This window comes from Petaurus breviceps, unplaced genomic scaffold, assembly GCF_028583685.1.
Source record: "Petaurus breviceps papuanus isolate PSGF00001 unplaced genomic scaffold, PetGlider_PUasm1.0 689, whole genome shotgun sequence".
Lineage (NCBI taxonomy): Eukaryota > Metazoa > Chordata > Mammalia > Diprotodontia > Petauridae > Petaurus > Petaurus breviceps.
This window is the reverse complement of record NW_027186458.1, coordinates 9,516,032-9,587,037: the sequence shown is the minus strand read 5'-3', so window position 1 is coordinate 9,587,037 and position 71,006 is coordinate 9,516,032. Positions and strand designations below refer to the sequence as shown.

General features: G+C 49.2%; 2 long non-coding RNA genes across 6 annotated transcripts; one reads left to right on the top strand and one right to left on the bottom strand.

Moving 5' to 3' along the window:
- Nucleotides 1-41,842: 41,842 nt before the first annotated feature.
- On the top strand, nt 41,843-45,372 carry LOC138174520 (uncharacterized). Its single transcript, XR_011171763.1, has 3 exons — nt 41,843-41,923; nt 42,369-42,589; nt 43,879-45,372. It is a non-coding gene; the product is annotated as an uncharacterized lncRNA (long non-coding RNA).
- Nucleotides 45,373-54,940: 9,568 nt separating this feature from the next.
- LOC138174616 (uncharacterized) lies at nt 54,941-65,429 on the bottom strand. 5 transcript variants are annotated; one of them, XR_011171787.1, is made up of 5 exons: nt 64,631-65,429; nt 64,494-64,539; nt 62,244-62,723; nt 59,663-59,910; nt 54,941-57,561 (listed from the first exon to the last, which is right to left on the bottom strand). It is a non-coding gene; the product is annotated as an uncharacterized lncRNA (long non-coding RNA). The 5 variants fall into 5 exon arrangements; XR_011171788.1 differs by lacking the exon at nt 64,494-64,539 and having other exon boundaries at nt 62,244-62,771; XR_011171786.1 differs by lacking the exon at nt 64,494-64,539 and having other exon boundaries at nt 64,631-65,416.
- Between the last annotated feature and the right edge of the window lie 5,577 nt (nt 65,430-71,006).

Sequence of the window (71,006 nt, the reverse complement as noted above, 5' to 3'; positions counted from 1 at the left end):
TGCCACTGAGTCACGTCATCACGTGGCTCCTACCTGCTGTGGTCTAACCTCTGGATTTCTAAACCCAGCTTCTGGTCCACACTCTCCAGACACTGCTCCGCCTACTCCCCAGACACTGCTCCGCCTACTCCCCATTAGTGCTTGGGAAGAGCAGGTGCTGAGTTCAGGTCACTAAGGCTGTGGATAGTTCTTTGCTCCAGTCAGAGCTCCTAGCCCCAGGGTCCAACCTCTTTAGAACAAAGGATGAAGATCTCCTAGCTTGTTGGCGCCCTCAGGCTTAATGTTTTCACTCTCTCTTCTTCCCAAGAGACCTTGAGTTCCTCAGCAGAGACTTGCTTTTAGCTTATGGTGATTATTCCACACACTTCCTGTCTTCAGTCTTTGAAGGTCAGGCTAGAAATCAGGCAATAGTCATTTGTCCAATAACAACCAAATCGATCTGGGACTTGGAGCCCCCTGATTTCCCAACTCTTCTATTCTCTCACTGTCCCAGTGGGTGGGGGAACAGACAAAAAACGCAAACTAAGGCTGAGCTCAAGGTCACCATCTCAGATATTTTGTATCTGAATGTACAAGCCTGGAGGGTTTAGCGAAAAGACCTTAAAGACAGCATTCATTGTGTTGTCTTGCATTACATTGCATTTGTGTTGCAGTGATTTTCAACTTTACACTCTTAAAATTTACTGAGGACCCCCTTCCAGAGGCCTTTTTTCATGTGGGTTATAGCTAACAATATTTACCATATTAGAAATTAAACACCTTAGTAAGCATTAATAAGTATTCTTCTGAAAGTAATTTGACCTCGTGGACCCCCACACCGGGAGAGCTGAAGCTGTATTGCTTGGGTCCTTGTCCTTTTGTCAGGCTTGACTAAAACCTGGCTTTTTGGGGATGTGTGTTCCTACTGATGAAATCATTTTGTAGACCTCCTTTCTAAAGAAAAATGATCTAGGACCATCGAGAGACCAGCATCTACTCTAGGAAAGACTAAAGCCCGTGAGAGGCCCTCTGGGGGATGGCGCTCCTCAAGGGATCATAGCTTCTCACGGACTTGGGCAGATTGGTTCTTGGAGAGCTGGAAGCCTTCACCTGTGCCCCCAAGCCATCTTTGACCTAGCTTCTTAGGACTTGATTCTGCTCAGTCGACCTCCCCAAACCAAAATTCCTCTTTGAGAACGAGGGTGAACAATTCAGTTCACCAGCCTCTTTTAAGGTCATCTCTGTAATTCCAGTCACTGTGTGCACAGGTGAGGGTAATTCAAGGGAAGCTGAAGAGGGGAAAGGGAAGGGCCAGACAAAACCTCTAGGCTTCTTGAATACGTTGCTCAAGAGAGTTTGATTGCACACATTTGTGTATGAATCATCTTCTTGGTATAGCACAAGCCCTAATGAACACACGTAATAGTAAATCTGTCTTCTGAGCGTACTCTGTATTTCAGTGACTAATTTGGGGTTTTAACCATCCAGCTACCATGCTTCCAAAGGTATCTGAGCAGGGGAGTGGCAAAGTCAAACTGTCCTTTAGGCAGCTGAGTGGAGGATGGACTGGAGAAGGGAGTGACTGAAGACCAAAACAGGAATAAGGAGGCCATCGGGAGGGGTGTTAAGGCACAGAATCAAGGTAGGGTCTGTGGGCATGAAGAAAAGGGCACAGATACCATAGAGGTCTGGAGACAGATTGGCAAGCCTCAAAGACAACTTGGCTATGGAGGAGGAACATTGGGAGGGACTGAGAAGAGTCCAAGTGCCTTAGAGGCATCAGACCCTGGTGACTGGCGCTCTTGGAGCCTTCAATGGCAACAGGACGGTGTGGAGGAGGGGACATTCCGTGTCAGACACACTGGGTGTCCACCATATTTGAGGTGCCTGCCTAGGAGACCCAGGAGTCCAGCAAGAAGACTGGCTTCTGTTCTGGCCTATCTGGCTTGGGGGTCTCACCGGCTTTCATGGTTTCACCCCTCTGAAGGTTATTCCCATATCTGGATAACTGGCCCTCACCTCTCTTCTGAGCTTCAGACCCACATCACCAACTGACTATTAGAAATCACAACACTGGGGTATCCTGGAAGCATCTCAGACTCAACATGTCCAAAACAGGACCAATTTTTAACCTACTCTCCAATCCTCCCAACGTCCCTCTTACTATCAAGGGAACCATCATCCTTCCAGTCACTCAGGCTCAAGGCTCCTGCAGGGTCCTCACTCCACACATCCAATCAGTGGTCAGGTTTTGTCTTTTTTGTTTTCCCCAGATCTCACACAGACTTCATCTTCTCCCCACTCCCATAAGAGCCACACTGATGCTGGCCCCTATCCCCCAGTGCCTGGACTACGGCCTGTTGCTTGGCGTCCCTGCCTCAGGGCTCTCCCTATTTCAAACCTCCTTCACTCAGCCCTCCGAGTGGTCTTCCTAAAGCACAGCTCTGACCCGTCCCATCTCCCCCGCCCCCATTCAGTAAAGCCCCGCGGCTTCCTGTTACCTCTAGGATCAGATTGAAATACTGTTTGACTCATAAAGCCCTTTATAGCCTGCCCCTCCCTGCACACACACACACACTGCAGTCCCATGATGACAGCTTTTGTGCTATCCGTGACCCGCAGCTCCTCTTGCCCCTGTGACTTTGTTCTGGCTCTCTGGGTCCCCTCACAGCCATCTCCCGCTTTCTCCCAAGACTCCCACAGGAGGCTGTCCCTTCCCTCTCTCTCTGAAGTTTTCCTTTCATGGTCTGCGCACACCTTGTAAGTTTTGGATGTTTACATGCCATCGCCCCGCCCCACCCTTTCACCCATGGACTGAACGCCTTAAGGGCAGAGAGATGGTTTATCTGCCTTCCTATTTATTTGTAATTCATGTCATCTATTTATTTCTTGCCTTTCTTTGTGTCTCAAGCACTTAACCCAGTGCCTGGTACATAGTAAGTAGCTGCTTAAGAAATGTCTGTCCCTGGGGCGGCCAGGTAGCACAGCGAGTAAGAACCGGCTCCAGTGTCGGGATGACCTGGGGATCAAATCTGGGCTCAGATACTTAGCACCACACCCAGAAATAACTGGCCTCGTAACCTTGAGCAAGTTACTTAACCCTGATTGCTTAAAAAAAAAAAGAAAAAGAAATGTCTGTCCCCAAGGGGTGTGTGTGCGTGTGTGTGTGCATGCATGTGCGTGTGCATGTGTGTGTGTGATGAGCCAGGGAATACAAGCAAAGCCTGATTCCCTGCCTTCCATGTCAGGTGACCCTAGGATCAGACTTGTTTCATGTGAATCCAGATCAGGAACCCTCATGGGAGAGGGCTCTCCCCCCCCCTACCCCCTGCCGTGCCCCAGCTTGTGAACCCATTGAGGTAGATGACTGTCCCCATTTTACATATGAGGAAACAGGCTCAGAGAAGGACACCATCCACAAGCTCTTACGTGCCAGCTACTCTGCGGAGTAAACAGATGCGGTGAGCAAAAACAGAGTCGCTCTTCTCAAGGAGCACAGATTCTGATGAGGGAGACATCGTGCAAACAGCTGCTTACACATCTGTTGGAAAATGGTGTTGGAGGGAAGCTGCGTGGAGGCAGAAGGAAGGGGAACCAGGAAGGGCTTTCCCAGAGGCAGAAGGGAGGGGGGACCCAGGAAGGGCCTTCCTGGAAGCCGGGAGGCAGAGGTGAGGAAGGAGAACACTAAGTCACAAAATGACCGTGATGTGGAAAACGCCTTTTCTCTAAAGACCCGGTGTTCATCTTTGCTTTCTGAGAGGGCTGGTGACATCAGAGAACTCTTGCTGTGAATCGCATTAAGGCGAGGCTGAGTCATGTGAAGCTCTCAGCCTGACTCTCTCTTCCAAGGTCATCAAAACCCAGCGGCAAGACTGGGGATGGACTTCGATGCAGGGATGGCCGTGGTATCCTCAGTGTCTGACCCAGCTCTAAGCTCTCCATGGCACCTGCTTGAGCTTCCTTCACGGTCCTGGGAACACGTTGTTCTTAACCACCCTTTCTGCTGGGAGAAGTCTTAGCATGCTGAGAGGGGGATACACATCCCCCTAACTCAGTGACAGGTCTGGGACCTGACAGCCTCACCCTGGGTTAGCTCAGCGGTGGGGAACCTGCAGCCTCAAGGCCACATGTGGCCCTCTACATCCTCATGTCACAGAACCAATCCCCTTAATTGTTCTGTGAAGCTTGGATTCAGTCAAAGGGCTGCCCTTGAGGACCTAGAGGGCTACATGTGACCTCCAGGCCTCTGGTTCCGCACCCCTGGGTTAGCTTATCTGCCCAGACAGTTTACTGGGGTGTGACCGCCGTGCCTGCTGTAGCTTCTTGGAGACACAGGTGAGAGTTGAGTGCCAGGTGCCAACCCTCACCCCAAAGGCTCAACCCCTACTTGAATACCCATCCACCTCATACCAGAACAGGTACGTAGGTGATGCATGGAGAGGAGACAGTTGATGGGTGGAGAGGTGATAGGCAGATTGCTGACAGACAGATAGAAAGATGATGAATGGATGACAAGCAGAGAGAGGACAGACAGAGTGGCTGATAGATGAATAGATGGGCATCCTTTATTTTCATGTCGCCTACGTTTCCCACTTTTTAAGGCTTTACCAACCCAACCCTTTGTGCTCATCCTGGCAGCGTATAGGTGGGCACAGAAGAAAGCAGGCTGCTCAGGTGGCCACAGCTAGCAGATATCGGAGCTAACACTTGAACCCACGCTTACTAACATTTACTAACTAACACTTGACCAGAGGTCTTCCTAGGACCCCGCTGTAAATCAGATATTCCCATGTATGTGTGACTAGAACCAGGTGAGTGCAGACCTGTGTTCAGATTGGATTCACTAGGGAGCTTCATGTCTTGCATTACTAATGGGAAGACTGAGGGACAGATAGCTAGAGAGCCTCTCTCCACCTGTCTCAGCAGAGCTCAGTGAATATGTTCATCCTGGTGCCCATCTCATGTTCTCGTTATGTCTGCAGTGGCCCTGCATCCCATGCCCTCCAGCCGGACCTTGCCTCTGATGCAATGGTGTCCAGAGTTGTGTTCACATTTTGCTCCCTCCCTTCTAGGGTCAGGACAGGCCCCTCAGCTGCCGCTTGCCTTGAGTGGCTGCTGTGTTTGGTCTGGTGGGAGCTGGGTGGAGGCTTCTTCCATTTCTAAGTCACATACCTTTGATTTCCAGGGATGCTTCGACGCTTTGGCATCTTGCATAAGCACCTCTGTTCCCAGAATTTCCATCCTGGTGTCTCCCAAGTGGTGAATACTTTCTTCTGCCAGGACATACTAAAAGTGTAGGCTTGGGAAAGACCCTGAGGCTGGGAAATGGTGAAGCAAAAACTAAGGATATCAAGATATAGAAAGACAGACAGACAGACAGATATATGCATCCGTGCCACTGCACTTCCTCTCTTCTTTGAGCAAATAAAAGAAAAAGCCTGAAAAATAAATCCCTCAATAACACATAGCTACATAGTCGGGCAAAACAAACCCCCACATTAAGCATGTCTGGAAACATCTGCCTCTTTCCCTCTTTGTTAGGAGGTGAGAAGGGAGCTTCATCTTTGTTCATCTAGACTCGTGATTTAGCAGGACATTATCAGTGGCGTGAAGTCTTTCAAAGTTATTTTTCTGCATAATAGTGTCATTGTACAAATTGTTCCCTGGGTTTGGCTCACTTGTCTCTGCGTCATTTCAAAGGGGTCTTCCATTTTCCTTTGAAACTATATTTCGTTATCTCTCATGACCTAATAATAGCAACATTCCATTACATTAATATGCCATAATTTGGCTATTTCCCTATAGGATAGAATACCCCTTAGTTTCCAATTTTTGGCTACCACCAAAAAGAGCCTATATAAATCTTTAGGGGTCCTTTTCCTCTTTGATTTCTGTGATATGTTGGCTTAGTACTACTGGGTCAAAGGGTAGGCACAGTTTGGTAACTTTTTGGGCATGGTTTCAAATTGATTTTCTGACCAGTTCACAGCTCCACAAATAATGCACTAGCATATATTTTTTTCACAACCTCTCCAACATTCGTGATTTCCTTCTTTTGTCGTTTTTGCTAATCTTATAGATTTCTCTCTTTTTTTTTTTTAAGAAAAGACCTAATGTTTGTTTCACATCACAGTCCTTTCTGGATATAACCCCCACTCAGGACACACAAAGGACCCTTCCCTTGTAACAAAGAAAACCATCCCCTCCCCACAACATTGACATGGATTTGGTCTGGTTCAGACCCTCTTCCCATCTTCTTTAGGGGCATTTCCTTTCCTTCTGTAGTAGTTAGGGATGGCAGTGTTAAATCCAAATGTGGTGCTTCCACTCTGTTATTAGGAGAATCGACTGCCATAGAAACACTGGCAAGTCTGTCTTATGTTTTGTTTATTGGTTGTCTTCCTTCCAATTTAGTCTACAAATACTCTTGGGATGAGCCTGCTTAGATGAGTCTTATGCCAAGCTCCTAACAGGCTTGCTTTCCTTTCCAATGGACGTCAGTGTTTGGTGAGGTAACACTATTAACCTTCCATCATCCTCCTCCACACAATTTTGCAAATGACTTTGTATATGTTAGACCAGTGTTGCCCTTAGCTACTGTATCTTTCCATTTGGCAAGATGATCAAGTTTGGGGGAAACTTTTGGCTTCCTTCTGTGGCAACTGCTTTAAGTTCATTGGACTTCTTTAGAAAAGGATGGTAAGCAGAATCATGCCTTTTCCTGTAACTATTCCCCAGTTTTCAGCTTGTTATGGGTCAGATCGCAACAGCTGTAACTGCACTCTGGGTCTTCTTCTCAGCTTCATCTTTTTTTTCTAATCTGGTGTTAGTTTTGACCTTTTTGCTTACTAGTAGATGGTCTTATTGCATACAGATAACATGTTGTCATTTCCATTTGTTAAAATAGAGTTGATTTTTTTTGTAATGTGCAGTCATTGGCATCTTTTCTTTCAGAAAGCATTCATGACATACAAAGACAAATCTCCTGCTTTCAATGCTTATTCCTAAATCACATTTTCTAACTTTTACTTTTTTGCCATCCTGCCCTGTGCCCACCTACCCACTGAAGTCACTGTAGGACTTTGCCAAGCTCTCAGAACTGTTCATCCTACTCCGCTTCTATGACAGATTTTGGCACAGAAATCGCTTTCTTACCTTCAGGGTGGTCTTTTTACCCATAGGCATCCCCAGGACTACAAGGTGAGATGATGGAGTGGCTCATGAAATCATGGTTCTGGTTGCCTTTGGGCACATGATGAGAGCAGCTCTGCTGTGTGACGCCATAAGAGAGCCTGGGAGGTCACTTTTCCCTTTAACTGTAACTTTTTATGTCTCTGAGTTTCACTTATAGTAAGCATGTCCAAGCTGACAGAGCTCATTTCCTCCATTAATAGATACTTAATGGTTCCTGGACGTTTAGAGCACTGAAGCTTAAATTATTTTTGAATTTATTCTCTTTATTCTGCATATGACATATATGTGTGTATATATGATGTCTATATAGCTGTATTTCAATATGTCTATATCATTGGTGCCCCTATTAGAAGGTAAGTTACTTGAGGAAGGAGATTGTTTTATTCATTCTTTCCATCCCTGGCACCTGGTACACAGTAGGTGTTCAATAAATGCTTGTTTGTCGCTTTATCTCTTAGCTTTCTTGTCTACCACCCTGCCTACTACAGTCACTGAAGTTAAAGAAAGGGGCCTCCAAGATCGAGGCCCAGTTTATTTGTTTCTTTGGTTCCTTCCCATGGCCAAAGCATTTCTTGGGCAGTGACCACTCTCTTGGTGAGACTATCTCTAGCCTAAGCCATTTCTTAGAAAGTAGAAGGAGGAAATATAGCAAGCTGGGGAGAACCTGCCTGGGCTCGTTCTCTCCTGGGCCAGCCTTTGAGAGCCCAAGGCCTCCCAGAAGGTCTTTTATGGAGGAAAGGCAGCAATGACCACTGTAGTTAACAACAATATGGAAATCTAAATTGCCACCATCCTCCCAGTTACCTAGGGTCACAATCCAGGCGTCATTCTCCTGTCCTCATTCTCCCACCCCTTTACCCCTATCTAAACCACTGACAAGTCCGATCCCTTCCATCTTGGTAACGTTTCCCGAATCTCCCCCTTCTCTCCTCTGATACTGCTACCCTCGAACACAGCCCCTTATCACCTCACGCCTGGACTGCTGCAATGGCTGCTGGTGCAGAGAGGTGGGGGTGTCTGCCTGACTCCAGGTTCTCCCCACTCCAGTCCATCGTAAAACACAGGTCTGACTGTATCACCACCCTCCCCCAACTCCATGGCCTGCAATGGCTCTGATTGCCTCCAGGACCAAACACGCAACACTCTGTCTGGCATTTGAAGGCCTTCCTAACCTGCCTGCTCCTCCCTTTCCAGTCTCCTTCCCCTTTAGCCCCTCCATGTCATGAGATCTGGGAGGTACCTGCCTCCCGACTGTTCTGGTGTCCCAAATCTCCCAAATCTCCCATCTCTGCGCCTTTGCACTGGCCCCAGGCCTCTGTGCTCACTTCTGCCTCCTGGCTTCCCCAGCCTCCTTAGGCTTACCTCAAGTCCTGCCTCCTACAAGGAGCCTTTCACTTGTAGAACACAGTAGGTGTTCACTAGAGCTAGAGCTCTGAGATGGCTTGGGTTTATGCTGGAACCGTCTTCTCCCTCTTAGACTCTGAGCCCCTGGAAAGTCAGGGCTGCACTTGGTCATTCCAGATTTAGCCAGGGAAGGGCCTGCCCAAGCCTTTGTCAGGGTTATTTCTCACTAAATGCCAAGGCTCCAAGCATGTTCATTGGATTGTAATCATGCCATTTTTGATGAAGATAGAGGGCTAACCTCTTTCTACAGCTGGGGAAACTGAAGCCTTCCAAGGAGTTAGACTTTTCCAGTGTCACCAAGGTAGTAACTGACCAAGCATAGTTACAGGCAGTGAGTTTCACTGGGCTGTGTCCTGGGAATGTGATTTATATTTTGTTAAGAAGAACATTGATAACAAAATCATAAAGGATTTTGTGTCTATTCATCAGATGTAAGAAGACACAATTTTTCTAAACAAGTTTTTTGAATGAACAACTAAGCTTGACTTTAAAAATAAAAACTTAAAACATGAGACTCAAATCATTGAATTTGTGTATGTGCGTGAGGAAGGAACATTCAAATGTACCTGGGCATAAAGGGTTCTTGACCTGGGGGTCTGTGAACTTGTTTTTTAAAAAATGTTTTGCTAGCTACATTTCAGTAACAGAACAAAGAGATCCTTGGACTTCCCCAGGTTGATTGCCCTTGGGGGTCAGCACATAAACAAGGTTCAGATCCCCTGGACTTGTCTGTGTGACAGAGCCAGAACCTGCCTGGTGGGATCTTCTCACTCCCCAGAACAGCAAGTCCTGAAGGTTCAGTGCTCTCTGACTCTCTCTCTCTCTCTCTCTCTCTCTCTCTCTCTCTCTCTCTCTCTCTGTGTCTCTCTCTCATCTCTTTCCTCTCTCTCTTTCTCCCTCTCTTCCTCCCTCTTTCTACAACTTGAATCTGCATTACTCATATTTTCTCCATCATTCTCTTAAGTCTAGACAATAAACAGTGAACAATAAATCAAGCCTTGATCCACAGTGTTTGCCAGACAACATTTCCACTGAAAAGCTGACAATTGGCTCTCTCCAGCTGGTTGGAGCTGGCCACAGCAGCCCCTTAAGCTTACTTCTATCTATAGTACATCAGTTCAATCAACAGTCTTTTATTAAACACCTCCTATATGTTACTGTACTAAGTTCTAAGTATGCAAAAAGAGGCAAAAGACAGTTCCTGTGCTCAAAGAGCTTATAATCTAATGAGGTGAAGGGGAAGAGGGAGTTCATTCCAGATAGGGGGGTCAGCCTATGCAAAGACTTGGAAAGTAAAGGCAGATTGCCATGTGTGATGATAATAAGGTTGGTTTGTCTGTACCATAGAGTGCTTGAAGGTGAGTCTTGGAAAAAGCTGGAAATTTAGAGTGAGCAGGGGACCCAGTCAGATCCATGCTTTGGGAAAGTCTCTCTGGCAGCTGTGGAGAGGGAAGAGACGTAAGGTGGGGGGACCAGTGAAGAGGCTAGTGAAGTTAGGACATGAACAAGGGAGCTGCTGCAGGGCACACACTGGATGAGAAGGGTGAGATACAAAAGATATTGCAGGTAGAAGCAATAGGATTTGGCCACTGAAAGTATATATGGCAAAGAAAAATTATTAATAATGTGCTGTGGGGGTGTCCAGGTAGCACAGCAAGTAAGAGCACCGGCTCCAGTGTTGAGAACACCTGGAGATCGAATCCCGGGCTCAGACACTTAGTACCCACCCAGAAACACCTGGCCATGTAACCTTGAGCAAGTTACTTAACCCCAATTGCTTAGGGGTGGCCAGGTGGCTCAGCATGTAAGACCACCGGCCCCAGTGTCAGGATGACCTGGATCAAATCTGGGCTCAGATACTCAGCACCACACCCAGAAAAAACTGGCCGTGTAACCTTGAGCAAATTACTTAACCCCGAGTGCTTAAAAAAAAAAATAATGCACTGTGGGTTTTAGGCTGTAACCTGCCAGAAACACTTTTAGAATTAATTTGTTTTTATTTAAATCCAAGTATTTCTAGTTCACTGAGAGAAATGTCCAAGCTGACCTAGTCCATTCCCTCCCCTGTCCACACGGGCCAGCCCACCGCCATGCCCTTGGCCGTCTCTCTGACACAAGACAATGTGAATGATGTTGATGGGATCTTAAACAAGAAAAGGTTACAATTGATACAGGATGGGGTTAACATTCTATCTAAAAGAACAGTAGTCACGGAATTTCTTAAAACCTCTCTTTTCAAAGCACTTCTTTGATCCTTCTCAAAGTCTCTTTGGAAGTAATCAAAGGAACCTCCTTCCTCTGATCAATACATTAATAATTCCTTCAGAGTGGGGGAAAAAGCAGTCACTCTTAGGTGAATGATAACTCTAACCCCTTCACAATATAGGAAGGCAGTTGTAAGATCCTGATAAAATCATTAGTTCATCTGATGCAAAGTGAAGTGAGCAGAACCAGGAGAACAGGATACACAGTAACAGCTACATTGTTCCATGATCAGCTGGAAACGACTTAGCTCTTGGAAGCAGTACAATGATGCAAGACCGTTCCAAAGGACTCATGATGGAAAATGCTGTCCGACTTCCAAAGAAGAAGTCTGAATGCAGAGTGAAGCAAACTTTTTTCACTCTTCCTTCCTTCCTTCCTTCCTTCCTTCCTTCCTTCCTTCCTTCCTTCCTTCCTTCCTTCCTTCCTTCCTTCCTTCCTTCCTTCCTTCCTTCCTTTCTTTCTTCCTTCCTTTCTTTCTTTCTTTCTTTCTTTCTTTCTTTCTTTCTTTCTTTCTTTCTTTCTTTCTTTCTTTCTTTCTTTCTTTCTTTCTTTCTTTCTTCCTTCCTTCCTTCCTTCCTTCCTTTCTTTCTCTCTCTTTTCTTTTTCACAACATGGCTAACATGGAAATGTGTCTTACATGATTTCACTTGCCTAACTGATATCACATTTCTTGCCTTCACAATAGGTGGGGGAGGGGTGGAAGGGAGAGAATTCAGAACTCAAAAAAAAATTTTCATGAGTGTTAAAAATAAATACTAAAAAATTTTTAAATACATTAGTCCATTTTAAACCTAGGAAGTGATATAGAGGCCTACAAGGTCCACTTCGTTCCTTCCTCTTTAGCTTTGGGGTGTTTATCTTGGATGGAAAGTTCTGAGTTCAGTCACAATTACCCTCAGCCTTCAGTTGGGAAAATTTCTAATGAGAGGCTGGGCAGCCAGCCCAGCCTAATTTCTGTCCTTCTGTAGTGATGGCTGGGCTCTTTGTAGATGAGACAAAATTCACTTTACTGAAGATACCCTCAGAGTGAAGCATCACATAATAGTGTCTGTGGATAGGCAGGCATGGGCTGGGGTGGGGGTGGGGGGGGTCTTTCTTGGAGCTGCCCTTGGTGCTTGAGGAGGCTGGTACACCTAATGGGCACCATCAACCTCTGTCTTCAGCTCTGAGATGCCTGAAGATCCAATACTCTCTGTGATCTCTTCATTCTCTGCCACTGATTGAGCCACAGAGTCGATGGATAATTTACCACAGGCCCCCACAGCTCCCCACAAAGACCAAACAAAACCGAGGTAGAAAAAAGCCAAGGAGAAGGAAAGGGAAGGGCTGGGCAGAGACAGCGTCCTGAAGAGTGTAGCATGGGAATGCCAAACATCTCTGCCTTCAGGAGGGAAGAAAGATACAGTGGACAAAAAACCTCGCCTTCCTCCCCTTCTCCCCCCAAGAAAATGAAATGGCTGAAGTCCAAGCAGGAGTCACAAGAAGGACACACACACACACACACACACCACACACACACTCAGGAAAAGAGAACCACCTGATAGGCGAACAACAAAGGTAGGAAATTCCATAGAAGGCCCAGGCCAGCTGCCAGGTGGGAGAGGGCTAGGGGGCAGAAATGGAGGAAGAGAAGGACATTGGATTGGCTTCTCTGGGACTGTCCTGTTTCTCAAGGAGGTCTTTCCTAGGTTTTCTGGAAGCTTCCCAGGGGTGTGGAGCTCTGAGCTACCCATCAGGGGTAGCCCCTCAGGCTGCTTCCCCTGCTTTCCTTGGGAGCAGGCCTCTGAGTGGCCAGAATTGGGTGAGGGACTCATTTAGGCAGCTAGGAGGGTTCACTGGATAGTAGCACCTGGAGTCAGGAAGTTCTGAATTCAAATCCTGCTTTAGACACTGACTAGCTATGTGACCCTGGTCCCTTGACCTCTGTCTACCTCAGTTTCCCCAACTGTAAAATGAGGATAAAAATAGCACCTACCTCCTTGGGGTTGTTGTGAGGATCAAATAAGAGACTGTATGGTGCTTAACAGGGCGCCTGGCATGCAGTTAGTACTTAATAAATGCATGTTCCCTTCCTTTCTTGTTTCTCCAATAGAATGTAGGCTCCTCCAGGGCAGGGGCTATTCCATTTTTGCACTTCATGTGTGGTGCTGAACATACATGAAGTGTTTAATAAAGGCTCTTTGCTTTCCTTTGCTTACCTCTTCTTAATCTAGGTAGCTTCCACTGGCCTCAGAGTAGACAGTTAGCTCAAAGGCCCTCCCCAGCTTCCCTGGAGCTTCTCCCCCAAAGGGCAGGGCTTACTTTGGTTTGGCTCTGTTTGCTTCTAGAGTAGGAGATTAATAAGTGTGTGGGATTTTAAACTGGAGTGATTTTTAATTGATGACCAATTAAGTATCCCTTTACCTTAGACACTTGTCCTCAGAGCCGGACACTTGTGGGTTCAAGTCCTAAACATGACAGATGGTGTGACCCTGGACCAGTCCCTTCCCTGCTCAAGGCTTTGGGCAGTTCTAAGACTCTCAGTTGAAGCAGAGGTGCTGCCCTGCATTGGGGGGGGGGGGAGTTTAGTCACCAGCGAATTCCCTGTATCACAAAGAGATCATGGCTGCAGCCCTGATCCCTTAAATTCAGTGCAAGATGGGGCCAGGCCACCAGTGGTCCTTTGAGGCTTGGACTGGTCTGTCTCTACAGCTTGGCAGGTAGAAAAGATGATGGTTTTAGTGGTCTCCTGCCCAAGGAAACATCCTGGGCACACCTCTCACAGTCCCTGTGTCCAGTACAGTACCACTGGGCAGGGCAGAGCCCACCCCTACCCGTCTAGTGGGAACCAGTAAGGTCAGCTGGATAAGGTCTGTGGTCCTGAGGCATCAGAGGCCAGGACTATCAGGGGACATCTAGTCTACTCTCATTTTACAGATGAGGAAACTGAGGCCAAGGAGTCTATAAATAATCTTGCACAAGGTCACAAGGTGGTAGGAGTCAGGAGCAGAATTTGAACCCAGGGGGCGGCCAGGTAGCACAGCGAGTAAGAGCACTGGCTCCAGTGTTGGGATGACCTGGAGGTCAAATCCGGGCACAGATACTCAGCACCACACCCAGAAATAACTGGCTGTGTAACCTTGAGCAAGTTACTTAACCCTGATTGCTTTAAAAGTAAAAAATTAAAAAAAAAAGAATTTGAACCCAGGTGGGTTTTCTCCTTCCCCTCTGACCTTCAGAACACTGTCTTACTGGTCTTCATTTCTAATACCAAGTGGACCCGAGGCTTGGGTTTCCTTCTCTTCTCTCCGAGCAGTTACAGGTTGTCGTGGCGTTGGAGGAGAGCACGAGGCCATCTGGGCAGCTTTGCTGATTTGACAGAATGAGCCTGGGACCGACCACATTTTCGGCCCCTTGGTCGCACCACGGCTCTCCCTGAGGGCAGCAATCGATCGATCAATCTATCTTGGCCCAGAGTTTTCTTCCTGCCCAGACGCTAGACCCTCCCAACATTCTCCATCAGCAAACCTGGCTTCACCCTCCAAGCAAGAGACTCCCAAATCCCAGCGCCTCCCATAGCAATCTTCACTGGATTCAAGCTCCTCACTCTGGAATTTCATCAATTTAGAGCTGGAAGGCATTTTAAAACCCACCCAATCCTACCTTCTCATTTTACAGATAAAGACACTGAGGCCCAGAGGAGGGTGATGGCCTTGTTCAGAGTCCCACCCCTGGTAAGAATCTGGGGAGAGATTTGAACTCGGGTTTCCTGACCCAAAACCCATCATGCTATCCACTGTGCCACCAGCAGATTTTCTGCCTCCAAACCCCAGCCCCTTTTCCATTTCCCACCATGGTTTTTCTTTTGTTCCAAGTCCTTCTCAATCTGGCTTCAGCCTAGAGACTTGGTATTTCATGTTCCACCTCTGTGACTTTGCATAGGTTGTGCCCCATGCCTGGCATGCCCTCCCTCCTCACCTCTGCCTGTTGGAGTCTTTTGCTTCCTTAGTTTGGGGAACCTGGGGTTTCAAGGCCACGTTATCCTCTAGGTCCTCAAGTACAGCCCTTTGACTGAATCCAAACTTCACAGAACAAATCCCCTTCATAAAAGGTTTGTTCTATAAAACTTGGAGGCTGCACTCAAGGACCTAGAGCACCACATGTGGCCTCGAGGCCCCAGGTTCCCACTCCCTGGACTCTGGGTGCCCCCTTTTATAAGATCGTCTTCATTCTTAGTGCTTTCTCCTTTCTCTGGTTATCTCAGATTTACTTTTCTGAGCACATGCCTTGATCAATCTAACCTAGGCTAGGGACCATTTGGGCAGAGAAATGGCTTCCATCTGTGATCAGAGGAATGACTGGGCCACCTCCATCTGGTGCTATTCTTGGCTGACACTGAAGAGCAGCCGAACACCTAACATGAATTTTTTTCATTTTATTCTGACACCAACCTCAGGAGAAAGTACCTCCTCCACTTCATGGAGAAGAAAACTGAGGTTCAGAGAAATAATAAATGGCTTTCCCAGGTCCCAGAGGTAGTCGGTGTTGATTCAGAGGTGGGTCTTCTTGTTCCCATGCCTAGCACTCTACCCATTACGCTACATTACCCAAAGAACCCAAACTTTTCCACTTTTGAAATTGGACTTGGTGACCTCTGAGACCCTTCCAGCTCCCACCAATCTCACCAAAAGTGGGGTACTGGTCAGCCTTGGGGTCTTTCAGCTTTCTTAGAAATCCCCTCCCCCCCCTCCATGATCTCCACACCCTGGACCAGGGAGGACACAACATACCTGGAGGTGTGGAAACTGGTTTACCAGGCTCTGCCCAATCTAAGTGAGCTTTGCCTCCCTTCAGTCCAAGAGCTGCCTTCTCAAAACTCTTGGGGAATTCTTGAAAAAAGGAAATCCTCAAGAGTTCAGGGCAAAGTTCCTCAAGGCTGGAGCCTGGAGGTGGACAGAGCCTTGTGTTTGGAGTCACAAGACCCAGCCATTTGGGGGAGGCTACCTTATTGACCTGGCTTCCTTCTAGGGCTAGAATATGTCAGCAAACACTAGATTCCAAATGGGAGGCAGAAAGAAAACAATCATTTTTAAAAGTTAATTTATTTTTAGTTTTCACCATTCACTTTCATAAGTTTAAAATTTTATCCCCTTTACTCCTCTCCTCCCTCCCCAAGATGGTATGCAATGATACAGGCTCTACACATACATTCCTATTAAACATTCCTATTTTCACATTAGTCATGTTGTATAGAAGAATTATAACAAATGGGAGAAACCATGAGGAAAAAACAAACAAAAAAGAAAATCATTTGCTTGGCTCTACATTCAAACTTCAAAGTTCTTTCTCTGTATATAGATGGCATTTTCCACCATGAGTCCTTTAGGAATTGTTTTAGGTCTTTGCGTTGCTGAGAAGAGCTAAGTCTATCAAAATCAGTCCTCAAACACTGTGGCTGTTACTGTGTACAATGTTCTCCTGGTTCTGCTCCCCTCACTCTGCATCAGTTGATATAAGTCTTTCCAGATTTCTCTGAAGTCCACCTCTTCATCATTTCTTAAAGCATAGTAGTATTCTATTACATTCATATACCACAAATTGTTCAGCCATTCTCCAAATGATGGGCATCCCCTCAATTTCCAGTTCTTGGCCACCACATCAATATTTTTGTACATGTGAGTTCTTTTTCCATTTTTATGATCTCTTTGCAATACAGCCCTAGAAGTGATATTCCTGGGTCAAAGGGGATGCACATTTTTATAGCCCTTTAAGCATAGTTCTAAATTGCTCTCCAGAATGGCTGGATCAGCTCACAGCTCATAACTCCACCAGCAATGCATTACTGTTTCAACTTTCCCACATCTTCTCCAACATTTATCATTTTCCTGTTTTGTCATGTTAGCCAATCTGATAGCTGTGATGTGGTACCTCCGAGTGTTTTGATTACCATTTCTCTAATCAAAAGTGATTTAGAGCATTTTTATATGACTATAGGTAGCTTTAATTTCTTCCTCTGAAAACTTCCCGTTTATATCCTTTGATCATTTATCAAGTGGGGAATGCCTTGTATTCTTGTAAATTTGACTCAGTTCTCTATATATTTTAGAAATGAGGTCTTTATCAGAGACACATTGAAAAAATTCTTTCCCAGGAAAACAAGCATTTATTAAGAGCCTTCTATGTGCCAGGCACAGTTCTAAGCACTTTCAAAATATTATATTTGATTATATTAATTCAAAAATTATATTTGATCCTCACAACAACCCTACCTGGGAGGTAGGTGCTAATTATTACCCCCATTTTACAGATGAATAAATTGAGTCAGAGAGAAAGTAACTTTGCTGGGGTCATGAAACTAGCTGGTGTCTGAGGCTGGATTTGAATTCAGGTCTTCTTGACTCCACACCCAGCCATTTGTTTGCTATGCCTCCCAGCTGCCTTTGGGAGACCCCAAAACCAAGCCATTTGGGGCTGGATGAAAGTGGAGTTTTAAAACAGGCTGATTTGGGCAGCAGGGCTCACACACACACACACACACACACACATGCAGTTGTTACTGAATGGGATGGAGCCCCTGAGCTACTCCCTGGAGCTGGACATGAATGGTAGATGTAGACAGTAGACTGCTGTCTGTATACTGGCAGAGGGGCTTCTTGGGGGTTCAGAGGAGGAGATGCTGACATCAACCTGCTAATGGGGATATCGGAAACCTTACTGGCAGAAGAGCAGCAAGTATCCTGGTGTGTGAGTGTGTGTGTGTGTGTGGGGGGGGGTGCTCCAGGTTATGGGACCCTTAAGAGCATCCCTGGAAAATCCCTTCCTTTACAAGGCATTCTTAAGCTTTCCTAGCGTGTGTCCTGGACCCCTCAGGCAGTCTGGACACCTTCCCAGAATCATGTTTGCAAATGCATAAAATTAAACATAGGATTACAAAGGAAACCAATTATATTGAAATTTTGTTGTTGTTTGGTCATGTATGACTCTTTGTGATCCCATTTGGGGTTTTCTTGGCAAAGATATGAGAGTGGTTTGCCATTTCCTTCTCTAGATCATTTTACATATGAGGAAACTGAGGCAACCGTGGTTAAGTGACTCACCCAAGGTCACACAGTTGGTAAATGTCTGAAGCTGAATTTGAATCCAGGTCTTTCTGACTCCAGGCATGTTACTCTATTTACTGCATTACCTAGCTGCCCCATACTGAAATTTAGTTATATATCAATGTGATAATATTGAAATTTAGTTAGAGATAAAAATATAAAATGTATCAATATAAAAATGCTGACACTGAGTCATATATAAAAAGAAAATCATCAAAATATTAAAGGTCCCAAGTTCCTGGACCCCCTGAAATCTATCCACAGACTCCCTCCCCACAATAGGCCCCTGTTCTTTACAACATAACCAAGGAGATGTCTCACTGCTTCTCCTCTGGGTCCCACTGAGGCCCAATAGACAGTTAGCAAGGTTGGCTATTTCAGTAACTAGCAAGGACTGGCTTCCATTCATCAGCACTTGTCAAGAAATACCTGGAAGCCTGGGATGCCCTGGGAAGGAGGATCGGCCCCAAAAGCGATTACTGTAATTACTGTTGATCTTCCGGTGACCAAGGATGGAAAAACACTAGATGCCTGCTATAAAAAACGACTTTGAAACTATTCTGCACACTGATGTCATGGTCATGGGAAAACTCTCAGGGACTATTCGATTAAAGCATTGTTTCCGAATGCTTTCCCTGCAAAGCTTGGCCCTTGAGGGCTGTCTAAAACCTGTAAAAGAACCTGTGTGGCCTCCCCGTTATTAGCCGGAGGACATTTGTGCCTCCAACTCTTAGGAGTCGGTGACTTTGGGGGGTCCTTTCAGGTTCTAGATGCAGGATTCTTTAACCTCCCTGGGTCTCAGTTTCCTTCTCTGAAAATGACAAGCTGTTTTCTGAGCCCTCTGCCATGAGGGGTCCCAGGGTGACCTTCCTTGTGTCTGCAGCCCTGCTCCCTCCTTTAACCTCCACCCACACGCCAGCTTCCTCTGGCATTCAGTTCCCACCCAGCTCCTTATGCTCCAGAGTGTGGAAGGGAGGAAAGCCGGAGTAGAGGCAGGGGTCTGGACTAGTACAAAGTAGGATCTGACTTCTAGGGCGAATGAATGATAAGAAAGCCAAGTAAGGAATAAAGATAGAGCTAGATTAGACAAATACCTAGATAGAGGGCTGGGGAATTGCAGGGGAGGAAAGGGCACAAGGAGGGGGCGGGCTTGAGAGAAAGGAATGATCCTGAGGCGGGGCACCCCTTCTAGCAGCAGCCTAGTCCCTCCCCCTGTCCAGGACCTCCAGCTGCCCCAGAAGGAGACACAAAGAAGGCTCTTTGAGAGGATAACTTAGAGAAAGGCCCTGATGGGTGGCTGGGGCTTCTGGAGAGCAGCACCCTCCCTCCCAAGTCTGACTCAACTGCTTGCTGACTGTGGGTGTCCCGTTCCACCCCCCCCCCCACTTTGTCTCTGTCCTCTCTTAGCGGCCCCATCAGCTCCCAGGCTTCCGAGATCACCCCCTCCAGGTGACACTCCCTTCCCCACCTCTCTCTGCAGGGCTGGGGCGAGGGGGCGGCGGCTCCTTTGGGCCTGCCGCTGCACCTTCGGGCTCCTCCCAACCTGGGGCTCCTCGCCCACCCTATCCAGTCTGTCAGGACCAGCCAGGACAGGCAGAACCTCCCGCCGCTCACGGCATGAGGAAGGATGCTAGGCAATGTTCGCAGACGTGCAGAACGCCCTGTTTATGTCTTCGTACCGTGAGCGAGCCCTTGGCAAAACTCGGAGCGCATCATCCTTATCATCTTCGCGGGTCTGTGACTGGCCCTGTCAAACCGGGACCCTCTCACTGAGTCCTAGGAGAATTGCAAGAACTTCAGAGCTGGATCCTTCCTGCTCCGGTGAAAGCTCCTCTAGACTTGGGATTTCACGGGCGCCCTGGGGACTCCGCAAGGAAAGCCCCTTCAGCGGTGCAGATCTGCCCTTCAGCTGCCCTGTAATGTTTGAGGGTGCCACACTGCCGGTCCAGTGTGTGTGAATGTACATGCTACGGGCCTCACATGTGCATACGTGAGTGCCCACACACACACACACTTCAGTACATCAGGCATGTTACGCCTTCCACATGTTAGGAAAAATGGCTTCATGAGGTTCTGTGGACAAGAGCGAGCCTTCCTGGGGAGGAAGGTGGTCCAAGTCCCTGGCTTCTACTGGCTTTGGCACAGACAGGACCACACAGGGCAAAGACAGTTTGGAGCTGAGGCCACATTCAAACCTCAACCATTTCAGTAGGATCTGCTAGCATACTGCTCCCCTGGTGTGGCCTTCAGGACCTAGGGGTCACCTGCATGCCCATGAACAGTTCACTCAATCTGAAGGGTTTGGACTGGATGCCCTCTAACATTCCTCCCAGTTCCAGAGCTATGATTCCAAGACCTCTCCAAGCCTCAGTTTCCTTCTCTGTAAAATGAGGGAATTAGACCAGATGGTGTCTTTGGTCCCTTCCAGCTCCAGAGTTAGCCCCTATGTGTGACTGCCAAGCTACAACCAGGCATCAGGGAAGGACATTCATAGAGTATAAATACCACTGCTTATGTATTTATATGTGTGTATATATACACCCAAAGATGTACACACCATAGCACTTTCATGTTCTCACATATGTGGTGGGGTCCAAGACCTAATGTCTTTAGTGGGATCCGAGAATTCTGAGGTCAGTGCTGGCCATGGTCTCCCCTGCCTCTTCCCCATCCCTCCTCCCTCCTCTGCCTCTCTTGCCACTGGCCCTTGGTGCCGTGCCTTTCTTCCTAATAACCTCCTCCTTCTGCTCCCCTGGGACTTCTCAAACAACTTTCCTTCCCCCTCCCATAGTGAACAGGAAGCCCACTTTCTACTAAGGAGGCCTTTCCATGGGAGGTCACTTGTTCCTCCTTCAGCCTCTTTCTTCTTTGTAAGCCCACCTTCTCCCTAGTCCCATGCTGTCCTTTGGTCACTTTCTTGCTGACCTCTTTCCTGCCCATCCGCTACCTGGCCATCGTCCTTGGGGCTTCCCAGTCATGGTGGTGACCTCCTGGATATGCTGGCCCTCCAGTCTCTCCTCCTTAAATCTAGGAACTACCTTCTTCGTCCCCCAACCTCACATAGGCACAAGGGCCACATCGAGTCTTGGCCCTCACTACCTTATGGACTTGTTTTCTATCCAAGAGCTGGAGCTTTCGGATTTCACTTCCTAATCACAGCTTCCTGTCCTAGAGCTGGAAGACTTCTCAGGGGCCTTCTAGTCCTCATTTTACAGAAGAGGAAACTGAGGCCCAGACAAATAAAGTGACGCACCCAGTATCACACTGTTAGGAAGTATGTAGAACCAGATTTGAACTCAGGTCTTCCCAAGAAGACTTCTGGGTCTAGCCCTGTACCTACCATCAACCTACCTCTCTGTCCTTCCTCTCCTCTCACTTTTCTCCCCTTTTCCCCCTTCTCATGACCTCTGATCCCTTGGGTTCATCCCAATTCCTCCCTCCCTTCTTTCCTCAATCCTCCTGCTGGGGCTGGTGGTTCCCCTTGTGCCCATGGTTCCCCTTGTGCCCTTGGTCCCCTTCCTTCCCACTTCCTCCACCACCCGACTTGAGCCACTGTTCAGACCTTCACACATCCGCAGCTTCTTCCCCTTCCCATTCCTTCTCATTCACCCACATTCTCAGATCTGCCCAGTCCAAACAGAAATAAAAAAGCTTTCCTTTTGACTCCTTCCAGTGAGATCTCATCTCTCATCTCCCTGGCCCGCTTACTGCAAAGGTAATTCTACACTGTGTTTCCACCTTCTTATTACAATGTTAACGTTCAGCCCCTCGACTCTGTGCAAGTTGTCTTTGGCTCCCCTGAATGGTTCTCTCCAATGTCACTGTGACTCCCTAATCTCCAAACCCAGTGACCACTGCTTGGTTCTCCTCCAGCTGGGTGTCTCTGAAGATTGGGTGGTTTCTCACTTCTTCCTCTTGGAAACTTCCTTCTCTTTTGCCTCCAAAGACTTATGTCTAGGGACTGGCACTTTGTAACTTTCTATCCTGAGCCCCAGTGCTAGACCAGCACACAGTATGTGCTCCATCCATCTTGGTAGGGATGGAGTTGCCCTGGGCAATGGTTGTTACTGTCTTGGGGATTCTGCTTGGCAGCAAGAATTCATGGAATGCTGAAGAAACAATGTGCTTGCTTTTTATTTGCAGATCAATCCATAGCATCAATTAAGTAACATCTGAACCAGGCACAGACAAAAACACAGTCCCTCCCCTTAGCAGAATGAGTCTGCATCTTCTCTGTGTCCATGCTTCGCAGGATGGAAGACGAGTTGTTGGAGGGCAGGAATGGCTTTTCGTGTCAGGCTTTGGATCCCCTGAATCTGGTACATAGTGGTCAGTACACAGCAAGTGCTTAATAAATACGTTAAACTGAATTATTGGATTTATTTTTTAAGCAAAAGCCAAGGATACTGCCATTTTGGAAAAAGACTTTGATGAAGAGCATTGACTAGAGAAAACTTACCAAGTCTAAGCTGTCAAAGATGTTTTCCATCTCTCTTATTTCTCATGGCGATCCCCATCAGTTAATGGGAATCAGAAATCACCATTTTTATGGCGATGAGCAGCTCATTCCAGACCTCAGAATCCAAGCCTTCTGCTTTGGAGTGATAGTGATCATCGATGGCGACGAGGATGCTTTCTTCACTTTCTCAGCATTTAGCACTATGTTTGGCACGCAGTAGACATTTAAATACTTGTTTATTTGACTTGATTTATTGGTCAGGTCCCAAGGACTGAGACCCCTCCTGCTCTTGGACCCTGCTCCCAGAAATTTTCTAAGGGAGAATGAGAATATCTTGTCCTGGAAGCAACCTCAGAGATCACCTAGTCCACCTCCCCATTTTACAAAGGGGAAAACTGAGGCCAAAGAGATGTGCCTTGCCCAAAGTCACACACAGAGCTAAAGATTCCCAATCAAGTCTGTTGATTTCCCCACTGTCCCATATGGGCTCTCAAACAGCCAAGAACTTTAATTCATGGTCTTGGAACAGAGCTACATACCTGTGACTCATTGTTTCAGCTAGCCTAAGGTCAAACATTAATTTCCAATCCAAAAATGTCAGGGAATTTAAGCATGAGATGAATTGTAACTCCCTGGCAAGGCAAGAGGCAGGAATGCTTTCCAGCAGCCTTATTGGAGGCTGGGAAGAGCTCTCCTTGCTACAGTGCAGAAAACTGAGGCTGACCTTTACTTGTGAGTGGAGAAAGCTGGTAATGGAGCCAGAGTCCCACAAGCTGGGACCCAGAGGGAGAGCTAGAAGAGGCTGAGCAACTGCTGCTCTTTCCTCCCCTCATCCAGCCTTCCCTGGCTTCCCTCAAGTACCAACTCAATTCCCCCTCCCCTCTGCCCCCATACAGGAAGCCTCCCCCATCCCTTCCTTCTATGGACAATTCCCTGTTTATCAGTATAAGGTTGTCTGTATATAGTTACTGCATATTGTCTTCCCTGTTCGACTGTGAGGTACTTGAGAGCAGGGATGGTCTTTCCCCCTTCCTTTGTAGTCCTCAGTGCTTATCACGATCCCTGGCACACAGTAGGTGTGCAGTAAATGCTTATTGACTGATTGACTGACCATTCACAATGTCATGGCACATGTCTGCTCTTCCTTACTGAGTGGAAAGGTGCTGCCAAGCCACCAACAGCAGGGAAGTTTAAGAGAAGTGTGCCCTGCCTCATTTTGTTGTTGTTGCTTAGTTTTTGGTCTTGCCCAACACCTTGTGACCCAATTTGGGGTTTTCTTAGCCAAGATACTGGAACGATTTGCCATTTCCTTCTGCAGCTCATTTTACAGATGAGAAAACTGAGGCAAACAGGGTGAAGTGACTTGCCCAGGGTCACTCTGTGTCTGAGACTGGATTTGAACTTGGGTCCTCATGACTCCAGACCCAGCATGCTATCCACTGCACTACCTAGCTGCTAGTTTTGACACCTACCTGCTAATACCAGCCCCATTTTACAGATGAGGAAACTGAGGCAAACAGGCTTAAATAACTTTCCCAGAACCACACCACTAGCAAGTGTCTTAAGGTCAGATTTGAACTGAGGTCTTCCTTACTCCAGACCCAGCTCTCTATCCGCTGAGCCACCCAGCAGACCCTGATCTGGAATATAGTAAGTGTTTAACAAATGCTTATTGGGTTAATTAGAAAATAACCCTGTAGTTTAGATAATTCTCTGCTTTACATTTCACCGCCTAATTAGTGCCTGCCTGGCTCATTCTTGACCTCCAGCCTCCCTCTTGGGGGGGAGGGGAGAGGCTTTTCACTGGGCCTGTTACCTCTGACCCCTCTATCAACTGCTCCTCTGTGATTTGGGTGCCTGGGAAGGGGAAGATGCCGTCTGTCTTTGGGGATCCCACAAGACCCTGGAGCAAAGGAGAGGAGTCAAAAGGAGATAGCTTAATTCTGGTCACCGGCTTCCCAGGAGGCCATGAGGTCACAGCCTGTGGCCATGTGGGTCAAGGACACTTTCCCCTTCTCCTCTGGTCAGCCCAGCCCCCAAAGAAAGAAGAAGGGTCCCTCAGTCATACATGCACAGAGCAGCCTCTCCCTCAGTCTCATGCATTTGCCTGGAATTCTGGCCAAATTCTCTTCTGGTTTCAGGGAGATGGGAGGAGACCAAGGGAGCTACCCAGGCAAACCACTAGTGTACCCTAGATGGACTGGAGACATGAATGCCTTCCTTGTGTGCCAATATTTCACCCTAACAAAACTGGAGATAGATACCAACTGTTCTAGGCCAGGACTTCATGTTGCTTTTTCCAATGGTGACCTCCAAGGACCAAAGCAATGTATCACTGTCCAGTTCATCACACACACACACACACACACACACACACACACAGACCCTTCACTTGTAAGCTCTGATTTGACAAAATGACATCCAGCGGCTACTAAAATCTCATGTGAGAAAAATTGGAGACCCGGGAAAGTGCTTGGTGTGCCTAGGAGAAGGAGCTGCCATTGAATTCTCTAATCACCTGCGAAAGCAGCTGTTGCCTTATCTGTGTGATCAATGGACCGACAAGGGTTTGTTCTCCTAGAACAATCAGTCTATGAGAATGATGGCTCCCCAGGGCTTTTTTGCTCCCTGATACCATTGAAGAAGAAGAGAGTGTCAATAAAGTCAATGGGACCTAAGAAAGAGATTGAAGTGCTGGGCTCAGAATTGGGAAGACAGTCATTCTCATGGAGCCTCATGACCTTCAGAACCACGATCTCACCGATGGACACTCCCTCATCTGTCGATGCTCCATTCAATGGCCTCCATGGTCTCTTCCAGTGAAAATCAAACTCTCCTTCTTCCCTCTGCAGACCCCGCACCGCTCCCTAGCAGCCTTCTGATCCTGGACCAGCCCCCTCTCCCTCTGGCCCCTTGCTCTGACTCTTTGGGGGCCCTGCTCCAGTTCTTTATGGACCCTCCATCTTAAGGCAGTGTCCGGGTCAGCCGAGTTCCCTTCTTCATTCCTGTCCCTCTGGCCCCTTGCTCTGATTGGTCAGTTTTTCCTGGATAAATGAAGTGCCCAGGTCAGCCATGTTTGCTCCTCCTCTCCTCTCTGACTTTCCAGTTCCTTTTTCTGTGTGGTTTCCCCATTAGAATGTAAGCTCCTAGAGGGCAGGCACTCTTTCTTTTTGCTTGTAATTGTGCTCCCCGTCTTTAGCACAGGGTCTGGCACACAGGACAGCTTACTAAGTGACTGTAGCCTAGGCTTGCCTGTTCTACTCTGTTCTTACCAACAAATCTTATTGCTGATGGTGTACAGACACACAGTATGCACAAATACACCCCAATTCAATGGCCTTTGCTTGCCAACCTCCTGGACACCCAACAAAGCAGCTCCCCCCGTGGGAATCTAGCCCACTGCCTTCTCTTTCTGGCTCGGTTTCCCACTGTTTAAGTCTGACCTTTCAGATTTCTTGGCCGCCCTGGCTGGGGAAACCTGACTTGGGTCAGACACTCTTGAGGAAACCCCAAGCCTTCCTTCTCAAGAGCTGCCCCTTCATGATTTGCACATTGGAATGATCTGCGCGCCAGGCAGCCAGAGTCAGGTGGTGGTGGTGGTGATGGAGGGAAGGTCCTGCAGCCTGAGCAGGTGGGGGCTCACCAGTCTTCTGGCTCGCCTAGGGTCTGTGCCAACACTCACTGCCATAGACACTCATGGCCACGCCTTCGCTCGGCACCAAAGTTGAGTTTTCTTGCTCTGCTTCAGAGATCGATCACCAACAAAGCTCCTTCTGGTTCTCTTCTGACTCTATGCTCGTGTGTAAATTCAGTCAAGAAATGTTCTTCCCTAACAAAGAGAATGACTTTGCATCAATGGAGCCCCATTTTCAGTCATATCCAACTCTTCGTGACCCCATTTGGGATTTTCTTGGCAGAGATACTGGAGTGGTGGTTGACCCTTTTCTTCTCCAGCTCACATTACAGATGAGGAAACTGAGGCAAACAGGATGAAGTGACTTGCCCAGGGTCATACAGCTAGGAAGTGTCTGAGGCCAGCCCCATCAGCCCTATATGGGGAAAATGCTTCTTCTGGGAATCAGCCAAGAAGAAATGTAGAAAATACCAGTTTTGCTGCTTTTCCTTCTTTCTTTTCTTTAAAAAATGTTTGTCATATGGGATGATTCCCTAGGAGGGGGTAGAGATTATGGTTTCATAAAAACCCTAAAGCTATCCATGAAACCTTTCTTAGAAAAAGGAGACAACCATAGCAGAGTTCCTTAAGTCTGGGTCTTCATTTCCCATCAGGGACTGAAGGAGGCTGGGCAAAGATCACCCAGCTGGGATATGAGCGACCAAGAGCGACCAAGCTGGGATTCGAACCCTTGGCACCAGGAGCCCTGGGCTAAAATCTCAGCTCTGCCAGTTTCTCAGCTGTATTGGCATTGGGCAGGGCTCTATCCTTTCTGGTCTTTGGCTCCTCCCCAGCAGAAAAAAAAACCTCAGTGAGTTATTGGCCCTCTCAGGGACTCAGTGTCCTCATCTGTAAAATGAGGGGATTGGGCTGGATGGCTTCTCCTCATCCCAGCTCTAAGTATATGGTCCCATGCTTCTTTCTGAAATAATGCCCCGGACTTCTGGAGTTCTGTTTTTGCCAACAGCTTATTTTGAGAGACTTAATCTTGAACCTGACTTTTGAAAAGAGAAACAGCATGCAGTAGACATTGCAGCCTCTCTTCCCACAGCCTGGTGCTTGAAAGTAAATTCACATGTTGTTTCTGGGGGAGAACTTTCTTCCTCAAGCCTGAAAACCCTTTTCTCCCTTACAGAGAACACTGTTCCAGTCTGTTTGTACCCATTTTACAGAAAATTAAACTGAGGCCCGAGAAAAGCAGGTGGCCTTTCATGTCAGGAAGACTCCTCTACCCAAAAATCCAGCCTCAGACACTGACTGACTGTGTGACCCCGGGCCAGTCACTGCACCCTGTTTGCCTCAGTTTCCTCACCTGTCAAATGAGCTGGAGAAGGAGGTGGCAAACTTTGCCAAGAAAACCCTGCAATAGAGTCACAAAGAGTCAGACGTGAGTAAACAACAACATATTGTTGGTTGATTTGAAGTGTTCGAGAAAGATCGTGCAGAAAGTGCCAGAGACAGAGCCCAAGCTGGGAGTGCTGTCTGCAAAGCCTGGCCCCCTCACTTTCCTGCTCTGCCTTGCACAGAAAGGCTGATGTCAGATGGTTTGAGTGGTAGAAAAAAAGGCCTTTCCAGGCAGCCCTGACCATTCTGTAAGGATGTGGGAGGTTTTTGTCAAAAAGAAAGAGTCGATTCACCCACTCGACGTGCAAGCCTTGGTCCTGTCTGCCAGGAAGAGTCTGCGGCAGCCATCAGGCCTGCCCCTTTCAGCCCAGATTACCTTGGCTCCTTCCTGAAGAACTCACAATGGCATCTTTTCATCGCTCCAGGCTTTAATACTGAATGCTGGGTAGCAGGCTCTCTTGGGCAGCCCAGTATTGCAGAACAGAACCCCCTTCTAGCTAAAGTAAGCATAGGAGAGCTTGTGGGCAGGAAAGAAGGTAGGGTGGGGCAGGTGGGCTGGAGTGTAGGTAGGGAGGCAGGTGGTAGCAGGTATAGGCTAGGAGCTATCACCCGTTTCCCAGCCTATGGAATATGCCCAGTATTTGATCCTAGATGGGAGCAAACACTCCACTGAGTCAGGCTGAGCTCTGGGGAAGACCTTTTCACATGTGATTCTGAGACTCTGTTTAAGCCACAACACCCCCATCTCCAAGGGGACAGAAGCCACAACACCCTCATCTCCAAGGGGATAGATCCCTCAGCTTGAACAGAAATGCCAGTCAACTTGTGCAAAGACCCTTGGCACTGGCTACTGCATCTCTGGCTTTGGGGACTGACTGTCAAAGAAGGTCTGACTGTTTAGAGCCATTTAGAAAGAGTTCTCTCTCTCTCTCTCTCTCTCTCTCTCTCTCTCTCTTTCTCTCTCTCTCTCTCTCTCTCTTTCTCTCTCTCTCTCTCTCTCTCTTTCTCTCTCTCTCTGTCTCTCTCTCTCTCTGTCTCTCTCTTTCCTCCTCCTCCTCTCTCCCTCTCTCTCTCCCTCCTCCTCTCCCTCCCTCTCTCTCTCTCTTTCTCTCTCTTTCTCTCTCTCCCTCTCTCTCTCCCTCTCTCTCTCTCCCTCTCTTCCTCTCTCTTTCTCTCTCTCTCTTCTCTCTCTCTCCCTCTCTCTCTCTCTCTCTCTCTCTCTCTCTCTCTCTCTGTCTCTCTCTGTCTCTCTCTCCTCCTCCTCCTCCTCTCTCCCTCTCTCTCTCCCTCTCTCTCTCCCTCCCCCTCTCCCTCTCTCTTTCTCTGTCTTCTTCTTTCTCCCATGAATTCTTCAGTCAGGCTCATAATCAGCAAACCAACCATGGGGATTTCTTTCTCCGTCTCCTCCCCCTAAGTTGGTGACATAACTCTTTGTTGGTTCTTGTCTAATGTACTTATCATGTAATGTACATTAAAACCATTTGTTTGTCAATAATAATAACGAAAATGTACGTAGTGCTTTAATATTTACAAAGCACTTTACATATCTTAACCAATTTGAATCTCACAACAACTCTGTGAGAAAGGCATTTTATTATTCCCATTTTACAGATTGAGAGGTTGAGGCACAGAGGCGTCACACAGCTAAGGAGTATCTGAGGCAGACTTTGAATTCACATCTTCCCAATTCCTAGTCCTGTAGTCCATCCATTAAATAGGTGGTAAACTCTATGGTAGCAGAACTGAGCCTTGCCTAAACCCAGGGCCTCTATCATCACCCAGCTTGACGGCTCAGTACATGATTAGAAGTTATAAAGTTTAATTGAAGCAAATTGAATAGTTGTATGATCTTGGGCAAGCACCTTCTCTGAACCTATTTCCCCACCCACATGGTGAGCTTGGCATGGACCGTCATAGTGCAGACCCTTGAAAAGAGCCTGGGACAGCCACTCTCTGAACTGACTCGCCCTCCCCTCAACACTCAGGTTAGTAGGTTTGGGCTCCCAGTGAAGGACCACTACCATAAGATAAACTCAAATTCTCAGAGAACTGGAGTAATTCTATTATGAAGAACACACTCCCCTTGTTCATCACTGTGACTCCTGAGCCTCCACTGGTGTGCTTCCCATCTACAAGAAACCATTCATTCATGATGACACTATTAACTCTTCAACATAAAACATTTCCAAATGACAAAGCAAAAGTAATCGTAACATCACAGTTGCCCAACATAAACCCAAATTTGGGAATAAGCAAACATATCATGCTTTGTATATGACCTCACACTCTCACACCAGCACCCGTAAGGTCCACGCGGTAGAGTAGGCACAAACAGAAGCCTAGAAGGGAGACACACGAATGTGAACAACTCTGAATGGCGAACTTCGGTGTTATGCCGGATAAAGCTGCTTCTCTGCTAACTTGTATGATGTTGGCCCTTTCCCGTGATTTCTGCATTCTGGCCCTTCCCACTCTCTGGCTGGATTCTGCATCTACTCTCCAATGGGTGAAGCTGTGATAAACTGTTTTATCTTGTAATCATCCTTAAAGGGTTCAGAGGATGGTATTATCATGATGAGCCCTTCTCTTAAGCCAGAGAGCTGCCGAGCTCCTCGGGTGAGGTCTCTGGGAAGCAGATCAGCTTTTCACTCGACTGGATTTGGTGACCCCCTAAGCAGCCATCAGTATCTTGTTACAGCAAAGCCTGCTTTTCCCCATATGCTTTTCTCTCTCCAACCAGAAAGGCCAGAAGAGGACCAAGTTCTTCTGAGTGGGGCTGAAGGACAACTGCCAACCTCTGCCGGAGCTCAACTCTCCTCCAGTCAGAGGGTTTCCACGCACCTATACTTTTCCTCCAGTCAGCAGCCCCCAAGCACGGTAGCTTGAGGCTCCTACTCTGACCAGTCTTCTCAGTCAGTGTCTGCTGACTTTCTTAGTTAGCCCTGTTAACCTTCTTTCCAGCTGGCTTCTTCGATATGACCAATGGCTCAGGTCAGAGCCTTCTAGTGCTTCTTCTTATCAGGAAAAAACTCTGGGAATCTACTTTTCTGTAACTTTCAAAACCAGCAATCCTTGTTTAGCTAGCCCATAGTGTCCAAACAGTGATTCGATCTACCGCTTTGTGAGTTTTAAACTCCCAGACTCTAAAAGCAGTCTAATGCAAATGAGCTGAGGGACCACAATGCCCTGCTCTTTTAGTCATGTCTCTGTTCTCAGACTCTCTCATTTCTCTCTTTGGTTCTCCTAATGATCTGTGTCTATCATATTTTATCTGAAAACTGTTTCTTTCATTTTAAAAAGTAAAACAACAACCTGTTTCTTCACCTTTGAATTTTATCTATTTTTTCATAAACAAAAGTTCTGCTTTCCCCCCAATAATCAAACTGTTCACATCTGTAAAGGGTAATACCTTACATTCTTCAGAAACTGACTTAAAGAATTTCTTTTTTCTTTACACAAAAATGCATTTTGTCCCTATTTGAAGAACCAAACTGCTTGCTTAGAAAAGCAGAACCTTACAGAGGTAATAATGCTGACCGTACCCTAACTCACAGCACATATGTAGGAAAGTGCTTCATAACTACTATCAACACGTCGTCCCTCTGAAATTCAATAACGAGCCTCCAGTCATTACTCGCACCCAGTCCCTACCTCGTGGCTTGGCATTTAAGGCCCTCCATGTTTTTTCCTCTCTTTATTTCCCATCATCCTCTATATACCTGTGTTCATGTTGTCTCCAGAATGGTTGACTACATTCTGACCCACATCCTTCGCATTCCAAGGTCTCATTAGTAAATCCTCCATGGAACCTTTCCCACAGAAGAGCTTTTTTCTTTTATTCTTTACTCATTTGTTCAAATCAAAAAGAATGACACCAACATCTTGTGTGATTTGGGAAAGCAGACGGCCACATTGAGAATGGAATTCCAAAATCCCTTTCTGGGTATGACAGTATAATCCAACTAGCAGAGCAGTTATGCCCGTGCAGAGTAACTGCCCAATGAATGGTGTTTGGATGACCGCTTGTCAGGAACGCTATCGAGAGAATTCTTATTCAGCTGGAGGGTGGATGACGACTTCTGAGGCGACTTCCAGCTCTGAGGCACTCTCTGGCCCACATGTTCTCTGCCCTTTTCTGGCTCTGGCAGATTGCTCTGCTTGGCCCCAGAGCAGAACTAGGAACAACGGGTTCTGCAAATCAAAGGATCAACTCATTTTTCCTTGAGATTTATTTTTTTTGCCTGAATGTGGTAGTGAGTGCACCTGCCAATGTGATATGGGCCCATTACATTCACCTGATACAATCAAATGTCATGGGAACCTATTCGTCTATTGAACTGATGAATGCTAGTATATTGAGAACACGGTGAACCTTCTGGAGCCATGACAGCATAGAGTTCCCCTGCCTCTCCCCCTTCCCCCTTGGTGCTCACCTCGGTGGATGGACTCCTTGTTCCAACTTGGGTTCCTTTTCTACTGATTAATACAATCTTGATCAGGTCGCTTATCTTCTCAGGTTTTTATTGCTGAGGCAGGAAGAGATTTCCTTCATTAGAGGAATGCAGTCTCCATTAGAAAATAGAAAAGCCAAGTAAGTCAGTGACTTTCTGGTGCTCATTCTCTGCTTGTGGCATAGGAGTAAGCAAGGTTTTGATAGTTCCTTTTTTGTGATATGTAATTCAGACTTCTGATTTTTAACTTGGCTGCCAAGGAGTTCCATTAGTACTGAGATTCCTAAGAAAATGATGATGATGGCTAATGTTTATATAATACTTTGATGTAGGTAAAGTGTTTTTGTGTGTGTGATCTCATTTGAAAATATTAATAAGGAGTCTCTGCCAGAGGAAGAGAGATAACAACATGCCTTCATACACAGCTTCAAGTGCAGTAAATGGCAAGAGAGAAAGCTAGGAGACATTTCTAGTAGAATTGGGTGGCATGATGGGGTAAGGGAAAAAAGATGGAGATACTGAAATGTAAAGGGAGAGGGTGCTTCAGATGCAATAAAAATGTTCTTTACCTCAGAAAAGGTCTGAGAACTCAATAGCTCAGCTGCATAGAAAGAAGTCAGCAAACACAAATAAATTGCCTGGAGAGCATAGTCTTCATTCCTACCTTTGTCCCTAGCCGCTCATCTGCATCAGACCCAGAAAGGAGTCTAGGAAGTGCAGCTGGCTGAACTGAGGCTCATCACCATGAATCCGGATGGAGTATGCTATTAAGGAAGCTTGCTTTGAGTCAGGAAGTAATATTGAATCAGAGAAACCAGACATCTCCCTTAGCCTACCTAGAAGTGGCAAACCTCAGAGCTGAGGCTTTGAGTGAGTCACAGAAAGAGAAGTTTTTGTTGATCCTAATTAAGGGATGTTGACCTAGCTGAAAGAGAACTATATCACAACTAAACAGAGCACTATAACACTTTGGCTAAAGAGAGTGCAGTATCACTCAGCCAGACCAGCTACTGGGGTCTGAGGCTCAGAGAGGGAGGTTCACACAGCTTGCCTTCAGGGCACAGACTGGGGTGAACCTTTGTTCTTAGTCACTCATCTACTTGAGACTCCACCAGAGTTAGGGAAGTAGAGCTGATGGACTTGAAACCAACCACGCAAAGTCAAGGGGTGGAGTGGCTTACTGAGGGAAGCTGACTCTAGAGCTGGAAAAGATTTCCAAGCTGTGGAGGCACACAGGAGACATTTCCTGTCACCTCCTGGGAGATGGCAAAGAGCCTCAGTTCAGACTCTGAAGAGGTCAAAGGGAAGAGGCTTCCACCAACCCTCAATTAAGGATGGTTGGGTACTGTGGCACTCCAGCTGAAGAAGGCATGGTGCCACACAGTCAGCCCTGAAGATGAGGGAAGACAGCAGCTGCTCATCAAAGGGCAAACCTCGAACCAATCCCTCAGAGGCATTGTGCTCGGAGAAGAGCCCTACCAGCAGGACATCCCCATTGACCTTCCCATCCAGTGGATAAACTGTGCCCTTCGAGGCATCATCCCAGAAGAGCAGTGGAGGGGTCCATCATTGATTCTGCACCCCCACAGTGAATTTCAAGACAAGCCTCTGGAGAAGCAAAAGACCTCAAGCTGGAGTTTTGAGTTGTCTCAGTCATGCATGTTGCATATGTGTGCTTGCTACTATTGGACTTAAAATTCAAACTCACTCTTCTCACACTTTCCCTTTTTATTGGTGGTAGATAGTGACCCGGGTTTTGCAAGAAAGGCTGTTCTTGTTATATCATTTGGGCAAGTGACTTTGTTAAAGAATGGAGTCAACTGGCTGCTTGTTAAGGGGAACCACACCGATGGGGGCCTGTGAGTTAGTGTCAGAAAGATAGTCCATGAAGTTCCCTCAAAGAGACCTGGGAATAGAAGCAGGGGCCCTTCTGGGGTTCCAACTTGCCCTAGCCAAGGAAGAGTGAACCCAGAAGGTATTTTACCCTGGAGATAATGAGAAGCTTAGCCTTCTACCTCCTTCAAGAATTCTCCTGGTCAGATGAGTCAGCCTGGTGCATTTTCACAACATCTGCTCTTGCTGACTTAGAGAACTATCAGTCTCTCCTTTCGTATTTTCACTGGAAGTATTTCAGCCAGGTGGCACAATGGATAGAGCTTAATGACTTGGAGTCAGAATGGTCTGAGTTCAAATCCTGCTTCAGACATTTACAAGGGCCAGTCACTTGACCTCTCATCCTCAGTTTCCTCATCTGTAAAATGGCAATTGTAATAACAATGACCTCTCAGGATCAAACTGGATAAGAGAGGTAAAGCACTTTGCAACCTTTAACACACTAGATAAAAGCTCATTTTTTATTATTTTGTACAACTTTTGGGTAAATGTAGCTTGTCTTGTCTTTTTCATTTTAAAAAATCCTCAAGTTTTTTTTTTCTTGCACTAGTGCCACAAATGCTGATGACCTCATGAACAACAGCTCCTTCTCAGAAGAAGCCCTGTGGTTAAAGGAGTGGAGGTCTAGTTTTGCATACTTCTATTTTGAGACCGTTCCTGAGGCCACAGGAAAATAGAGGGTTTCACTGAAAAGGCAAGCCGCTGGCACTTATCTCTGAGCCATGGACATCATGCTTGGCTCCCAATCTGGGACCCCAATGACAATCCTAATCCATGGCCCCCATTGTACTAGGCTCTCAGAGGGGAGGGGACACCCAGATGAACTCTGGGCCAGCCTGGCTTGTCAGCCCGATGTAGGGAAGTAGAAATAGAAAGAAACACATGTGGCATGTGGCTTCAGGTACACCCCCACCCTGCTGCCCTTCCTCCATCACCATGCAGGAGTATGCAAATTCTCAACCACAAGAGAGTCAGCTCATGGACTATAGACTGAGAGGGGGAAGGGGTGTCAGTGAATATCTATCCCCCTTGTTTTACGTAGGCAGAAACTGAGGACTTCCAGGGGAGTGTGATTTTCTCAGGGTCACACAGGGAAGATACAGCAAAGATTCCCCTCTCCCTCACACACACATTAACACTACTGCTAACTTGCTCAGGTCTACTTTATCTAACTTTATCTTCTCATCTGGGCATCCTCAGCTCACCATTTCATGAACTGTTTGTGGAGCAAACAAAATTCATTTCATGAATTGTGGAGAAGAGTCCAATTATAAGAGAGTTTGCCAACCAGTGAATTCAACCTACTTCTGAATAAGGACCCAATACAACATCCCCTCCATTCCCCAATAAGGGGTGATCCAGTATTTGTCCAAAGCTCTCTGGTGAGGGGCAGCTTACCATCTCCAGAGGCAGCCTGATCCATGCTCTGATAGCCCTCAATGTTAGCAAGCCTTTTCTGACCTCGAGCCTGACCATGCCATCCCTTGTTCCCAGGTCCAATCTCTGGGGCCAAACCGAACCTGTCTGACACAGAATCCCTCTTCCACGAGCTTTTCTTCCTCTGGCTAGGCTGCTTTGGAGCCCCTCTCTCGGCCCCAAGATATAGAGGATGTGGCCCATTTCATCCAATTCTGCATTCAGCATTTTTTAAAGGCAAGCATTTATTGAATATTCAGTCCAAAAGGATATTATTTTAGACATCAAGCTAAAGGAACTGAAACAATGAAAATAAATTTTAAAAAAAACCTAACTACATTCTGCTTGTGGTCAGCCACCCCTGAGACTCACTAACTTAGTGAATGTTGCTATGAGAACATGAGATGTCAGAAGTAACGCAGCAACTAAGTTGACTTTTCCCCAGAGGTCCCAGAAATGATAGTGTTTGGAGTTGGCATTGGGGCCGTTGGGAAGAAGGAGGAGGCAAACATTTCCACCTTGCCTCAGCCATACAAAAGACAGACCAGCAGGGAGGTGGACGGAAGTGGGCTAGCCCTCTTGGCTCCCCCTCTTTAGAGCTCTGCATATTCCTTGATCCTCAGAGAGTAGGAGCTCAGGGGAGAGCCACAAGCTGCTGCTGAAAGCTGATGGACTTGTGGGATGGCATGATCCCCTTAACTCTCCTTCTTGCCCACTAACAGGAGCTTAGCTCAAAACCCCATTCACAGCTGAACCAGGGGATGATTCCTTCCTATTTTCCTTCTGCCCAATGAGGGAGAGAGGAGAGAGACAGAGACAGAGAGGAGCAATTTGTCTCCAAAGTGCTCCTTAATTGTCCCTCTTTGAATTTTTATGCCCCTCCCCTTTCTATTTTCATTTGTCTGACATTAAAACTAGGGTCCTCTAGCCTCCATCTGGGCGAAGAGATGTTATTTTCTGACATGGTGGCAGTTTTGCTTCTAGAAAGGTGGGAAATACTGCACCCATTCAATGGGAAATGGCGACTTTGACCATAGGAGAAAGAGAGAAGGATCATCAATGCCCCTGGAGGCGACCAAATCACTCCCCTGTATGTCTCCTTTGGCGTCAGAGGTTCATGAAAGTGGTGTCAGGGAAGTGATCGGTCGGTGGAGGAAGGAATGACGAGCAAGGGCGAGCTTTGGAACCCAGGCGGACCAATGGGGCTGAGAAGACCACCGCCATGTTGCCAAGTGGCAATATCACCGGTCTGGAACCAGGACACCCGAGTCTGATCTCTGCCATGAATTAAATGACCTTATCAAGTGCCTTTAGCGCTCTGTGCCTCGGTTTTCTCACCTTTAAAATGGAACGAACCTGGACCACAGGCTTCTCTGTGAGGTAAGTGCTTTTCAGGTCTTCGATGAACGTGAGTGAAGTCGTTGTGAGAGAGGAAGCAGGCTCTGGGGGCCGTCAGCGGCCAGAATTCAGCTGACGTCCGGGAGCGCCCTCCAAATCTCTCCGCGTAACAGAAGAGCGCGCATCGCAGCTTGGGGATGTTAGCTGCCAGGCTATAATCGTAGGTAACAGAATGTGTCCTTCTGAGGGGACAGGAAGAACCGAGAGGATGGGAGCTACTTCCCCAGGCTTTCCCAGGCAAGGATCACGCTGGTCAGAACCGGGAGATTAGCTTTTGTCTACTTCATGCCTTTCATTTTACAGATGCAGAAACTCGGGCCGAGAAAGGGGCGACGGGTGGGGGGCGGGCTGGGTAAAAAGCTTGTGCAGGACATGTGGCTGGTCAAGATTTTCACTCAGATCATCTGCCTCTTCGGGCTGCCTCCACTGGCCCATGGAGTCATGGCCACAGGAGATCATCAGGGGCAGATCACTTTGGGGAGGTCTGGTTGGGTAGCAGCTTGTTTGTGTAGAGGTGTGGGGCTTGTCCAGATGTGGAGGCATGACTGGAGCCATCTCCGGAGTCTCCTGCACCCATTCTTCTCCAAGGGAGACCTTGATTACTGTTAGGACAGGAGACAGGAGGTTGGCACCAGGGCCTGGCCACTCTATTGAGGAAATAGTTCCTATAAGTAGAGGTGTGCTGAAGACAACTCCAACTAGCTCCTGAGAGCTGGTTGTTAAAATGGTCAGCGGGAGCATTTACCCCTTGGAAATGGGCAAACGCTCCAGCTCAGGACTTGACTTACTGTTCTGTTGATTGCCTCGACTTAACAAAATGATGGGGAAGCCGTGTGACCTTGGGCAAGTCACTTAACCCCAATTGCCTTACCTTCCCCTCTCCAAAAAGAAAAAAAAAGTGATGAGAAAAGGTTCATAATGAAAATTAAATTTAGAAGCTTGCTCTGGATAGCTATGTATGTGTGCATGTATGTGTACACGTGTGTATGCATGTGTGTTTGTGTATGTATATGTGTGTGCATGTATGTTTGTACACACGTGCATGTGTGTGCATGTCTGTGTGCATTGTGTATGCATGTGTGTGCATGTGTGTTTGTGTATATGTGCATGTATGTGTGTGCATGTGTGTAGGTGTGTGTATTATGTGTGTGCATGCATATACATATACACACATATCTACATATATGTATTATGTGCATGCATATGTCTGTGTGTGTACACACACACACACATGCAGAGATCTGGTTGTAAAATCTTTACCAGAACATGTGGTATTCCGCATTGACAAAATAACTACGTGGTCCCTTCAGGAGCAGGACCTGGCAGCTGGAGGATCCAGACTGCTTCTTCTAGGAGGGGCCTTTAAGCTGAGCTTGGAAGAAAACCTGAGCTCCCCAGGGGAACAAGGGAGAAGGGTGAGCATTCCAGGAACTGCAAAGGCCTGGTTTGGCCAGACCTCAGAAGGCCCAGAGCAGAGAGGAGACCCTTGGGCTCATTGGTCTTCTCCCAGCGAAAACAAGGCAGACCCTTGAGGGGAGAGATGGCCTAGGGGAGGTTCATTCCCATTGGTGGGTCGTTCTGGGCAGGCTGCTGGGGTCTCTTCCTCTCAGAAATCCTGCTTTTGGAGTAGAGAGGGGAGGGAGGGGGACAGCTCTGTGAGCATGCTCTCCTGTGGCCCCCCACCCAGTCGCCCACACCCCCTCACTGGCCTGTCCACCCAGGTGGGCCTGCCCCCTTCCCTCCATAGTGCAGCTCCCCGCTTCTCTCTCCCCCCAGCTCTGCCCCCTGCTGCTTTCCCAGGCCTTTTCTGGAAGTAGGATTTCGCCAAGAGCAGAGGAGGAAGGACTCTGTTGTATGAGAACGTCTCCAATGTTTGGGAGGTCTGAGGTGGGCTGGGACCTTGGCTGAAGTCATGGGCTGACAAACACTGATGAAGCCCCTTCTTGAGCCTAGCTCCAAATGGATGCTGGATGGCCCTGCCCTCATGGAGCTTATAGGCACAAGCCAAAGGAAGGATGCAGGAGGATGCATGAATGTGTAACAGAGAAGGTCCAAATGTGCCATGGGAGGGCCTAGGGACAGAGGGCTCCTGATGAAGAGCTAGAAGGAACCTCAGGGTCTTCAGATCCACCCCCCTCATTGTACAGATGAGGCCACTGAGGTGGAGGGAGGCGAGGTGACCTGCCTGGGGCCACACGGCTAGAACACAGAACCCAAGCCTGGTCGTTACTGCTGGGGAATCAAGGAAGATTTCCTGGAGCAGTCAGTACTTGAGCCGGGCCTTTAATAGACGGTCAGGGTCTAGCAGGTGAAGAGGGCATTCTAGCTTTTGGGACCTTGTGAGCACAGTAAGAAATTGCAGGATATGTCTGGGGGTGGGGTTCTCTCTGCTTTGGCTAGAATACCAAGTGTAGGCAACGGAAGAGTGTGGGAAAGGGCTGGAGAGGGTGATGCCAGCTTGTGGAGGGCCTAAGTGTCAGGTTAATGAGTCTGAACCTTACTGAGTAGACAACTGGGAGCCATTGAAGATTCTTGAGTAGAGGAGCATCTTTCCCATGTCTATGTGTAAGCAAGAAGGACAGAGGAGAAGCAGATGGATGCAGGAAGGTGCCATAGAAACAATCGAGGTGGTGGTGACCCTGATGGGCACTGGGGTGGTGCCCTTGGCAAGAGAGAAGGGCCAGGTGGGAGAAGCATCATGGGGGGGGGCTTCCCAAACCCTTGTCAAAGGGAGATACCTAGAAAGAACCCTAGCTCTGGGGTGAAAGTCCCTGGGTTCAAATCCCACTTGGGATACTCACTCCTGTAGTTCCCTTTGCAGCAAGAGGGGTTGGACTCCATAGCCTCTGAGGTCTCTTCCTTCCAGCTCCAGACCAATGGGTTCCAGAAGGCCCCAGGGGCCTCCTTGATGCTGGGAACCTGTGACTCTCCCCAGTCCCATCTCGGAGGGGCCAGCTCAGTCACCTTGGGAGAGGTTTTGTGAGGTGGTTTGGGTTTTACACGCAAGACAGGGCAAGCTGCCGCTTGCTGACTTCCCATTCAGGTCCTAACAAATCGGGCTTCTAATTCCCAAGTGAATCAGTTTCCCCAGAAGAGCCTCTTCTCTCTTCCTTGGGCCAGAGAGGTCAGTCAGTGACCAGTGCTGACCAGGCCACTGCATGTATGAACACACAGGCCACTCAAAGGTCTTGTCAAGAGTACATTGGCCGGCCATGAGAAGCTTCCTGGGTGCTGGGGAGAGAGAGCAGGGCCAAGCTGACCCCTTAACCACTTCCAGGGGAAGCTGGGGCCGTGTGGAAACCACAGAGGAACCACTGTCTGATACTGCCTTGGGCTCTCACCCCACCATTTCCAAAGCATCCCACGCCCTCCCTTCCTGTTCCAACACCTCCTTCCAGGTCCTGGAAGCACAATCCCATCTAAGAAGGAGGAAACATGGCCCCCTTCCCTCTGACTCTCTTAACCCATTACAATCTAGCCTCATCTGCCCACCAGAGCTGCTCTGTCCAAAGTGACCAGTGAGCTCTTAGCTGCCACATCCAAAGACCTTTTCTCATCCTTGTTCTCCTCAATTCCCTGTAGCCTTTGACACTATTGGGTTTTTTGGATTGGTTTGGGTTTTTTTTTATCACTTTTTCCTCCTCAATACCCTCTAGGCTCTAAGTTTTCAGGACCCCTCTCCTGGTTCTCCTCATTCCCAGTCTCCTTTGCTGGACCCTCCCTCACACCCCCATAATGCCTCTCATCATAAGAGTTCCTCAGGCCTCTGTCAGGGCCCTCTTCTCTTCTCTCTCGACAGCGCTTCACTTGGGGATCTCCTCACTCCCCTGGACTCCATAACCATCTCTCAGCGTAAATCTCCCCATCCTGCCCCAAACTCTCTGCTGACCTCCACTCTCGCCTTTCAGATGTCTGGAATCAGATGTCCAGCGACATCTTAAACTCCGCGTGTCTGAAACAGAGCAGTTACCTTGCCCCACCTGCTACCTGCCCTGTTGCTATGAAGATCCCAGCCCCCCGGGATTGCACTGTACCCCTCCTCTCCTCTGGCCCAGCCTCGGCCCGGGGCCGGCCCTCAGCACCTCCCACTGGGACTATTTCTATAGCCACTGGGAGGGCTGCCTGCCTCAGACCTCTCCCTGCTCCAGTCCACCCTCCATTCAGCTACCCAAGGGATATTCTTAAAGCCCAGGTGGGGCCATGTCAAACATACCTACCCCGCCCCCAGTCACGAAAATCCAACAGCTCTCCTACCACCTCCAGAATCAAATGCAGAACGTGCTGTTTCTTGTTTGAGGCCCCAGCCCCCTCCCGCCTTTCTGATCTCACCCCTTACGCTGGCCACTGCGCTCTCTTCATTCCAGTGACCTCGGTCCTCCAACAGCTCTGGGCCTTTTCTCTGGCTGTCCTCAGGCCTGGAAGACCCTCAGTCCCTGTCTCCTCCTCCTGGCTGTCTTCTTGGCCCAACTAAAATCTCCCCTTCCACTGGAAGCCTTTACCAGGCTTCCTTCCTTCTAACACCTGCCTTCTGGCCATGTAGCTGCCCTGAGCTGGCTCTGGCCCATTGGACTGTGAGCTGTTCAGGGCCTTGCCAGCAGCCCTGAAGCCACTCTTTCTTTTGTGTTGTTGAGCCCTCCTCGTCTGACTTGGGCTGATTGTACTGTCAGTAGTAAGCAACTGAGGAAAGTTTAATAAATGCATTTCCCCCCTCCCTCTCTTCCTTCCCTCCATCTTTCCTTCCTTTCATCCTTCCCTTTTTCTTTCTTTCCTTCCTTCTATCCTTCCTTCTCTCCCTCCCTCCTTCTCTCTCCTTTCTTCTCTTTCCTTCCTTCCCTCCCTCCTTCTCTTCTTCCTACCTTCTTTTCTTCCTTCCTTCCTTCCTTCTTCCACATTGCCATTTATAGGCCAAGCTCTGGATCTGCTCTCCTAACCCTGACCAGCAGCTCCCCAAAACACAGTTCCCACTAGGATTTTAGGGGTGACCTTGGAGACATTGGGGTAGGGCTTCTAATGCTAAATCTCACAAGCCCTCTCCAGTGGGTTTCCAATGCACAAGAGCCTGTGCTAGGTGCAAGAGTCTTCTAGCAGGAGAAACCTGATCCTTCCAGCCGCACAGCGCAGACTTCAGAGCCATCCAGACACTGGATAAGCTCAGCTAGCCGAGGTGATGGGAGATGGGGAGATAAGAACGACCTCTGGGTGGGACCCACCTGCCAGCCCTGCTAACACCTCTTCTGGGCCAACCAGTCAGGGGAGTGCTCTCTCAGGAGCCTTACGTCATGAGCAAGCAAGAGCCCTGTGGGTGGTCTGCTGCTCTCCAGGTGGCCAGGCGAGCTGGGCTGTAGCAGGAGGAACACAGGTGCATGAGGTCAGCAAGGATATCTGCCACTGTGTGCTGACAGTAGGATGGTTTACCCAGGGGCCCCCAGAGAAAAGAGTGGGGGAAAAGGACAAAAGCAGTCGGTAGCTTGAGTCCAGCTGGTTTTCTTTCCTTCCTTCCTTCCTTCCTTCCTTCCTTCCTTCCTTCCTTCCTTCCTTCCTTCCTTCCTTCCTCCCTCCCTCTTACTTCCTCCCTCCTTCCTTCCCTCCTACCTCTTTCTTTCTTTCTTTCTTCCTTTGTTTCTTTCTTTTCTTTCCCCAGCATTTAGCACAATGCCTAACAGCTTGTAAATGCTAAATAAAAGCTTGTTTATTGACTGTGACTAAATGAGCTGTATACAAAATAACAGAAGATATGTATACTACCACCAGAAACAGGAGAAAGGCATAGAAAGACAAATAAAAACGCTAATACTTTTTAATTTAATGTCTAGGTTTTGTACAGGGCCAGTAGACCTACCAAAGATCTGCTTTATAGAATGAGAAAAAATAACTGCAGAATTCATGTGGATAAAAAACTAGGGGGCTTCGAATCTCGAAAGAAACAGTGAGCAGAGGCAGGAATGAGATGCCGCTCTCTCTTAAAGCAGTCCCGACAGACTCTCCCATACTGGCTAACACGTTGAAAAGTCAACTCACCTGATAGCACAGACAGGTAAGAATGAGCAGCGCTGGGAGGGCTCGGTGCCCAGGAGGAAGCCCCGCTCCGCAGAGACTGGGAAAACGAGGGTTCCCTGACTCCGACAAATCGGTGTAGACAGGGGTCTGAGCCTTCGTGTGCATCAGGACCTTCGGGGTGTTCTGGGGAAGCCTCCAGAGCTCTTCCTTGAATCCTATTTTCTTAGAATTTATAATTGAGGGGGCAGCTAGGTGGCGCAGTGAATAGAGCACCGGCCCTGGAGTCAGGAGAACCGGAGTTCAAATCCGGCTTCAGTCACTTAATACTAACTGTGTGACCTTGGGCAAGTCACTTAACCCCAAATGCCCTGCCTTCCCCCCTCCAAAGAGAGAGAGAGAGAGAGAGAGAGAGAGAGAGAGAGAGAGAGAGAGAGAGAATTTTTAATAGAAGGAAATGCAAAATTTCAGCTCGAGATTAGTGAAAACAGCAATGTCCTTTTTTTTTTCCACCTGAGGTCTCTGACCCCAGGAGAGAATCCCTGAAGCAACGTCTTCAGCTCCAGGCCAAGGGATCCCAAATGGCCAAGGGGCCAGCCAGGGCTGTCCTGGAGCTGCCAGACCCAGCTCCAGGAGCTGGTGGTTGCTGTTTTCAGTGGGAGCATTTCCACCTTGGAAATCCATTGGCTGTCCAGATTAGAGAAGGATGGAGAAAATATTTGTGCAGATAAAGCGTTCATTTCTCCCTCCTAGATCGCCAGATGTTAAAAGAATTCCCAGAAGAGGTCGTGCTGAGCTGGGCTCTAAAGGACAGGCCACGAGGGGAAGGCAGTGGGAATGCTTGTCTGCCTCCTGGGTGTTGCTGGGTCTGGGCGAGTCCCCTGGGCAGGTGTGCTGGGGCACAGACACCAGGGGAGAAGGCCAGTGCCGAGGTCTGGCTCTAGAACTCTGCAGTGAGAGCATCTTCTCTCATGGATCTGTGTTCCCCAAAGACAGATCACTGGGGGAAGGGTGCTCACTGTCCTCCACAAAGTCACCTGTGGCTGCAGCCAGACTGCAGGGGTCTGTAGGTCCTTCCATGCCCGGCTCCTCCCCAAGGCAGCCCCAATTCCACTCTCTGGTCTGAGATTTCAGATCTTCCCACTGGAGGGCTCCTCAGGGCCATCTGAAGGGGCAGCCCCAGGCATTGTCTGTGCCCCCCTGGGCAGCCTCAGGCATTGTCTGTGCCTTGGTGTCTTTACCTGTGAAATGAGGGGACAGCACTCAGGGCCCCTTAAGTTTTCTTCCATCTCTAAATCTACAACCTCACTCAATTCCTTCATTTTACAGATGTGGAAACTGAGGCCTGGAGAGGGAATCCTTCTGTCTCAGGCTTCTCTCTATAGGAGGAGACATGGAGGTGGGATCTCAGACAGGTGCCTGCCCACCTGCTAGGTAATGTTGATCAGCGGTGATGTCCATAGCAGGCATCACACATCTCTCCTGACATGAGGAGCCAGGGACAGTTTGGGGAGGCCTCTCAGAATTGCTGGGGCCAGTGTTCTGTCACCCTCCAGGGACACCCTAAGAACTATGTAGCTTCGTCTGAGTCCCCAAAAGGGCTCTCGGTTCCCCCACAAGCACTCAGGCTCACAAGGGCACAATGAACAATACCGAAATGACTCATGCCCAGGCCCAGAGACGGATAAAGAAAGTCTTCTCCCTTATTGGGTGGGTGTTTCTTTGAATACATGGGACTTTGCTGGGTTGTTCCCTCCCAAATGGGGGCTACTAGGGGTTCAAACCCCTCTCCAACCTTCCTCAAGAACCTCTACAAGTAGTTGGTGGGACCCCTCCCTTGAAGCTGGGGTTCCCAATAACCTCTGAAGCATCATTTCTGGACACCACATTTTAAGAAGGACATTGATAAGCTGAGAGCATTCGGAGGTAACCAGGATGCTGAGGAGGTTGGACAGTGCTGAAGGTACTGCAGATGTCTGCTTTGGAGGAGTCTTAGCAGGACGCCATGGTTGCCTTCAGGAATCTGAAGGGACATGAGGGGCTGCATTTGTTCAGTGTGACCGTGGAGGGCAGAACCAGGAGCCCTGGGGAAGGCGCAGAGGAAGATCTAGCCTCAGTGGGAGCAAAGGCTAAACCTGTTCCCCCTAGGCAGTGAAATCCAATGTCCCAAGGCACCTGGCATCAGACCAGCCCTTCCCCTCGGGGCTCCCCCTGTAAGGAAAGGCCTGCCTGGCCCCAGCACAGGATGTCCAAAAGAAGAAACAGTTGACATGGTTATTTGCCAGCTGTTTGTGTGGGTGGGGATCACCCCCGATTTTCCAGGGCAGCAGGGAATAAGGATTGTACCCTTACAGACCCGCACATTCCTGAAGTCCAAAGGGCAGACCCTGGTCAACATGGGCTCCAGCCCAGGTGGGTGGTAGAAACAGCAGTTACATAAGGTATGTTTGGGAGCCCCTGAGCCCTCTGGGGCCTGCCCAGGCTTGAGGAATTAGACCCGGAGGAGGACACCCCAGCCTGACAGCCACCAGGGAATCCTTTTCATATGACCTCCATTTCCCACTGGGTCCCTCCTGTCCCCTTCCCTTATAACTCAGAGCAAAAGGAGGGGTAGGACTGGGAACTAAGCAAGACCTCAGCAGAGAATGACCTTATTGATACCATTCTGCACCCAGAGTCCCCCACCTCTGCAAAGGGGGGAGGGGCGCTTCTCTCCTCTATGGGACCAGAGTCACTGCCTTCCCTTCCTGAAGTTGGACTTGTTCCTTCTGGCAGTTTCTGTCACTGTGGATGTTCTTCTGCGTCTGCCCACCTTGCTTCCTTCCCATGGCTCTCTCAGTCTTGTGCATTGGAGCCAGGTACCTCTGTCAGCCGGGACCCTCCCAGAGGAAGTAACGGATGAGAGCTCCCTGTGAACAAGGAGGGGGCTGGCTCCTGATCGGCCCTGCTCAGATTGGTCAAGGCCTCGGCCATGCCCTGGGGGCCATCGATTAAGTGATTATCTGTTCTACAAAAGGACCTGCCTGGTGGCTCCTAGGGTCCAAGCAGAGAGCCCAGGGGCAGTATCTCTGCTCTCCCTGGCCTGGCTCCCCACTTCCCCCAGCTCCCTTGCCCCTCCCTGGCTTTCTCTTCTCTCTCTCCCCATCCCCCTTTACCTATGGCCATCCCCCCAATATGCCCAAGAGGGTGTCCTGCTCCAAGAAAAGGCTCAGACTGATGATTCTTTTTACATTTAACTGATTGAATTTTTAAAAATTAACAAATTTACTTTCTCTCATTTGATAAGGAGATGAACAGACAACCTGTGAAAGAAGAAATCCAGACTGGCAGCAGCCCTGGGAAGAGATGCCCTGAACCGAGTCCCAGCTGGTGGGCTTGGGTGTCTCCAGTAGAGCTGACAGCCAGCGCTGGAGAGCAGAGATTCCCCACAGGTCCCTTGCTGAGGCCTGTTTGCAGGAACCCAAAGCCCGAATACCTGAGGATCCTGTATCCTGAACTGGCAGGGCCCTTCTCCCTCCCCATCTTACCCCATTTCACAGATGAGGAAACTGGGGCAGCCGGGGGAGAAGAAGGGTTTTGCCTGAAGTCACACAGCCCATTTGGTGGGATGCTTAGTGTTGCCCAAGAGGGAAGCTGTCTTTCTTCTGGGACTCAAGAAAGAAGGCCGAGCTCTGAACAATGGAGGCGACTGAAGGAGGCCAAGTCTTGAGGTAATCTTGGCTCTTTATGAGCTAGCCTGCCAGAGTGCCCTCCCTCAGACATTCCCTCCTGGCACTCACCACCCACCATGGTGGGCCAGCTTTCAACAGCTCCAGTCTATGCACGTCGTGCTAATGGCTGGTCCATTCTTAGACCTTACCAAGAAACTTATTTCATGTCCATATGCCAGGAGGCCCCCTCTCCCCTGCTTCACTGCCCTCCCCCAGACCAAGAACAGCATAAAGACCCCTTGATAGAAAGCTCTTGTACCTAATTCTTCTCCTTCAGCCATAAGTGAAGTGGCAAATGTGCAGAGCTAGGAGAACCATAGGAAGATGGTGTGACTGATGCAGAAGGAAGAAAGTAGGACAAGGCAGAGGACAGCCCAGCACAAAGCTCAGGGCCAACGGCCAGTCTACCACACCGAGTAAGCATTTTCTGTGTGCCAGACAGTTCTGGGGATTCGGAGAAAGGCCCAAACAACCCTTGTCCCCAGGCTTGTTCACAGGCTAAAGAAAGCAGCCACAGATCAATGAGATCTAGACAGGACGTCTGAGAGTCCATCTCAAAGGGAAGGCACCAGTAGTGAAGGGGAGGAGGGGACCAAGAATGACTTCCTGCAGAAGGTGGGGTTTGAGCTGAGATTGGAAGGGAGCATAAATGGGGAGGAGAGCATTCCAGGCCAAGACTCCTGTCTCCTGCATCTCCCTGCTGTCCCACGGTCTGAAACAATGTGGGAATTAGTCATGTGCCATCTAGATGCCTCAGCTTCCCCTCAAGGGTTCCAGCGTTTTGCTCCAAGTGGCCTCCTTGGTTTCAAGAATTAAATAGATACCAAATCCTGCCTTCTCTGCATCTCCCTGCCAGCTGGAAAGGAGCTGGACAGTCTTCACATGACAAAAAGAGTAATCACTATCTACCTATTTCATCACGACTCATGAATCCATTTAAAAATGGTGGGTCATGGTTCTTGGGAGTGGAAGACTGAATACCTAGATGGTGGCCTATTGAATACAAATGTCTGCAGGAAACACTTCCCTTGGCTGTAGGTGCTGGTGCCTCAATTATCAGGGAGGAGGGGAGGGAGGGAGAGATAGAGAGAGAGAGAGGGAGAGAGAGAGAGAGAGACACAGAGACAGAGAGAGAGAGACAGAGACAGAGAGAGACAGAGAGAGACAGACAGACAGAGAGACAGACAGACAGAGACAGAGAGAGAGAGAATGAGAAACTGAGAACTGAGAGAAAGTGAGAGGGGGAAAGAGAGAGAAAGTGAGAAAGAGAAGGAGAGAGAGAAAGTGAGAGAGGAAGTGAGAAAAAGAGAGATAGAGAGAGAGAAAGTGAGAAAGTGAGAAAGGGAAGAGGGGGGGGGGGGGTGTACAGACAGAGAGCTTGTCTCGTTGGCCTGGGCTTGGAGTGGGAGCCAGCCCTCTGTGGCTTGGCAGTCATGGAGGAGCCTGGGCAGACCACAAAGATGCCCTTGCCTTTAACCTCTGCCCCCGGCCAAGACTTGGGCTGTTTGTTGGTTCTTCATTAAAGATTGATCGGGTTCTGCTGATTTCCAGGGCCTTTTTACTTGATGAGTTCATCTCAGCCTGGCAATCGCTCACCAGGAAGGCCCGGGGAGGCTGGAGGGACCTTGCAAATCATGGCATCCACCCCCTCCTTCTGCTTCATCCAAGGAGCAGACTGAGGTCCAGAGAGGGTGGGACCCAAGGTCACACAGCAAGGAAGGAGGGCTTGGAGCAGCTTGCCAGCCTGAGGCCACTCAGGGCTCTTTATAACAGGAGGGGAGGCAAACCTAGATGGACCCAAGTGTGCATCCCAAGCATCCACTTGTCAGAACTAGCAGTCTCTGAGGTGAGCTAGATGTCACAGGGACGTGGGGAGTCCTCTCTTCCTGTTTGCTCTGAGGGAGCCTCCCCCACTTCCACCCCCATAATGGGGGGCTTCAGCAGACATGATGCTATTCCCCAGACACCACAGCCTCCCACCTCCTCCACCTACCCATTTCCCATGACCTCTGCCTGACTCCAGATGGTCCATGCCCTTGATCTGGGCTAGGGACAGGGAGGCAGGCAGCCTGCTGGGACAGGCTCAGGGTTAGGGCCAGTCTCCTCAAATCAAAGGCCTCATCCAGAGAATGGGCAGGAGTCCCAAGTGTCTTTGTCAAGAACTCCTTTGACAGCCCACAACTGCAGAGTTTCAGTCGGTCAAGAAGCATCTATTGAGTTCCTGGTGTACGCCAGGCTCTGTGCTAAGGGCTGGGGACACAAAGAAGGTTGTGAACATGGTTTTTGCCCTTAGGGAGCTCCCAGCCTAATGGAGGAGAGCCTGCACCCAACTGAGGACAGAGGGAGCTCCCTAATTTCCCAGGTCACTGCTTCAATGGCAGAGGCCAGAATCAGAACACACCTTGTGAGTTGGGGGTGAGAAGGGGGTTCTCAGTTCCTTAGTGCTTTGGGGGGCCCAGGACCTCTGAGTATAAGTGTCCCCAGCACCTTTCCTCCCCACCCCCACTGCTGGTCCCAACACTCCCACACCTCTGGGGCCGGACTCTCCATTAGCCCTTACTTTGATATGTGACCATCTCTCTGTCTTTACGACGTCCATCCCTGATGCTGCCACAGCCTGTATGGGCTCATGCCCACCATCTGGGGAGCCAGAATTTTCCTTTTCTAGAGATGGCAGCATTCTGTAGCTTGAGTGACACAGCTCCATGACCAGGGCGATGCACATGAGTTCTGGGGCAAAAAGATACACTTAGGGGTCACCAACCCTGATGAGGGCACTAGCCTTGGGCCAGCCTGCAGAGCAGCAGACCTGGTGCTGTGTTTCTACACTGGCCCTCAGACTGTGAGACTGACTCAGAGATTCAGGAGGGTGCCAACCCTGTGGGGCAGAGCATAGTGGCTCCCTGGCCATGGGTGTTTGTGGGGAGGCTAGTAGGCCCAGGACCATGTGGTCAGCTGCTAGTGGTCCTAAGTCAAGGGTCCTAATGGATGCCCCTTGTGAGACCTTCCTTCTTCCCTCAGCTTGGGGTCACTGATGAGAAAAACATGGGTCTCTCCCAGAGCAACAGCAGCCTCTGAACATGGCAGGCAGGATGTGAAAGCCACCATGGACCAGAGGATTCCCAAAGGGATGGGCACAAGAAAGGCAAACTCAGAGAAGTTAGTCTGACTCACCTGAGCTCAGGGCTCGGGATTCAATGGCTCCTCTGGGAGGGTGATATCTTGGACCTGTGAACACGTACCAAAGGCCAATGCCTGCAGTTAGGTCATTGGGAGCATCCTCTCATCCAGGCTATTCAGACACTCCTGGTCTCTGTCCTGAGCTGCAGGCCTGAATGTCTGGCTGCCTATGACCTGTCCACCTTGGTGTGCCTGTGCCCCGGCACTGCCTCCCCTGAGGACTCGGTCAGGGGGATCTGTGTCAGAGCAAGGCTGGGGGGCTGAGGCCACTCTGCTTCTCAGGTTTGTGGCCCCCTGGGAGTAACTCTGGGGAAATGTCTGAAACAACACAGGCTCGGCATGTGTTTGGGGCCGCCCCTAAAGGGCCGACGGCAGGCTCCCGTCAGAAAGGTCCTAGGCGCACAGTATGGCTAGAGCTGGGATCGAGCCAACAACCCCCCTGCTCCTGAAAATTCCTGCTAGTCAGCTGCCCTCCAGTCTCACTCTCCATTGCTGGGACTTCTTGGACCAAAGCACCCCTCCCTGCAAAGAAGGGGATGGAGCGCCCTGAAAGGAGCCAGTTTGGCTGGACCGCCATCTATGATGGAGGGGAGTGATGGGCAATGAGGCTAGAAAGGCAGGTGGGGCCAGGCAAGGACAAAGTGCTTCCTCCAAACCAAAGAGAGCCGAGGCTGAGTAGATGCAGTGAAATACGGCGGGGCCAGAATAAAGGAAGGGTCTGGGGAGTGCAGAGTAACAGGGAAGGGCTAGGGCTGTGGGCACCAAGGGAAGTGAGCAGATCCAGGCAACAATCTCTCCAATGCCTACAACAACCCGAATGCCAAGAATGAGAAGAAAGTGAAACAATACTGGATTGTAATGGCCAAGCCTGGCCCGGGAGGGCTGAGAACATGCACCTTTCTCCCTTTTCTGCAGGGAGAATGGCTCTGGGTGTGAAATGGTGCCCTGCCGCCAGACACAGCGGACCTTTGGGGGAGTTCTGCTGAATTGATTGTATTTTTTCTTTCTTTTTGAACTTTTGTCACCAAGGATGTGGAAAGGGAAGAGAAAGACGCTCAGAAATAATGGCACAAAAACAAGTAAGATCAATAGATTTATTTTAAAAGGAGAGAGAATGCAGCTAAATGGTGCTTCAACCCTGGAGACCCAGGCTCCCTTAGGGCACCCTGTCCATCAGGCATCAGGGTGTGGGTCTGTGCCAAGGGAGGCCAATGGGGAAAGGGCCCAGCCAGCCAATGATCACTGCTGTATACCACGGACTAAAAAAATTGATACGGTTCTATGAACTTGGTTTTAGATAAGGTTGTTCTCCAGGCCAAAGTCTTCCTCCTCATAATCTAATCAGATCTCCCACAGATTAATCTACTTTTGAGGGGTAAGAGGAAATACCGAACTGAACTTTGGTTTAAAAGTCAGGAGGTACAAATTCCCTAAGGGAGGTCTCCGGCTTCAACAAGGGGAGGGGGTGGGAGGAAGGGCTGGGGTTCTTAACATTCTAGCCACAAGACCCTTGAAGAGACTGACTTGGGGGTGTAGGGAGACATCTAGGCTGTGAGCCTGGGGGCCTGGGAGGATGGCATTGTCCTTTACAGTAATAGGGAAAGTGGGGGTGGGGCTAGGGGGAAAGGTGGACATTTGGTTTTGGACATGTTGAGTTGAAGACGATATTCAGTTCGAGCGGCTAGGTGGCGCAGTGGATAGAGTGCCGACCCTGGAGTCAGGAGGACATGAGTTCAAATCCGGCCTCAGACACTTAACACAAAAAAACTAGCTGTATGACCTTGGGCAAGTCACTTAACCCCAACTGCCCTCCAAAAAGCAAAAAAAAAAAAAAAAGATGATATTCAGTTCAAGATGTCTGAAAGGCATTTGGAGATTGAGATTAGAATTAGCAGAGAGATTGGGGCAGGAGAGATAAATTTGAGAATCAGCACCATGGAGATGGTCATTAAATCCACGGGAGCTGATGAGATCACCAAGTGAAGTGGTACAGAAGGAGAGAAGAGGGCCCAGGACAGAGCCCTGAGGAACACCTGTGGTGAGAGGTGTGATCTGGGGGAGGGTCCAGCCAAGGAGACAGAGAGGTGGGAGGAGAACCGGGAGAGACCATGTCCTGAAAAGCTAGAGAGGAGAGGGTGAGCGCGTAACAAAGGCTGCAGAGCCGTCTAGGAGGGTGAGAATTGAGAAGAAGCCTTGGGCTTTAACACATAAGAGATGCTTCCTAATTTTGGAGAGCGTTTCAGTGGAATGATGGATTCTGAAGCCATGTTGTAAGGGACTGAAAAGAGATGGGAGGAGAGAAAATGGAGCCACCTCTTGTAGGTGTCCTTTGCAAGGAGTCTGGGGACAAAGGACAGAAGAGACACAGGACAAGGGTCAAGAGAGAGTTTTTCCGGGTAGAGGAGACAGGGGAAGGTGTGTAGGCAGTAGGGAAGGAGCAGGCAGAGAGGGAGAGGTTGAATGGGTGCTGGTGGTTTTCATGGCAGTCTGGCATGGTGGATTCCCTTGTGGAGCGCATTTCTGGGGCTCCTAACCTTTTTCAGTGGCTGGAGGCAAACGCTGTTGGTGATCTGACCCAGATGGAAGGGTTGGCGTATCTGGGACTATCATCTTTGGAAAGACAGAGCAAGAGCATGCTTGAGCTGTTGGTCAGACACTGCCAATGGGCACACTCCATGTCAGCAGAGGCTTCTAGGAGCTCCCAGTCCAAAGGGGGAAAAGGCCCGCCATGGAAGCAAGAAGGATAAATGCCGGATAAATAGGAAATCATCAAAAGAGGGGAAGGACGGGCAACACGGCTGGGCAAGACTTCCAGGACAGATGGGAGTGTAGGAGGAGCTTGAAGGTCAGCAGTCCTGGATGGGGGGAGTATTCCAGGCTCAGGGTGCCGGCCAGCTGGAGAGAAAAGCAGGAGAGAGAAGACTCCAGAGTGGACCTATTTGTTTAGCAGAACCACCAAGAAGAAGCATGAGGAGTGTAATGGGATATCTGAGCATTTGAAATCTCCTGCATTTATCTTCGAACAAAGCCTTTGTGCATTATGCTGGTGGAATAAATGAGTGAAGAAGGGGGATTAAGCCTGGACTGTGGTACTTAATGTGTCATCGTTTATCCTCCATTCTCGAAGAGGATCATGACATCAGGGGGGTGATGCATGATGTGCTAGTGAATTGGGTGTAAGTGACACAAGGCTGTGCAGTCACCAGTCTCACTTTCTCCTCCGGAGCCATCTGGGTCCAGTGGCCAGACATTGATCAGGAGGAGGGGAGACGGGCCTGGATGCAGGGGGACATTCAAGAGACAATCCCTGCTCCCAAAAAGCTTGTTATACTAGGAAGAGACAACAGGAACAGGAACGTGATGGCCAGGGGAGGGGGGCCTGTGGAGCCCCCAGGCAGCTCACTGATACATCTGTTCTGAAGGCATTACTGCTGATTACTGTTGTCAGAGTAAGAAGGGGAAAGCAGCAGGGACCTTGACTGGACCTCGAGGGAGGGCAGGAGTGGAGCCTCTGGCCATGGTGGCCTCTCCCCAGTCAGAACAGGAGCGTCAGAACTGAGGGGTGCAGTTCCTCAGGGCCAGCTGTAACCATTGCCCTAGTGACAGCTCAGAGGCTCCTGTAACTGAGCCTCAGTTTTCTTATCTGAAGAGTGGGAATAATAATTCTCTCACCACCTACCTTTCAGGGCTGGTGTGAGCCAAGTGCTCTGGGAATGGGAACGGTGATTTTCCATGGAATCCTTCTTGTGCCGTCAGCATTTCAGGGATGAAATCTTCCCTTCTGCCTAGAGCACACCTCCCCCGGAGAACTGTCTTAATGGAAGCCTGACCTTCCTTCCTCTACAACCTGCTTTCCCCAATCAAGGGCGCTGTCAGACTGGGCTCACCTTTCTGCCCTTTCCCTGTCACCAGAATGAAGAGGGAGTATTTTCCCACCCCTCTGAGTCCCCTTTACGATTTTCCATTGGAGCAGCCGACCCCTCAACTTGGGAAGGAGAATCAAACCCACTCTTCCTCCACCTTTGGAAGAAAGAATGCCTGAGCTCCCCCCTGACCTCCCACACAGTCTGTATGAGTAAACTAGGCCCCTTCTGGACCCCTCTTCCTTTCCTGCCCCTCCCAAAACCCTCCATCCCTAAAATAGCCCCCTCTCCCGAAGGTTCCCATATCTCCATCCCTCTTTTAGGTTCTAAATCAGCTGCCACCCCCTCCAGGAAGCCTCCACAGCTCACCACTAAGTGAAAGCAATTTTTCCTCTCTTGGATTTCTCTGGAAATTTGCCCTCTCTTTTGCTCCCGTCCCACCTTCACTTGTCTCGTGGGTATTTTTCTTCCCCCATTAGAATGGCATCTCCCTGAGACACCAGCTCTGTATGTACCATATGACTCAGCAGCCCCCTTCTGACCCAGGGTCTTAGGAGGTGACACCCTAGTCATGTGAATTGAACTGAATCAAGAGCGTCAGCCTGGGAGGTCTGAGTTCCCTTCCAGGGCTGGATCCCTAGGCAGGGTTATATCCAGAAATGACTGTGATGTGGAAATTTTTTTAGGTTTTTTTTTGAGGGGGGAAGGCAGGGCAATTGGGGTCAAGTGACTTGCCCAAGGTCACACCGATAGTTAAGTGTCTGAGGATGGATTTGAATTCAGGTCCTCCTGAGTCCAGGGCTGCTGCTCTATTCACTGTGTCACCTAGCCACCCCTAAGCCTTTTCTTTAAAAAAATCTATATCCCTAGCTTCTGCTTCACCAACATTTCCCAGGTCTACACATTGAGTTCATCCTGGCAGAAGAAAGTATTCACCACTTGGGAGACACCAGGATGGAAACTCTGGGACCAGAGGAGCTCATGCAAGATGCCAAAGGGTTGCAGCGTCCCTGGAGATCAAAGGTATGTGACTTAGAAATGGAAGAAGGCTCCTCCCAGCTCCCACCAGACCAAACACAGCAGCCACTAAAGGCAAGCGGCAGCTGAGGGGCCTGTCCTGACCCTAGAAGGGAGGGAGCAAAGTGTGAACACAACTGTGGACAGAATTGCACCAGAGGCAAGGTCCGGCTGGAGGGCATGGGATGCAGGGCCACTGCAGACATAATGAGAACATGAGATGGGCACCAGGATAAACATATTCACTGAGCTCTGGCTGAGACAGGTGGAGGGGGCCTCCCCTCCCCTTCCCGTCGGTCATATATGACGTGGAGCTCCCCCTGGAATCCGATGTGTCCACGAGTCTGCATCCTCCTGCATCCACAGGGCTACGGACATGTGTGCTTGACTGGGGGGGGGGCTGGACAAAGCACTGGTCTTGTGGCCAGAGACTTAATTCTGACACCTGCCAGCTGCAGGGCTCTGGGAGCTTCCTTTGTGCAGTGCCCCCCAAGCTGGGCCAGGACAAGCACACTGAGCTGGGTCAGAAAAGATGTTCCAAAGCGCAAATGGTGTGTGTGTGTGTGTGTGTGTGTGTGTGTGTGTGTGTGTGTGAGATACATACATACATATATACACATATATATAATACACACACATTTGCAGGTATTTTAATATAAAGTAAAAATAAATATAAACACACATGTATATGTAATGCATATTTTTTTAAGAAAAGGGCTCAAACTGTTTCCACATCACAGTCCTTGCTGGCTATAACCTTATGCCTCCTCCTGGCTTCTCCTGCCTTCTTCAGGACTCTGCTGTCTACAGGCATTTCCCCTCCTGGTCACTCAGACTTCCCCACACCTCCCTTCTCACTCTGGGCCATCCATCTGCCTCGGAAGCCTTGTCCCCCAGAGCATCCCTCTGCCTCGCTGGCCCCCTACCCCAGTGGCCTCCAGACCAAATACACTCCTCCTTCTCCTTCCCAGCTGTGCCCCTGACTTTCCGGATGTCAGCACCATTCCCCAGCTCCAAGCACCTGTCCTCTCCTGCCGATCTGCCTTTCACGGGGAGCCATCCTGGATCACGAGCTTCCTGGGGGCAAGGACTCTCTTTTTTTGCTTGGATGGGACACAACAGGCACTTGCCTTTCCTGGTCCCCCCATCACACACACATGTACACATGCACACACATATTCTGAATGTATGATCACGGACACATACACAATTATTGGCATACTGTCTCCCCCACTAGAGGACAGGGGCGTGTTTTTGGTAACCATATCAGCTTGTATCCCTGCCATTCAGCACAGTGCCCAGCATGTGGGAAGAGCTGATGGCTTGATCCATTGATTCTCTGAGCCTGTTTCCTTATATGTACAACGGGGATGATCTGCCTCATACAGCTGCCACAGGCATACGACTGCATCTGGGGGGCATCCGAGGGAGCCCTGACCTTGATTCGTACAGACTGCACTCAGTCTGGGGGCAGACTGACCCCCAAGGGAGGAAGTCGTCATGTGTTTCTTGTGCCCACAGGTCCATCACACCCTCCTCCACTCCAGATCAGAGCCCTGGGGACAATCTCTCAAAGGCTGGATTTGGCTCCAGAGTAGGGATCAGAGGGTCTCTAGGATAGCTACGCCCCCAAAAAATGCCTAAAACACAAGACTTCTTTACTGTCTCCCAGGGCATAAAGGCTTCCAGGAAATTCGGATTTCACATTCAGCCCAGCTCTTCCCCGTCTGGGCAACTCACTGAAAGTCCATGACTTCTGGCCAGCTGAGAACGTCATCCTCCAGTCTGTGGCCATCTTCTTATTCAGGAAGGGGCTCGGGTGCGGGAAGCCCTTCCTGCTGCTGCTGGCCCTGGGTCTCTCCACTCTCCAGCTCACAAGGTAGCTGCTGGGAACACCCATCTCAGGGCTGCTATTCCATCACCTGTGCTCAGGAAGAATGAAGAGCCCTCTGGGGACCTGAGACAGTCTCAGCTGAGCTCACATGCCATGTGTGGGAACCGCCCAGCTGGCCTCCCTTCCTCTTCTCTTGTTTCCTTCCCTGCTGGGAAGTGGGGAGGGGGATCTGCTCCCTCCTCCCCATCTCTATGAGCCAGAAGTCCAGAGGAGAGCTGGCAGAGTCCCAAAGAAAAGGAGGAAAGATTCAGTGGGTGCTTATTTCTCCTTCTAATCATCCTTCCTGCTTGGTCCCTAGTCATCTGCCACTCAGGCCCCAGTGATGGGACTCAAGGCACCAGGGATCATGGGGATCCATCTGGTGCCTCTGGTCATTCAAATACTTTAGCAAGGGGCCAGAAGGCATCCCACCCCATTGCCAGGAAGGATGGGACCACAGGAGAGGAGATAAATGTGGGAGACGCCATGGACGTAGAAATGGCATGGTCAGGCTGCTGATCCGATCCAGGTAGGGAGGGTGGAACATGGAGTCGGAACACGGCACAGCAGTGGGGGTGGAGGGGCCAGGTCTTGCCCAAGTGGAGATGCCAAAGTGGAGGCTGAAGAAGCTCTGCTCAGACCCAGCTCCCAGTGGGCAGTGGCAGGCTGGCCATTGGCAGTACTGGTCTAAGGCAGAGACCAAGACATTCACTCCAGGACCAGCCAGCTCGCTGCAGGCCGTCAGTAGGACAAGAGGCCTTCTTTGTGCATTCGATGAAGCTGTGGGGCCATGGAGAGGGGAGAGGGGGCAGCTCCCTCTTTCCTGTCCCAGCTCCTCCCTACCCCTTGGCCCCAAAGCCCTGGCCCACAATGACAGCACAGAAAGGTGGTCACTTTAAATGGCTTGGGAGGGATGCTACAGGCCTTTAAAGTGCAATGTGAGGCAGTCCCCTTCTGAACCTGGGGTCTGTGAACTTGGCTGAAAGTACATATATTTTGGTAACGATATTTCAGTGTAAGTGATTTCCTCTGATATCCTGTGTACTTTACTTAATGCATCTAAAAGCATTATGCTGAGGAAGGGTTCACACACTTCACCAGACGGCCCAGGAGCTTCCCAGGAAGGTCTGCACTCGTGGATTGTCTGTGTCCTGGGCCTCCCCTCCACCCTAGATTCTGCTGAAGGGGAAAATGTCTCCTGTAGCTTCTCCCTTCTCCAGTCTCTCCCAGTTCAGCTGTTTTCCTCCAATACCAGGTTCCATCTCCCAGGCAGCTAGGACCTCTGGGCAGAGATGTCTGCTTGGCTGCCATGGTTACACTCTGAGTCTCCATGGCAACATCTGGGAGAATGGCGAGTGATGGGAGGGGGCTGCCGGAAAAAAGCAGAAGAATGAGCAGACATGAATGATGGACATATAAGGAGCGAGGAATGAGAGTGAAGGACAAAGAACCCTCAGAAAGAGGGACCGCTGGATACTTTACTCAATGACATTAAGCCATTCTAATGTCAATGGTCACCAAGCCAGTTGAGTTGTTTGTACTGATGTGGCTTCTAATAAATCATTTACATAGAACATGCCCACCCTAAGACACCCAATCCATAGGGCAGGTAAGTGGCTGGTCCCAGGGAAATGGGAACCACAGAGCAGAGCTAGGATGCAGGCTGGGGCTGTGATGCAGTGGGCAGGAGAGCAGAGGAGGAAAGATGGCAGCTAATGGGAGCCCCAACAGGGAACCCCAGATCCCAGCACCCAGATGGAGAGGTTATCCATGGGAGCACCAAACCCTGCCCAGCCTTGACCCTATGGATGAAGGGGCATTTTAATACCCTAAAAGCCTTCTTTAATACCTTCTTTCAGGGATTTGGGGTAACAGGACACACGGACAGCTCTGAAGGACCTCAGAGGTCAGCTTGTCTGACACCCTGATTCTTTAGTGGTGGAAAGAGACCCCAGAGAAGCTAAGCCACTGTGGAGCCCAGGTCCCTTGATGCCAAACCCACTGATCAACACTGCCCCCATCACTTGTTCTAGCATCTGGGCTGCCTGGGACGTCAGCTTCTCTGGCCTTTAACCTCCATATTTTTAGCCAAACAAAGAAGCTGTCTACTCACTGCTTGTGGAAGGACAGGGCACCCATCTCCCTACGGCTCACCACTCACCACCTCTGTGCCTCCCCAGATTCCCCCCCACCCCCGCCCAGGCCACTACTCATCTAGATAGCGGATGGCACAAAGCAGGCACTGACCAAATGCTTCTTCTCTTCCCCCTGCCCCTGGCTTCCCAGTTAGAGTATAAGCTCCCCGAGGGCAGCAGCTGGCTCACTTTTTTTTTTGCATCCCCAACATTTAGCTCAGGATCTGGCGAGTGGCACACACCTAATAACGCTGCTTCATTCATTCCCCCACTGTGTGCCAGGTGCTGCTATCTCACCTGGTACATAGAAGAGGGGTGGCCTGGGAAGGGAGTTTCCATCTGGGGAGTCCCCGAGATGGTAAATGCAGGGGCTATAAGGGAGCTGCTGGCCCCGCCCTTTCCATCAATAGAGGCTTGGGTCTGATTACCGGGTGGGAAAGCAGGCCAGGTGTGGAGGGGCCCAGAGTGGGTGGGATGGAGAGCCTGGTCCGCAGCCAGCTACGGCCATTGGGAGGTCAGTCTGTACCCGCTCCTTCTCTCTCCAATTAAGCCAGCTAAGCCCCAGGATGAGCTCCAAAGTGGAATGGATTAATCCACTGTGGGAGAGAGGCCTGGGTCAGAGAGGTGCGGGGGCCGATGGGGAAGAAAGCCAAGGTAATCAACAGAGACAGTGTTTGGGGGCCAACTTAGTGGTAAGAGAGCGTATCTATTCCAACATGCTTGGAGGCAGATCGCCCGGGCTAGTTAGGAGGGCTGGGGTGTGAATCCTGCCTCAGGCACTGACCAGGGGATGTAGCTGAGTCACTGAACCTTCTCTGCCGTTCTAAGCTACAATCTCTTCCAGCTCCAGGTCTTGGCTCTGTTACAGCTATCACATAGAACATAAGGTTTAAAAACAGGGTACGTGTCATCTCAACACCCCTGGGAGGTAGGTGCTGTTATTGTCCCCATTTTATAGGTAGAGAAACTGAGGATGGGAGAGGTGGAACACCTTGCCTGTGGTCCCGCAGCTTTGCAAGCTGTCTGAGGTAGAATCTGAACTCAGACCAGCACCCTCGCCCGCCGTGGCACCGCGCTGCCTGGAGTCCTTTCCAGACCTGACACCCCCCCCCCCATTCCAGCTCTGACGCAGACAGGGGGCTGAGCCCTCCACACCATCAGCAGGTGATGGACGTGTGCCCCCACAATTCCATTCATATAACAGGACCAGGCACATTTTTAGTAAAAGGAAAGGAATGAATAAAGACCTTGAGCAAAGCTGTCTGCCCCACCCAAAGAAAACAGCACCTGGTCCCTCGTTCAGCTGGTTAACTTTGGTAAACTCCTGCTGTATACCTTGTTAGGAGGGATAAAGGCCAGTGCGTGGGCTCCTCTTGGCTGCTGTTCATTCCACCTTGCTCGTCCTGACACCATGTGGGGCTGTCTTGGCAGAGATACCGGAGTGGTTGGCCATGTTCTTCTCCAGCTCATTTCACAGGCAAGGAAACTGAGGCAAGAAGGGTGAAGTAACTTGCCCAGGGTCACACAGCTGGTGTCTAAGGCAGAATTTGATCACAGGTCTTTCTAAGGCTGTCTCCATCTCTCTGTGAAGGAGAAAATGACCCCTTTCCTTTGCAAGCCTTGGAAGTCTCTGATTTACCTTCACAATCCAGAAGACCTAAAACTTCCTTTCCCAGAAACCTTTAGGTGTTGACCTGTCTTGAACTCTTGCTGCAAGATACTCTCTCTCTCTGTTTTATTTCTCAGGTGGACACCCTCCACCACCCAATTCTGCCTCACCCGTCTCTATTTTCTCTTTTCTCTTCTAGGGACCCTCCCCAGCCTGGCAGCATTCTCTGTCCTAAGGTCTCTGCCCTTCTCTGTTCCATGTTCTAAGGGCCCTCTAGGTGAGCACAGTCTGTGATCTAAGGCCTCTGTCAGCTCTGGCACTCTGTGCCCTGGGGTCTCTTCTAGGCCTGCTCCCTTCGAGTCCTCCCCGCACCCCCCCCCCCCGCCTGACTCTCCCATTCTGAGGTCTTCAGAGGAAGCTGACTGAGGGCAGGCTGGCATCTCTGGCCTTGCCGCTGCTCGCTCCCCCTCCCCAGAGATGGAGAGACACAAAGAGCCAGTCCCACAAAGGAGCTCCTTCCCTCTCTCAGACCTTCCTACCCCCACCTCCATCATTCCCCAGGCCACCCTGATCCATCAGCTCACACCTCAGTTATCAGTCAACACCTGGCTTAGCTGGAGTGGGCAGGTGATGGGAAGGGATTAGGGGAGGGAGGCCTCTTTCAGGGGAGCCTAGGCTCCTGATAAGGAAGTGGGCAGGGCCCCCACAGCTGGCTCCGTCTGCAACCAGTCCTACCGGAATGGTGTGACTGCAGCAGATGGAAAGACTCCCTCCCTGCTCCTCTGTCCTCTTCCCCAATGCGTAGACTTGTTAGGCCTGGACTGGAGGAGCCTAGGGAGCATCCCAGCACTGGTCCTGTGTCTCAGGGAGGAGCTGCTTTGGAAGAGCAGACAGCCAGCTCTGTCCAAGCTTCCAGGGGCCCCCTGCCATCTGGCCCAACCTCATTTTATAAAGAAGGAAACAGGCAGCCCTGAAAACAGTGGAAAGGCTGGGATTTGAACCTCTGCCTTCTGCCTCCCAATTTAATGCCTTTTCCCCTTTAACCCATCCACCCACCCACCCACCCATCTATCCATCCGTCCACCCATCCATCCATCTATCCATCCATCCATCTGTAAAAAGAAGATAATGATAAGCTTGGACTCCCTAACTCACTACCCAACTCCACAGGTTATGGAGGGGACAGGACTTCAGGTATCCAGCAGGACTATGGAAGTACACATGATTGCTGCTGGGCGTGAGTTTTACTGAAACGAAGGGGGGGAAAGGACTTTCACTGTGTGATGTAGGTGGTGTTTAGCTGGGCATGTGAAGAACCAAGACACTTCCGAGCTGTTTCTGGCTTCCCAACTACAAAGTTGTGTGTGTGTACATGTGTGTATATGTATGTGTGTCTGTGTGTATATGCGTGTGTCTGTTACAAAGTACACGGATAAGAAAACATAAGGTAATCTGAGGAGGGAGAGGATCCTATCTAAGAGAAGCCCTGCCTCCCTATGAAGCTCACCATCTAGTAGGATTCCAGTTCTTCCAGATGCCATAGGGGAGAAAATGTTCATTTCTGTAATAAAGGAGGGAAATCACTTCCCCTGGCCTGCATCAATCTAAGGCTCCTAATGGCCATGAATTTAACTTTTCATCTGAACCCAATGTCCCCACGGTTTCTGATCCTATGTTGGAGAATCAGATTAAATGCTATTATGTGCCCTAAATTAACTGGACCCAACTGACTGAAATCTTTAATTAACTAGAATTGGTTTGATGAATGCCTGCCTGGGTCAGTACCAAGACCGAGAGTCGGGAGAAGACTGAGGACAAGAGCTGGGGGCATTGTTTGGATGTTGGGGCAGCCATGGAGACTGAGCAGTGGTTGAAAAGGTAGAAGGAACGAGAAGAGAGAAGGATCACAAAAATTCAGAGGAAGGAGCCTTCGGCCTCCAGCTGAAGCAGGCTGAGGAACGAGAAAAGACAATCAGATTTGGAGGGTGAGAGATCTGGTAACTGTCAGAAGAGAAATTTCATCTGAGACTGTGAGAAGAGAGAGTGGGAGATGCTGCCAAGGGGTCTTTAGCTTAAAAGAACAGGAGAAGGGCCGTTCATGGAGAATCGCTTCCATTTTCTTAGTAAAGTGGGAGATAAGGTCCTAAGCTGAGAAGGGGTAAAGGGCTGTGTGGGAGGCTTCAGCAGGGAACAGAAGGCTGTGAATGGCTAGCTTCTGAGGCAAGAGATAGAGAATCAATTCGGATGGAATAGAAGAATTGTATTGGAGGCCCAGTTGAAGTTAGATGATATGTGTGGTGTACTCACCCAGCACAGAAAAGAGAAAGCTGTAGAAAGAGACCTGAACTCCAGCAATGGCCAGCCTGGCAGAAAACGGCCAGAGTGTTGCTTGGGGCTGAGGTGGGACTAAACTCGGAGATGCTGTGTTCTTTGGCGGAGGGCTTGGATCTTGCAGCTGGAGTCTCTCCAAGACTTGTACCTGTCCTAGTCGGATCACAGGCAAGATCAGCTCGGGCCCACCCAAAGATTTAATCGCCTTTGCCCTGAGTGCCAGTGGCCAAGTGCTTCTCAGAAGTCGTCTTCCTTTAGGCGCTAAACGGATGCTGGAGAGGCTCGGAAAGTCCGGAAGCAGCCCCAGGCTATCTGAGCATAGTCCTGGCCAAACAGGAACTCGTTCCATTGGGCCTCTGGAAGTCCTTCCCCGGTGTTCCTGACTAGGAGCTGGTTCAGCTGTCTCATTTCAGGGCTCTCTGTCAGGTCATCATTCACCCTCAGGGACTGGCTTTTCTGTAAGTGTGAAAGATTTTGTGGACACCCACTGAATTCACCTATCAGCTGGAATGAGGAGATGACTCCAGGTGAAATGTCTGGGGATTTCACTGCAGTTCCTTCTGCCTTTTGAATTCTAGGGCTCCTAATTGCCATTTAACTTTGTCGAGGTCCCAGAACAACGTCTGCTGCAAAAAGAGTGGGCTGCTAGGGGTGGGAACCTGAGAAATCTCCCAGAAAGCTGGGTATGAGTGCTGACCTCGTGGGGAAGCCCTGGTGGACAGTTACAACTGCCTAGTCTTGGGTTGGTATCTGCCTTAGCTTCCTAGGTGGGTGGCCCTGGAGGGTGACTCGCCATTCACAGGACATGTCCTTCAGAGCTGGGGGAGGGAATTCTCCCAAAGGTTATAGTGGAGAGAGAAGGAAGAGTGAGGCAGTCACACATGCCTTATAGGAGCATCCTGGCCATCACTGTGGCCCCTTCAGTTCACTAAGGGGTCCTCACTTTGAGAGATACCAGTCACATGAAGGCACCATCACACGGGAATCTTTGAGATGACCTGCCCCCCCAAGGGCTAGGACAAGGGATGCCAGCCGCCAATGTGAAGCTCCTCCCCCATGACCTCAGCCCTATCCAGACTCAGCCCACTCTCCTCCCCTCTACACACAACCCATTCCTATCCCTCTTCCCTCCCCTTTCACTAGGTCCTCTGGTCCCCTTGTTCTGATGTTAAACTTTCTTTCATCTAAGATATTTTCCCCTCACAGTCTCCCTCTTCTCATGCTACTGGAAAGCTGACTTTCCTCAGATGTCACTTCATCCCTAGCTTTTATCTTCAGTACTAGGCACACCTTCTCTCTTGCCCCCCCCCAGTAGAGTTGGCATACTCCTTGTTCCTCTATGCCACCTAAACACCTGCCCTTAGGCAACTTTACTTCCTTTGAAGTTCACCCTGTCTACTCAGGTCATTCAGTACAGGTCTAGCCTTCAGCTGACCCTCCCACTCTTAGGGAGCTCAGTACCTGGCTCACAGTCTTCTTCCCTCCCACCCTTCACAGCCCTTGCCATCATCTGTAGGTGACTTGGGTATTTATATTGATGTTCCATCATCCTCCTCTATGCCATGCCCCTCAACCACTAGTGAGATAAATCAGACCTTGCTTCTCAGGGAGCCTATAACTGGCCATGGTCCACCCCTTTGATCCCAATCTTTTGTCCATCCACCTGTCTTCCTTAGCCTGGTTATCAATCTTCTAATGAGCTGAAGTCTCTCCATCCTTCTGTTTTCCCAGTCTCTTCATGACACTCTGTCCTTAGTTTCCATCCTTCACAATTTTGACTCTATAGCTAAGCCATTCCCCAAAGGCACCATCATTTACCCTTGAAGCTCCCTTTCCCCCTCCCCCATTACTCTTCTGTTGTTCATGCCAGGCTGATCCTCAGCTATAGCCTTTGTTTTTGCTTAAGTGCTGCTGGACACAGCTGGAGGAAGCCAGGAAACTGTGCAGATGGGAAAGTGTGTTGGGGTGGAGCCAGGATGACAGAATGGAAGCAGGAACTTTCCTAAACTCTTCCATGAATTCCATCACTAACCTTTAAAAAGTGAATCTGAATGGATTTTAGAGTGACAGAATCCACTGGGAGACAGAGTGTGGCAGATTGCCAGCCCAGGAAAGTGCCCACATAGGTCTGGGCAGGGGGAGCTGGGAGCACACAGGGGCTGCATCAGCAAGGACCTGAGAGCAGACTACAGCAGAGTGAGAGTGAGCCCAAGCCTGCCAACTCACCATCCCAAGGGCGATTCGAAGAGGTCTCACTGCAGAATGGTTGGAGCTGGGTAAGAGAAAGAGCAGGGCCTGCAGCAGTGACTGCAGCTTCTACTAGGGCTATCAGCCCACAGCCTGGACCTTTAAAAATCACCTACCTGAACCTCCAGGAGCCAAGATGGCTGAGTTGTTTCAGCTAGAATCTAGCTGTTCTGATTCCCCCTCTCTGACCCAGAAAAGCCAGAGATAAATGTCCCACAGTGTACAATCCTGAAATAGTGAAAACAGTCTCGGGCTTGGGAGACCTAGAGGAAGGGTGTAACTGAAGCAGTATGGAGACTGAAGATAAGGGTGAGAGGCCTCCCAACAAGCCCCACCTTGGAGATCCTGAAGCCCAGGGGGGCTGGAGCCAACAAGCCCAAACACAAGAAGACTGGGTGTGCCTTAGCACCACCAGGGGAATCTGCAGACACCAGCACTGCCAGCCTCCAGCTGCTGAGCCTGCCTGAGCTGTAGCCCAGGGGCACAGAGGTGGAAACCTGAAGTGGCCAGACCACCTCTCCCCCTTACATTACTCTGTGAGCCTCAGGGTAACTCAGGGGAAATACTGAGAGTCCTATCCATGGCCTCAGTCTAGACACCCAGAGGCTACAGCACACAAAGTCAACAACCAGGCCCTTAGCTCCCAGCCTGAGAATTGAAGTCAAGAAATAGGCAATCACAATGGGTAAGAAGGAAGCTGAGTCATCAAAAGCAAGAAAAATGATCTGATCTTATTATAGCGAGCAAGAACAACCAAATACAGAGGACAGCATCGACTCTATCCTCACACCTGAGACCACAGAAGGAAATAGGAACTGGTCTCAAGCCCAAAAGGCACTCTTGGAAGAGATCAAGAAAAATTTTAAAAGCCAAATTAGATAGGTAGAAACTAAATTTAAATCTACATTGACCAAATTGGGGGAAAAAATCTCACTGAAGAAAACAAATTCTTAAAAAATAAAATTTGTGAATTGGGACGAGAGGTTCAAAATCTAACTGGAGAAAATACCTCCCTAAAAATGAAAACTGAACACATGGAAAAGGAGCTTCAAAAACTAACTGAGGAAAATAGTTCACTACAAATTAGAATCAGTCAAATCAAAGCTAAGGACTCTATGATGCATCAAGAGTCAGTCAAACAAAACATAAAGATTGAAAAATTAGAAGAAAGTGTAAAATAAATCACTGGAAAAACAATTGACCTGGAGAACAGATCCAGGAGAGATAACCTAAGAATTATTGTTCTACCAGAGATCCATGATGAAAAAAAGGACAACATCCTCCAAGAGATTATCAAAGAAAACTGTCCTGCGGTCCTAGAATCAGAGGGTACAATAGTTATTGAAAGAATTCACCAGACTCCTCCTGAAAGAGATCCCAAATTGAAAACTCCAAGAAATATAGTAGTCAAATTCCAGAATTACAAGGTCAAGGAGAAAACACTGCAAGCAGCCAAAAAGAAACCATTCAAATATCATGGAACTACAGTCAGGATTACATAGGACCTAGCAGTTACTACATTAAAAGATGGGAGGGATTGGTGAGTGTGGCATAATGCATAGGGCACTAGTTGGAGGGAAGGCAATGCCACATTCAATTATGACCTTGGACATTAGCTAGCTGTGTGGTCCTGCAGATCATTTATTTCTCTGGGCCTCAAGTTGGTTCTTTAATTACCAAAGCGAGGGGATCGGAGTCCATACAATCAAAGGTTCATCTGAGTTCTAAGTCTGGGATCCTACATTGCTAGGACTGTGCTGCTGCCCAGAAGTCTGCTTGTTCATCTCCTAATAGCTCTCAACCTCATTCTCTCGGATGTCTGCCCTGTTCTTCACTCTTTAGGTCCCTCCCCCTCTCATCCAGCAGTTAACCTCACCTCTTACTCTCCTGAGAAAAGTGAGGCTATCTATTGAGAGCACCTTGATCTGTCCTCCTTCTCAGGTGCAAATATCTCTCTACCTTCCCCTTCCTCTCCTCCTTTACTCTAGGCTCAGGTGACCTATCCTCTGTTTGTGTCCCTGACCCCACCCCATCATGTCTCCTTCAGGATCATTTCCTCTCTCTTTCTCCTTCCCAACTTCTTCCTATATCCTTGCAGGAGAGCAGAGACCCATTAGGAAAACAGCCAGCAGAACAGAGTCTTAGAATGGGTGCTGCATATTGGTGCAAGCCAGATGGACCCCCTGAGAGAAAAATGGTTGTGGGCAATGGCGAATCTGGCACTGTGTGATTGAAACTAAAGTCCAATAAACAGACAATGGGAAGCAGATAATGCTCTGGGTTTGGGGGCTGTCCTAGCACTGACAGGATGAGTCCTTTTCCCATTAGTCTTTCTCTCGTTCCTTGTACCTATCACACATCAGTGGCAGTGAAGCCCAGAGAGGAGGGTGCCCAGTGGGGATGATGATACTCTCATCATTTTAGTAATGTTTGCTCTGATAAGCTAACTTTGTATCACATACCTCCTCTCTGTCCTATACCAGAGCTTGACTGCTGTGGAATGGATAAAGACTATCTGTGGATATCTGGGTTTAGGTGCCAGGGAGTCTGGTGCTCCCGATGGCATGAGCAAGAGAGGAGACCCCATGGCCAGGTTATGTCCAGGCCTGGCAAACATCTCTGGAGTTTGAGCATTGAGGGTGACTGGCTCCAACCTACACAAAGCGCTGAGAAATGGAGGCAGGGAAGGAAAGTTCAGAACTTAAGCAATCTGACAAGCCATGTCTCCTGGAAGGCTGGGTATGCTGAGGCAGAGAGTCAAGGAAAAACTCAAGTAATCAATGAACATTTATTAAGCACCTTCGATGTTCTAGGCACTGTGCTAAGTGCTGGAGATTCAAAAAGAGGCAAAAGACAGTCCCTGACCTCAAGGAGCTTACATCTTATGGAGGAGAGAAAATCAAACCAAAGATACAAAGCAAGCTATGCTCTATACAGGATAAGGAGGAAATAATGAACAGGGGAAGACACAGGAATTAAGACAGGGAAGGCTTCTAGTAAAAGGCAGGATTTTAGTTATACAATAAAGGAAGCCAGAGGAGTCAGTAGACAGAGTTGAGGAGGAAGCACATTCAAGGCATGAAGGCCAGTTAGAGGACATGCCCAGAGCCAAGAGGATGGTCTTGTTTGTGGAACAACTGGGAGGCTGGTGTTACCGGATGGAAGGGTGCAGACTGGGGAGTATAAGGTGTAAGAAGACTGGGCAGCTAAGAGGAGGCTAGGTTATGAAGGGCTTTGAGTGACAATTCATTTTGTATTTGGTATTGGAGGCAATAGGGAGCCACTGGTGTTTTCTGAGTAATAGCAGGATTTTCATGGATTTTTGTGGGAGATAACATAAATCTAATCATGTTGGGTTGTCATATCTACACATGCAACATGTGCACTCAGGCACAAAATTAAGTGTGCACCAACTGTGTAGGTGTGCAGAGAATGGGGCAGTGGATAGAATCTGAGCCTGGAGTCAGGGACCCTCACCTTCCTCAGTTCAAATCCAGCCTCAGACACTCCCTAGCTGGGCGACCCTGGGCAAGTCACTTAACTCTGTTTACCTCAGTTTTCTCATCTGTCTAATGAACTGGAGAAAGAAATGGCAAACCACTCTAGTATCTTTGCTAAGAAAACCCCAAATGGGGTCACAAAGAGTCAGACATGACTGAACAACTGATTGACCCCAAATGTGCAACTTCAGGCAGTGGTGTCAAATTCAAACAGAAATGGGGGCTGCTAACCCCTCCATAAGGATTCCTGAGGGGCCGCATATTGACTTAGGAAACCACATATTAACATTATCTCTGCTTTATTGCATTTGACTTTGTTTTGTTAAACTTTTCCCCTTAAACAGTAATCTAGTTCAGGCCACACTCATGAGTGTTGTAGGTCTCTGGAACTTCTGACTTCGCACAAGCCCCTTCATTTTCTCCTCTGGAGCAGGAAGAGAGTGGCCACAGGAACTCCAAGGTCCCCCACTTCAGCACAGATCTTTGTCTTTGAATCCCCAGGACCTTGGACAGCGCTGACATGCAGGAACTACTAAATAAAAGCATATTGGATTGAAATGACATATTTATATCTATCCTTTCATAGAGGGACAAATGGACAATGTCTTTGCTGAAGTCTGGGACCTCCCATCCCCAGTGGTCTTACTTGGACGATGGGTCCCAGAAAGATGACCTGGGCTAGGTGCTAGGGTCCTGGGAAAGGTGTTAGGAAGTTACTTGGTCTGATATTTGGGGATCATCCCTACTATTGAGGTTCATTTGTGCTGGGTGGTGGTGCATTTTGTTTGGTAGTGAAAGGAAGAAAGGTGAGCTCCGGAAGGACACAGTGAAAAGAGGGACCTAAGGACTGCGTCTTCTGCCCATGAGAGGAAGGGCCAGGCTAAATCTCCTCTTGGCTCAATGGTGGAAGCTTTGGCCAGAATCCTTAAAATGCTTGTGTGGATTGACTTAGGAATTTCTGAGCTGGGACTATCTAAGCAGACTCATTCCTGTGCAGGCAATGCACTGCTGGTCATTTGTTATGAATGGATGGCTAACCACTTAAAATGAAGATAGTGATAGTGCTGCCAGACTAATTAATTACAGGAGAAAATTATCATGCAAATGATGAATGATAAACAAAATAAGCAAAATGGCCTTATCACTTCCAGTCCTGGGCCTGAAGAAAGCTGGGGCCAGATGCTTCTCTTGGCCTTTGTGAATGATTTATTTCCAAATGCTGAATGGGGGTGATCGCTATCAGCCAAGGCATAGGAGGAGCTTATGAGCCAGAGGTTTGAAGCATCGGCCTCATGGGCAAGCCTGGGGGAGGATGGAGGCAGCGATAGAGATGGGGACAGGGAGGCAGGCCCAGAACCTGCCTTGACTTGCAATGCCCAGGTCCCAGAATCTCAGGATCTCCACAGAATAGACCTCTGAGGCCACCTTGTCGGGTCTGTCCCTGACCAAGCATCCCAGTACCCAGCACAGTGATTGGTAATAGCATTCAGAGGGCCTGAGAGGGACTACACTGCTCATTTTACAGCTGAGGAAATAGGCACAGACAGGAAGGGGACTGCCAAGGTTAGAGAGCTGTGCCCGGAGTCAAGGAGGCCAGAGGTCAAGTCCAGGCTCAGACTCTCACTGTCTGTGTGGCTCGAGGCTCTTCACCTTCCCGTCTATAAAAGGAGGATTACAGCAGCCCTCCCTCCACAGCCTCCATGGCTACTTCTCCTGGGAGCATGAGCACAGGCCACTGGGGGAAAGGCCCGCCTCTCATAGCACAGCTGCGAGGCCTCCCCATTTTGTTTCTTCTTTCCTCCATCTCTGGTACTTTTTTCTCTTTGTTGTTCAGTTGTTTCAGTAATGTACAACTCTCCATGACCCTATTTGGGGTTTTCTTGGCAAAGATACTGGAGTGGTTTACCATTTCCTTCTCCAGCTCACTTTACAGATGAGGAAACTGAGGCCAACAGGGTGAAGTGACTTGCTCAGGGTCACAAGTCCGTTTCAGAGGTTATATTTAAGCTCAGGTCTTTCTGACTCCCAGTCTGGCTCTTTATCTGCTGTGCCGCTTAGCTCCCTGATTTTATTCTCTACATCACCATGCCAATGAACCCAGCAAGTGGTCACATAGGCTGCTTGAGAACCTGCCGCCTAAACATTCTGGACAATGAACTATTTGGCAAACTGGGGCTCCAACTCTGACCTCCTGCCGCAGACCAATGCTTCCCTCCCTATGTTAGGCTGTCCTAATTACAGAACAAGGCAGGAAAGGATGGACGTGTGGGGAGAAATTCTGAAGTCCTCCATGAAGAAGAAGGAGCCCAGCCTTCTTCCTTTCTCAGAGACAGTGTGGTAGAATGCCAAGAGCATGGATTAGGAGTGAGAGGGTCTGGGATCAAGTCCTACCCCCTGCCTGTGGGACTCTGGGCAAGGCACTTAACCTGTCTGAAGTTCCCCACCTGTAAAATGAAGGGGGATGGCCCAGAAGTCCTCTATAAGGCCCTTTCTGGCTCTAAAACTATGATATTGTGCTGGCCTGTGAGGGCTCGTCCAGCAGACTCTTCTGGTCCAGGCAGCAGTTATGAAGGTGTCAGCCAGAAGGGAGATTTGACCTCTTCCTGCCCTGCCCCCATGATCCTGGTGCCTCAGTCCCTTCCCCATCCCAGGTTAGGAGCAGGGCCAAGCCGAAAGCAAACCACAGAGGCACAAAGCTGAGAGGCGGCCCAGGAAGGTCTCAAGTGTGCCTCCCTGGCCAACCCTCATGGACCTGTCACACAGAAGGGGCAGTGGCTGTGTGACGAGTCCGAGACCTCAGAGAACCCCTCTCATCCTGAGCTTGAGGGCCGCCCTCCAGTTGCCTCTGTAAAGAGGTCAGTGGTTCCCTGGCAGGAGCCATGCCTGCGCTTCCCAAACTCCTGCCCAGCAAGATCCCTCATGGACAGTCTGACCGTGAAGTGAAAAGAGGCCACTTTGGCTCCCTCTGGCTGGTGCAAACCAGAGGAGGAAG